General features: G+C 41.9%; 1 protein-coding gene and 2 non-coding genes across 3 annotated transcripts; all 3 read left to right on the top strand.

The window, feature by feature from the left end:
• The first annotated feature begins 1762 nt into the window (after positions 1-1762).
• On the top strand, positions 1763-1870 carry LOC126033165 (U6 spliceosomal RNA). The gene has a single exon (XR_007504311.1). It is a non-coding gene; the product is annotated as a U6 spliceosomal RNA (small nuclear RNA).
• Positions 1871-8430: 6560 nt separating this feature from the next.
• Positions 8431-8537, top strand: LOC126033034 (U6 spliceosomal RNA). The gene has a single exon (XR_007504191.1). It is a non-coding gene; the product is annotated as a U6 spliceosomal RNA (small nuclear RNA).
• Positions 8538-16667: 8130 nt separating this feature from the next.
• LIN54 (lin-54 DREAM MuvB core complex component) lies at positions 16668-68581 on the top strand. The gene is made up of 12 exons (XM_049790248.1): positions 16668-17382; positions 26937-27060; positions 33329-33471; positions 49650-49866; positions 55637-55713; positions 56478-56675; positions 60210-60301; positions 61271-61342; positions 62233-62335; positions 62469-62606; positions 65268-65470; positions 67580-68581. Exons 1-12 carry the CDS (start codon positions 16699-16701, stop codon positions 67779-67781), a joined length of 2253 nt encoding a protein of 750 aa, XP_049646205.1. The 5' UTR covers positions 16668-16698; the 3' UTR covers positions 67782-68581.
• Positions 68582-72089: the final 3508 nt, after the last annotated feature.

Genomic DNA, 72089 nt, shown 5'->3' with positions numbered 1-72089 from the left:
TGTAGGCCAATAATACTTGAGAAACAGTGAGGCATGTTTTCTATCCTGGGTTGTTTTGTTTTGTTTTGTTTTGTTTCCCCTACTTTCCCTTCCTTTCTTCCCCCTCATTCAGAGAATAAAGTTATGGAAAATTTTGCAGTAGGTTTTTATCATTCAAGTGCAGTGCAGCTCTTGGACCTTTGTTTTGGTCACAGATTTTTCCCTTCATTGTTAGGAAAGTTGTGATGACTTGAGCACACGTTTGATAGGAACACATCAATTTGGAAAGGGTTCTGGGGCCTCAGAGATAGTATGGTGTGTAAAGTGCTTGCCTTGCATCCAACTCCTGGCATTCTATCCTGGCATTCTCTGTGGTCCCCTGTGCACCTCCAGGTGTAATTCCTGAGCACATCACCTAAAGATCCATCTCTATATTAATATTGTGTTGCAGTTCCTAATGTCTTTCCCTTGTGTATACACGGAAATTATCAAAAAGTTACATGTGGGGCCCAGAGAGATAGCACAGCGGCGTTTGCCTTGCAAGCAGCCGATCCAGGACCAAAGGTGGTTGGTTCGAATCCCGGTGTCCCATATGGTCCCCTGTGCCTGCCAGGAGCTATTTCTGAGCAGACAGCCAGGAGTAACCCCTGAGCACTGCCGGGTGTGACCCAAAAACCAAAAAAGAAAAAACAAACAAACAAAAAAAAGTTACATGTGGACCAGTTTTTGAACGCTAATATGGAGTCCTCATTTTTAGCTTTTGTAGTGGAAGTCTAGGTAAATGACAGTATAAGAGTGAGCAGAGAAATGATTAAGAAATGCCCATCGGTAGTATTTATGATTATCACAAATCTTATCTAAATTCCTTACCAAGAGATGATGTCATAGTATCAGGCATTGTCAGATGTCATGCATCTTATTCAGAGAGGAAGTTATTTGTGGAATGTATGTGCATAATGGGCTTTCACTCACTAGAAGAACAAGGGACCAAAAACTTAGGGGAAATAATTGAGAGGCACTTAAAGTTTAGTTATAAATTAAAGTTTTTTTTCTTGTCTGACATTCTTCTATTCAGTAGGAATTTTGGCTCAAGCTTTTTATCTTAGAGTTGTTTTCTTTGGTCACACCCGGTGGCACTTGGGTTAATCCTGGCTGTGTTCTCAGAAATAGCTCCTGGCAGGCTTGGGGAACCATATGGGTGGGATGTGTGGATTTGAACCAACATTCCATCCTGAATCAGCTGCATGCAAGGCAAACACCTTACTGCTGTGCTATCTCTCTGGCCCCTCTTAGAGTTTTGTTTGTTTGTTTGGGGGCCACAAGGCCACATCCGGTGGCGCTCAAGGGTTTCTCCTGGCTCTGCACTCAGGAAACGCTTCTGGCACGCTCAGGGGACTTTATGGGGGTGCTGGGAGTGAACCCAGTCAGTTCCAGGTTGTCTGCGTGTAAGGCAAAGGCCCTACTATGGTGCTATCATTCTGGCCCCTATCTTAATTCTTGCCAACCAGCCGCTAAATTAGTAAGACAATAAATTTTAAAGTTGTTAAGAAGACTAAAATGGGGGCCGTAGAGGTGGTGCAGAGCGGTGGTGCAGAGCCGTAAGGCATCTGTCTGCCTTGCTGACTCTAGCCTAGGACGGACCTCGGTTTGATCCCCCGTGTCCCATATGGTTTTGCAAACCAGGAGCGATTTCTGAGCGCATAGACAGGAGTAACCCCTGAGTGTTACCGATTGTGGCCCAAAACAAACAAACAAACAAGAAAAAAATAAAAAGACTAAAATGGTGCTTGCTTCGGCAGCACATCTACTAAAATTGGAAGGATACAGAGAATATTAGCATGGCCTCTATACAAGGATGACATGCAAATTTTTTTTTGTTGGTGTTCTTTTTCTTTTAATCAGGGCTGTTGTATTTCTGTGCTTATCTTAAAGACCAGCTTTCAGATTGCTGTGGTTAGAACAGTTGTTCTTGACATGAATAACTAGAATTGAGTTATGCCAATGGAGATAGTCTGACATTTTTGGGGAGAGGGGGGGGGCCACATCCAATGGGGGCTATTTCTGGCTTATTCCTGGCTCTGCTCAGGAATAAGTCTTGGTAGTGCTTTAGGGATCATATGTGGAACAGTAGAATAGAATCAGGGTCACAGCTAATTCAACCCACAATGCAAGGCAAGTGCCTTCCTGCACCATCTCTTTGGCCCAGTGTGGCATTTTTGTCACATTTGACCATGACAGATTTTATTTGTTTTCAGAATTATTATTGAATAGATGCTATATGTCAGATACTGTGCTAGGAATAGTAAAAGGTGGAAAAATAGGTTGGCTACTACCTTCCTGCAGACCTTCAGAGTTGGAGAAAAAAAAATTTATTTTGGGGGGGGTGGTCACACTCAGCAGCGCTCAGGGGTTACTCCTGCTCTACACTCAGAAATCGCTTCTGGCAGGCTCAGGGGACCATGTGGGATGCTGGGATTCAAACTACCATCTTTCTGCATGCAATGCAAACGCCCTACCTCCATGCTATCTCTCCGGCCCTAGAGAAAAATATTTTATCGTTTTGGGGCCATATCTACTCATAGTCAGGGCTTACTCCTTGCTCCATACTCAGGAATCACTTTTAATGGGGGTTGGGGATCTTATATTGTGTGGGGAAATTGAATTCTGATCATCTATGCAAGCTAATTCCTTTACACATCGTGCGATATCTCTGGGCCCAAATTAGAGAAAATTGTCCAGTGAGTGAATGATACTCTCAGAGATGGGCTTTAGGAGCTAAGTTTTTTTCGGTTGGTTTGTATTTGGCCACCTCAGAGGTGCTCAGGGGTTAGTGAATCATGACTGCACTCAGTAATCACGCCTGGTGGGTTTGGGGATAGTGGGGCTAAAATCTGGTTGGCTGTGTGCAAGAGTGCACTGCCTGCTGAGATATCTCTAGGGCTCCTAGGAGTGAATTTCTGTAAGTAAGTTGAATGTAAGGTTTGTTGTAGTTTAGAGGTAAATATGTCATAGTAGACTTGGTGTGCATTAAATATTTGGAAACTGCTGGTCAAGGGGGTGGGGAGACATTGTGAATATTTGATCTATGTGGTGTGTGAGATTATTATTTCTTTTTTTTTTTTTTGGTTTTTGGGCCACACCCGACGGTGCTCAGGGGTTACTCCTGGCTGTCTGCTCAGAAATAGCTCCTGGCAGGCACGGGGACCAGATGGGACAACCACCTTTGGTCCTGCATCGGCTGCTTGCAAGGCAAACACCGCTGTGCTATCTCTCCGGGCCCGAGATTATTATTTCTATAGAGTGACATTAAAGATGGGCAAGATTTTAAGCCCGAAGTTAGATAGAATATTGACTATATAAAAATAAATAGAAATCAGGAGAAAGGGGGATGGAGTGATGAAAGCATAGTGGGTAGGGTGTTTGCTTTGCACGAAGCCAACCTGGGTTCAGTCTCCAGCATCCCATATAGTTCCCTGAGCCTGTCAGGAGTGATTTCTGAATGGAGATCCAGGAATAATGCCCGAGCTGCCACTGGGTGTGGCCCTAAAACATAAAGCAAACAACAAAAAAGTCTGGAGAGGCTGGAGTAATAGCACAGTGGTAGGGCATTTGTCTTACACGAGTTCAACCCTGGATGGATCCTAGTTTGATTCCCGGCATCCCTTATGGCTCCTGAGCCTGCCAGGAGCAATTTCTGAGCACAGAGTCAGAATTAACCCCTGAGCACGGCTGGGTGTGACCCAACCCCCCTAAAAAAAATCAGAAGAAAGCTAATTTAGATGAAGAGAAGAAACATTTTCTTTTGAGTCTCTGTGTACTATACAACTGTTTAGCAACTATCACATCAAATGAAGTTTAGAGACATTGTTGGGAGTTACATGCTAATATTTAGAAATTGGCCTTTATGATTTGAATTCTCATATTTCTGTCTTGTTACCGTTAAGCTTGAGTGTTATATGTGGTCTCTTTAAAGAGAAAATATATCATAACTTCCTAGTTTTTTTTTTTTTTTTTTTTGAGTCAGGGTCACACCTGGAGGTGCTGAGGAGTTACTCCTGGCTCTGCACTCAGAAATTGTTCCTGGTAAAAAAAAAAAAAAAAGAAAAGAAAACCTGGTAGGTTTGGGTACCATATGCAGTGCTGGGGATCAAACCCAGGTCAGAAGCATGCAGTGCAAGTGCTCTACCTGCTGCGCCATTACTTCTGGCCCCTAGTAATGGTCTAAATAATCGTTTTATTAGAATAACAAATTTTATATAGATGTGGAATAAATAATATAAATATATAAAATATATTATATAATAATAAATATATAAACAATTCTTTATATGTATATAACTATAAAATCTTTATGCTTATTGCTTTTAGGCAAATATAAGATACAGTACATTTTTCAATGAAATGGAAGTAAAACTATGAAAGAAATAAAATATTTTGGGTAATGGATTATGTTTTGCTGAAATGAAATTCTTTGTTAAGGGATATCCTGAACTCTGACAAGGCATGACTTTTGTTTTACTTTATGCCCTATGCTTGATCATTTATCTGGTTTCAATGGTGCAGAGTTTTTTCCTTAAATTTCAGGTTAGATGGTTTGATTTTTGCCTGGCGTAGATATAATATTTGATCTTAACCTTCCTTTTTAGTTTGTTCTTTTTTGGGGGGGGGTGTTTCTTTGGGCCACACCCAGTGACGTTCAGGGGTTACTCCTGGCAATGTGCTTAGAAATCGCTCCTGGCTTGGGGGACCATATGAAACACTGGGGGATCAAACCGCGGTTCGTCCTAGGTTAGTGCTTGCAAGGCAGATGCCTTACCACTAGTGCCACCACTCTGGCCCCTAGTTTGTTCTTTTTTAGTTTGTTTTTGGGTCACACCCAGAAATGCTCAGTGCTTACTCTTAGCTCTGCTCAGGGATTACTCTTGGTGGGGCTCAGGGAAGCATATGGAGTGTCAGGAATCAAACCTGAGTTTGCCGTGTGCAAACCAAGCACCCTACCACTATACTATTTCCAGCACAACCTTTTTTTTCTTTTTCTTTCCTTTTCTGTAGCCTCTTAATTCTAGTACCATTGATTGTGAGTATTCAGTGGTTTTGAGATGAACTAAATAGACTTCTACATTTTTATTATTAACCTAAAAATAAAGACTTTTCAAATCTTTCTCATGGTTTTTTGTCTTTTTTGTCTCCTGTGCCCATGTTTATTTGAGAAATGTAGGTCTGGGGTGGTGGTGGGGGGTTAAAAAAAAAGAGAAATTAGGTCTGTGCCTAGTTTTTGAGTTGCTGATATTCGATTTTAGAGGTTAAAGTTAATCCCCATATAGATGTAGTTAGCCATCATGTACTAGTGGTAAATTCTGTGTAAAAACAGTATGGCTTTGGGCTGGGGAAGGGTGCTTGCCTTGCACACAGCTGACCGGGTTCAATTTCCAGCATCCTATATGGTTCCCTGAGTCTGCCTGGTGTGATTCCTGAGTACAGAGCCAGGAATAATGCCTGACAATCACCAGGTATGGCCCCACCCTTAAAAATATGGCTTTTAGGGGCCAGAGAGATAGCATGGAGGTAAGGCATTTGCCTTGCATGCAGAAGGAAGGTGGCGCGAATCCTGGCATCCTATATGGTCCCCCGTGCCTGCCAGGAGTGATTTCTTTTTTCTTTTTCTTTTTTTTCTTTCTTTCTTTTTTTTTTTTTGTTTTTTCAAGCCACACCCATCTGATGCTCAGGGGTTGCTCCTGGCTAAGCGCTCAGAAATTGCCCCTGGCTTGGGGGCACCATATGGGACCCCGGGGGATCGAACCGTGGTCCTGATCCTTGGCTAGCGCTTGCAAGGCAGACACCTTACCTCTAGCGCCACCTTGCCGGCCCCAGGAGTGATTTCTGAGCATAGGGCCAGGTGTAACCCCTGAGCACTGCCGGATGTGATCCCCCCCCAAAATTTAAAAAAATATATGGCTTTTAAAAAAATTTTTTTAAGAGAAATAAAAGACATTATTGTAATAATCCCCAGAGATGAGGGCTGGAAGGATTGGCTCACAATATGAAGTTCACCTGAAGGAGGGGTGAGAGTAGTTAGAACACTAAGTACCATGACAATGTTAATGAGTGAGAGAAGTAGAATGCCTGTCTTATATACAGACAGGCAGCGGTTGTGGGTGGAGGGATATGGTTGCAGTGGTGGTGGGAATGTTGCACTGGTGAAGGCGGGGTGTTCTTTTTGTGACTAAAACCCAACTACAGGTATGTTTGTAATTACAGTGTTTAAATAAAGATTAAAAAAATATGGCTGGGGCCAGAGAGATAGCATGGAGGTAAGGCATTTGCCTTTCATGCAGAAGGTCATTGGTTCGAAACCTAGCATCCCATATGGTCCCCCGAGCCTGCCAGGAGCGATTTCTGAGCATGGAGCCTGGAGTAACCCCTGAGCACTGTGGGGTGTGACTCAAAAAACAAACAAACACACAAACAAAAAATGTATGTATGTGACTTGTACGGCCAGAGAGATAGCACAGCAGTAGGGCATTTGCCTTGCAAGCAGCCAACTCAGGACCAATGGTGGTTCGAATCCCAGCATCCCATATGTTTCCTCGTGCCTGTCAGGAACTGTTTCTGAGCATAGAGCCAGGAATAACCCCTGAGCTCTGCTGGGTGTGGCCCCAAAACAAACAAACAAAAAGGCTTTTATGGTGTATCTATAGTTTCTTTGTTTTTTGTCTTGGGGCCATACCCAGCAACGCTCAAGGATTACTCCTAGCTTTGCTGTCAGGAGTTACTCCTAGCAGGCTTTGGTTAGCCACATGCAAAGTGCCCCACCTGTTGTACTATCCATCTAGCCCCTAGCTTTTATGTTTTTTTGGTTTTTGTTTTGTTTTTGGTTTTTGGGCCACACCCAGCGGTGTCAGGGGTTACTCCTGGCTGTCTGCTCAGAAATAGCTCCTGGCAGGCACGGGGGACCATATGGGACACCGGGATTCGAACCAACCACCTTTGGTCCTGGATCGGCTGCTTGCAAGGCAAACGCCACTGTGCTGTCTCTCCGGGCCCTAGCTTTTATGTTTTAAAGTCTGTATTTATTACTTATTTTTACGAATTATTTCCTTCCTTGTTGTCACTGACGCTCTGATGACTGGAGTTGCATACTTGCCTGACTCTGGTTATACATACATGTTCGTTGTGGCGCCTGCAATTTTACATCAGGTAGTAGTACTTGCACGCTCAGTATAGTGTATGCTGAGGCTTTCACACATTTGCTGGAGTTCACACTTACGAGTTCAGGCACACCAGTTATGGTTATGAGGCATTGAAGGGTTTGGTGTGGGTTCACACACTTCCATGTCAGGGTCGCCTCTCTTTTAGTTATATGGCTGGGGTGGGTGATCATGCTGTCATTTTGGTGCTTGCACATGCCTGACTTGTGCAACTTGAAATAGCTTGTGGCACCAGGGATCACAGAGTAGAATGCCAGACTCAAACAACAGTGCTGCTGGAACTGTGCTCAGCACATATGGGACATGGGAAATTTGTATTCATGACCATATACTAGTAAGGCTTTTCCTGTGTGCTATTCTTGCAGATCCACCAAAACATAATTTTTTTTTTTTTTTTGGTTTTTGGGTCACACCCAGCGCCGCTCAGGGGATACTCCTGGCTCTGTGCTCAGAAGTCGCTCCTGGCAGGCACAGGGGATATGGAATGCTGGGATTTGAACCACCCTCTGTGTGAATCAGCTGCGTGCAAGGAAAACGCCCTACTGCCATGCTATCTCTCCAGCCCCAAAATATAATTCTTAAACACACAACTAGTTTTGTCTGAACATTGGATACATTGCTTATTTGTAATACAGTGATAGGTTACCACTGCATCTTATTTACAAAAATGAAAATACTGGGGACTGGAGAGATAGCATGAAGGTAAGGCGTTTGCTTTGCATGCAGAAAGACGGTGGTTCGAATCCCGGCATCCCATATGGTCCCTTGAGCCTGCCAGGAGCAATTTCTGAGTGTAGAAACAGGATTAACCCCTGAGTGCTGCTGGGTGTGACCCAAAAACCAAAAAAAAAAAAAAAGTGATTCATAGATGTTGTCTTTGTTTTGTAACTAAGAAAAGAACGATATTGGGGCCGGGGCAATAGCACAGCAGGTAGGACATTAGTCTTGCTTGCAGCTGACCTGGGACCAACCTGGGTCCATTTCCCGGCATCCCATATGGTCCCCCGAGCCTGCCAGGAACAATTTCTGAACACAGGGCCAGGAGTACTTAGGGGTTACTCCTGGTTCTGCACTCAGAAATTGCTCCTGGCAGGCTCGGGGGACCATATGGGATGCCGGGATTCAAACCATCTTCTGTCCTGGATCGGGCTGTGTGCTAGGTAAACGCCCTACCGCTGTGCTATCTCTCTGGCCCCAAGATGGAATGTAATTGCAGAGAATGTTGGTTAAAAACTAAATAATTGTGCTCGCTTCGGCAGTACATATACTAAAATTAGAACAATACAGAGAAGATTAGCCTGGCCCCTGCGCAAGGATGGCATGCAAATTCGTGAGGCATTCCATCTTTTTTCCATCATTTTCCATATTTTCCATCATTAAAAACCAAACAAATAAAAAAAACTAAATAATTGGTTGTTTTAAAAAAAAACTAACTGGAAGGGGCCAGAGTAATAACACAATGTAGGTAGGGTGTTTGCCTTGCATGCAGCCAGCCCAGGTTCTATCCCTGGCATGGCATATGGTCCCTTGAGCTTGCCAGGAGTAATATCCGAAAACAGAGATAGGAGTAAACCTTAGCACCACCGATGTGGCCCATAACCCACCTCCTCCAAAAAAAAAAACTAACTGGAAAGGAGTTTCTGTTTGTTGTCTGTCTCTTGCCATGATAGGAATTTATTATAAGTGATAAATTCTCTGAGCATTATATAAATGTCTTTCTCAAACAGACAAGCCAAATTTATCTTTCAAAGTCCAACATAAATAATGCTCAGGTTAAAGTGTCACTCTTTCTCCATGACTATTTTATTCACTTTGTATTTGGGGTGTGGGTCACACCTGGCAGCACTCAGGAGTTATTGCTGGCTCTGCACTCAGAAATAGCTCCTGGTAGGCACGGGGGACCATATGGGATACCGGGATTCGAACCACCTTCCGTCCTGGATCAGCTGTGTGCAAGGCAAATGCCCCACCGCTGTGCTATCTCTCCGGCCCACTTTGTAGGTTTTTATTGAGAGATTTACTTGCCAGCTCTGCTCCAGGTGCCAGGAATAGGCAGTAAAGACCGACAGGGCCTGCAGCCTGCATTGCAAAGGAACTAGTGAGGGAGAGTCAAACTGTAAACAAGTGCACTCTCTGGTGGTGGCAGATGCCATGATGGGAAGCCCAGGACAGTAGTAAGGAGAGTGGGCCCCCTTAGATTTAGATGTGAATGCAGTACAGTGGAATCACATATAAACAAATGGAACTTTAATCATACTCAAGCTATATTTGTACTATATACTCTTAGAACTTCTTTCAAGAGCAGAGATTATGAAGGTAGGGGTAATACCTGTATGTTCTGTGTTCTGATTTATTTATTTATTTATTTATTTGGTTTTTGGGTCGTACCCAGCAACACTCAGGGGTTACTCCTGATTCTATGCTCAGAAATTGCTCCTGGCAGGCTTGGGGGGACCATATGGCATGCCGGGATTCGAACCACCGACCTTCTGCACACAGGGCAAACACCTTACCTCCATGCTATCTCTTCCCCTGCCCCCCCCCCCCGTGTTCTTTTTCTACATACCTTGAACCTCTCATACAAATGAGGTAAATTAAGCCCTGTTGGTTTTCCGTGGAGGGGTCCCTCACAGGACGATGACATTGCCTGTGTTAACACATATCTTTTATTCCTAAGAGATAAAATTAGAATGATGATTCATATTACAAAATGGCCAAACCTTTTCCTGCCATGCCCACAAGCTCCTTTTGAGAATTTCTTTGAGCAGAGGCCACTGTGTCCTGTATGTGACCCTGATTGAAATAGATACAGATGTCTAATCAGAAAGACGTTACCTTAGTTGGCTCCTTGGTTTGTGAGGTGTGCTGGCTCCAGAGCTCTGCACCACCTCCCACCCCAGAGAGATTAGCCAAATTAATCACACCTCTCTTGTTAGATGCTTGAATTTTACTTCTAGATAAAAGGAAGAGAGCTAGTCTGTTAGACCTCCCGGTCTGTTGGATTACAAATGAAAAGACCAAATGTAATAACAGTCTCAAAGTATAGGAAGCAAAGATCTCATAAGAGAAGTTACAGATAGGGCCAGAGAGATAGGGTTAGGGGGTTAAGTTACAGAATCAGTAGTACTACTGAGTAGTGAATGGACCAAAACAAACAAGCCACTAGAGTTAATCATTGAGTGTAGCAAGGTTTTACAAAATATGAAAATTTATGTTTTTGATGAGAAGGATCTCCTAGTGGTATTCAGGAGTGCCAGGGCCCCTCAGATAATTTGTGGCCAGCCAAGGTTCTGAACAGGGCCTGATACATGGTGCTGAGGTCAGATAGGCCTTGTGATTCCAGGGGTTACTCAGCCACTCTGACAGTCTGGGAGCATTTAGCCTGTCAACGCTTCGATCAAATGGGTTGGCAATGTGCAAAGCATGAGCCTTAACCAATCTGATGCCACTTTGGCCCCTGTTTTATTGCTATTTATTTATTTGGTTTTTGGGTCACACCTTGCAGCGCTCAGGAGTTACTCCTGGCTCTAGGCTCAGAAATCGCTCCTGGCAGGCTCGGGGGACCATATGGGATGCCGGGATTTGAACCACCGTCCTATCTCTCTGGCCCAGTTTGCTTTTTATTTTTTGATATTAAATATTTTGGGGCTTTTTTTGCCACACCTTGCGGTGCTCAGAGCTTACGTCTGCCTTTGTGCTCAGAGATAACCACTGGCAGGTCCTTTGCAATCCTCTTTCCCAGGGTAGTTCTTTAGAGTACAGCTCTGAGTAATAGGGATGTGCACTCTGGTTTTAACATGTACACATTTACTTATTGTCTCCTATAATATAGATAATATCACCCTCTGTACAAAAGGTAGGTGTGCAGCAGCCCATAATAAATGGATTTATTGGGGCCGGGAAGGTGGCGCTAGAGGTAAGGTGTCTGCCTTGCAAGTGCTAGCATAGGACGGACCACCGTGGTTCGATCCCCTGGCATCCCATATGGTCTCCCCAAGCCAGGGGCGATTTCTGAGCACATAGCCAGGAGTAACCCCTGAGCGTCAAATGAGTGTGGCCCCCCCCCAAAAAAAAACAAAAAAAATGGATTTATTAATGGTTTATTATTAATTAGGGTTTATTAATCCTAAGCTCAGGGTTTCTCTGTGGTGAGTCTAGCCCCCAGCCTACACAGCATCTGCCCTTCTTCCTCCCTTGGAGATGATCTGCAGGGGGTGGATGGGAGGCAGGAGAACTGAGAGCCACATGATGTTCATATTCCTTGAGGAATATCTTTTTCGTTTGTTTTTGGGCCACACCCAGTGACGCTCGGGTTACTCCTGGCTCTGTGCTCAGAAATCGCTCCTGGCTTGGGGGACCATATGGGACACCGGGGATCGAACCCAGGTCAGTCCTAGGCTAGCACACGCACGGCAGACACCTTATGCCCTGTGCTACAACTCTGGCCCCCTTGAGGAATATCTTGATTGGGGCTACAGTGTTAATCACCAGTATCCATAAAACAGCACAGCCTACTTGTTAGGTCACCTAGGGCCTAACATCTCGGGCCCTATATACTTTGCTACAGTTTTGACCACCAGGCTGTATGAATTCTGACAGTCAGGATATAGTGAAGAGGAAGGATGTGGACCTTGCCAGCTGCTTTGGGGATAAGACAGGACTCCCTGTCATGTGGTCACAGAAGCTGTCATCCATACTGTGAGTGGGTTAGGGTGCGCAGAGGCCTCCAGCATCCTGCCTCCTAATGTGTAGGTCTGGTCTGTGAGGCAGCCAGAGAGTGCTCTGGTGGTGGGGTGCTGAAAAGTATTGTGTCATAGCTGCTGAGTCAGGGAGTCCCCAGAGCTGGGGAAATGGTTTCAGAGATGAGGGTAAAGAACATTGAGTGGGCTGAGAAGTTGGACATTTGTTGAGCGTGGGTGCCTAGAAGTAGTAACTGCACTAGTGAGCCAAACTCTCCATCCCTGGCCTGAGTTCTTCCTCATAAGCCTTAGCCTAAGATATTTAGGAGAAAGATGAGTGGAAGAGGGTGGGCTGAGGGTATTCTCCTTATGGGGGATCAAAGGGCATACCCATAAGTATAAAAATATTTGGGGAACTTAGGACCAAGATTTTGTGGATCTTTTGGAGATTGGAGTCTAGTTCATCATTGTGCCATGATCCAGGACAGATGGGATGCTCCAGTTTTAACTACTGGAGCATGGACAAGATTTACCGTATTTTCCAGCGTATAAGATGACTGGGCGTATAAGACGACCCCCTAATTTTGCAGTTAAAACATAGGTTTAGGCCTATATTCGCTGTATCAGACAGAACATTCCTGTGCTGCAACTGTATGTACCACAGTGAGCCGATCACAACAAGCAAAGATTCAAAGGTTATACTGTAATGGACTTCCTCTCTGACTCTGGCCAATCTGAGCAGGCTTTTGACAGTGTAGATTTGGGTCCAGAACACTGTATAATTTGCATGCATAAAAAAGCCTGCTTGGATTGGCTGAGTTAGAGAGGCGGTCCAAGCAGCCTTGCAGTGATTGGTGCAGGGTCGAGTTGGAAAATTTGTTTTGTGGCAATATTCAGACAATTTTTGTTTAGCTGCATATTGAAACATTTTTCGGGATATACTCGGTGTATAAGACGACCCCCGATTTTTTGGTTGACTTTTTTGTTTGTTTCAAAAGTCGTCTTACACGCCGGAAAATACGGTATTTATGCTAGGGAATAGGTGACTCTGTGGGATGAGTGCTACTGGACCTTCTGTAACAACAGGTGTAGTTTGGTGGAAAGGATATTTTCACTGTAAGAGTTTGTAAGTGCTCACTGGATTCTCCTGATGAGGAAGAGCCACATGGAAAGAAGAGCTAATCCTTTGAGGCCCCTAAACCCTAGGGACTCTAAAATTCTAAATCTACAAGTTACTGGCTGATGATTTTACCCTGCTTATATAAAAAACTCAACTCATTAAGAAGATTGTCCCAAACTGGAGACAGTGCAAGTGTCCATCTACTAAGTGAATGGATAAAGAAAGTGTGGTAGATTTGTACAGTGGAATATTACTCAGGAGTGAAAGGAAGAACAGTACTATTGAGTGCAAAATTAAAGACAAAGGGGGGTGGAGTGATGATCCGGAGACTAGGGCACTTGCCTTGCATGTGTCTGATCCAGGTGTGATCTCCATCATTGCATATGGTTGCTGAGCCGCACCAGAAGTGACTCCTGAGCACAGAGACAGGAGACCTGAACAGTGCTCAGTATGGTCCTAAAAACAGAACAAAACAACAACAAAAATGCTGAAGGAAAATTTTCTTACTGCAGATACTGTGGTATATGATTTGTATTCGGCTGACCCTGGTTTGATTTCTGGTTGGTTTGATTTTTTTTGGTGCCATAGTCTCCCAGCTTTGCCAGGTGCAGTCCTGGGGGCCTCTGAGCAGTACTGGGGTGGCCTGGGGAATTTCTTTTATTATTTTTTTTGTATTTTGGGCCACACCCAGTGACACGCAGGGGTTACTCCTGGCTACGCGCTCAGAAATCGCTCCTGGCTTGGGGGACCATATGAGATGCTAGCAATTGAACCGAGGTCTGTCCTGGATCAGTTGCATGAAAGGGAAACACCATACCTCTCTGCACTATTGCTCCGGCCCCTGCCTGGGGAATTTCTGGTTTCACAGGGCCCAAGTAGAATGCTCAGAACCTCCTGAGTACTATTTGCAGGATCTTACCCAAATTAAAAAAGAAAGTTAATGGTGCATATTACCTTATGTGTGCAATATTTTATGTGACATTCTAGAATGGGCTAAAATTATAAATTTGTTTTAGTGAAACATCACTCATACAAATGTAGAACAGATCATTGGTTCTGTAGGAGGGTTTTGAGGGAGGGAATTGATTATAAAAGGATATATTTACCCTCAATTTTGAAGTATCTATGGTAAAAATATAAGCAAGAACTTGTAATTTTGTTCATAACATTATGAACACAGAGCCAGGAATAGGCACTCTTGAGCACAGAGCCAGAGTAGGCCGTGGGGCATCCCTACCAATATTATTACTTTGTTATCATAAAAAGTAGCCTGAACTTGGGGCCGGGCGGTGGCGCTAAAGGTAAGGTGCCTGCCTTGCCAGCACTAGCCTAGGACGGACCGCGGTTCGATCCCCCAGTGTCCCATATGGTTCCCCCAAGCCAGGAGCGACTTCTGAGCGCATAGCCAGGAGTAACCCCTAAGCTTACGGGTGTGGCCCAAAAACAAAAACAAAAACAAAAACAAAAAAGTAGCCTGAACTTAAGATCTCGGTCACCAGTTATCTGCTGGTAGTAGTTATATGCCTTTGGGAAATTTTGTTTGTTTGTTTGTTTGTTTTTTTGTTTTTTGGGTCACACTCAGCAGCGCTCAGGGGTTACTCCTGGCTCTATGCTCAGAAATCACTCCTGGCAGGCTCGGGAGACCATATGGGATGCCGGGATTCGAACCACCGTCCTTCTGCATGAAAGGCAAACGCCTTACCTCCATGCTATCTCTCCATTTTATTTTATTTTATTTTATTTTACTTTATTTTATTTTTTTCGGGGAAATTATTTAACCTTTCTAAATTTCCTCACTTGCAAAGTGAGCCTGATAGTGATCCCATCTTGCACTTGTCAGGATAAATTATGTCATCATGCATAAACCAAGCAGGAAATAATGATAAGGTTGGTAGTGTTGTGTCAGTGCTGATGTAATTTGTTTCTCGTGTCTGTCACTTTTTCTGGGGAGGCACTCACATCTGTGCTCAAGACTTTCTGCTCTGCACCCAGAGATCACTCCTAGTAGTGCATAGGAACTTACGGAGTACCAGGGATCAAACCTGGGTTGACCACCTTACCTTCTGTTATATCTCTCTGGCTCCATGTATGTTACACCTAACCTCAGAATGGGCATGGCATTTTTGTTTGTTTATCTATTTTTGGCTAGTCCTGACAGTGCCCAGAGCTTATTTCCAATTCTTTGGTCTGAGCTGGCTCCTTGGAGGTGTTTGGAGGACCATTTATAGTGCTGGGTATTGAACCTTGCTCAGCTGTGTACAAGGCAAATGCTTTACCTTCTATATTATGTCTCTAGCCTCTGCATTTTTATATTTAAGACAAAAAAGAAAAAGGGAATTGTTGATTAGGTTCCTATGAATTGAAATGTATTGCTCTGTAGTTTATCACACGTGGTACCCGACTTGGATATGTGAAGATAATGATACTGATTTCTTGGGAATTTTGCATGACTGGTTAAAATGCATTGTATTTCTGGTTTGTTCATATTTTGTTTTACTTATTTCCCTTTTTCTATTTATTAGGACTCACTGTTCACTTCTTTAATGGGTCCTTTCTTTTCTTTCTTTTTCTTTTTTACCATACCCTGATAGTGCTTAGGGCATACCTGGTACTATAATCAGGGATCACTTCCGATTTTTGTTTGGAGGGGGGGACTTTGGACCACACCCGGTTACTCCTGGCTATGTGCTCAGAAATCGCTCCTGGCACGGGGGACCATGTGGGACACCGGGGATTGAACCCAGGTCCATCCTGGGTCAGCCACATGCAAGACAAATGCCCTACCCTGTGCTATTGCTCTGGCCCCACTTATGATGGTTTTCAAGAGGCAATATGTGGTGCTGGGAATTAATCTAGGATCAGCTGAATGCAAGGTCAAGTGTTTTGTAGTATCTCTCTGCTCCACTCCTTTTTTGACTTTTTAAATGATAGAGAAGAATTCAAGAATTGTCTTTCTAAGGGAAAAATTTAAACCATGCGAGATAAGACATTTGATCTGCTATTGCTGAGATGGATTACTCTAGAAATGTATATTAATTTGAATATTTAGTGTAGTTTTTCTATTATTTTGTTTTGTGTTGGGCTATACCCACCAATGCTGGGGATTACTTCTGGCTCTTCACTCAGAATTACTCCTGGTGGTGTTTGGGGGACTATATGGGATGCCAGGATCGAACCCATGTCAGCTGCATGGAAGGCAAAGGCCCTCCTCACTGTCCTAACTCTCCAGCCCTACTGGTTTTCTAAATGGTCTTATATTAGTATTTTCCCATGGGAGATTTGGAGTACTTTTCAATATCTGTTAATATTTTAATCTTTATTGAATGTGAGTCAGCAGTTTTTCAAATGTCAGTGGGAAATAAAGAAGTTTTGCGACATCAAAGATGAAAATCTTTTATGAGTGAGCGTTAGAGAGGAGCTTCCTATAATTATATCTTAATTTTGACCGAAAGCAATATGCTTTTGGATTGAGACACAGCGAGTGAGAATGTTTGCTTCCTTTGTGTCCTGCATTTCCCTTACGTGTAGGTTGAGCATGTTCAGATAGCTTGATTTAAATCAGTTTTAGTAATATTATTTGTGTTCACAAGTTATTTTCTCATTTGCATTTTTCTTGAGTAATTCTCTTCTCAGATCACTTCGAAGCATAGTAACTTCTTCATTTTCAACTTTTATTGCAGTGCCTGATCCACTTTCTAGCAGGAGTACGATCATGGAGGTGGTGCCGGCTGAGGTGAATAGTTTGCTTCCAGAGGAGATAATGGACACTGGTATAACTTTAGTGGAGGAGGATAGTATTGAGGCTGTTATTGTTTCATCCCCAATCCCCATGGAGACAGAACTGGAAGAAATTGTCAACATAAATTCAACCGGTGACTCTACAGCCACGTCCATTTCCACGGAACCAATTACAGTGTACAGTAACCACTCTAACCAAGTTGCTGTGAACACCACAATCACTAAAGCAGATTCTAATACCACAGTGAAACCAGCTTTTCCAAGTGGCCTTCAGAAACTGGGTGCTCAGACTCCTGTGACGATATCTGCCAATCAGATTATTTTAAACAAAGTATCACAGACATCTGATCTTAAACTTGGCAATCAAACCCTTAAGCCAGATGGACAGAAGTTAATTTTAACAACTTTGGGCAAGTCTGGTTCACCCATCGTTTTAACACTACCCCATAGCCAACTTCCCCAGGCTCAGAAAGTGACAACTCAGGCCCAGTCAGGAGATGCTAAGATCCCACCGCAGCAAATTAAAGTAGTTACCATTGGAGGGAGGCCAGAGGTGAAACCTGTCATTGGTGTCTCAGCATTGACCCCAGGAAATCAACTGATTAATACTACAACTCAGCCCTCTGTGTTACAGACCCAACAGTTAAAAACAGTACAGGTAAAAAAATAAAATCCAAGGGGGCTATTCATTTAAAAATGCATGTGAAAAGTTCAATGAATTCATAGCTGTTTCTAGGATGATTAAATGCATAGTGGTTACTGACTTCTTTTGAATGTTGTTTTCAGTAATTGTCTTTTTGTTGCTGGGGTTGGGACTAAGGTTTGCTCTGTTGAAATGCTTTTGAATGTTTTTGTCAGACAACTTAATTTTGGTTAAATTCCAAATCATTGTATGTATATTTTCATTGATTTTAAAATGTATCTCATTCTTCGTAGTAGTTTGATTAGAGGAGTTATCTGGTTAAGGATGTCAGCTGTTGTTGGGCTGTCTGTAGGTCACTGAGATACCATTTATTGCTAGTTAATAGGTGATCAAAGCTAAGGAAACTTGCTGCTCTGAGAAACCTTTGGTGTCAGCAGCATCGCATATTATTCAGTGTGCCATCTCTTGGTGTTTCCTGTACATTGCCGTCCTTCATGTTTGCAAAATAGAAAATGTCGTGTCTTGATTGAAGGAAACATTTTAGAGATGGGCCAACTGGATTCAAGTCACCTCCTTGCCATCCTCCTAGTCCAGGAATTTAGATAGATTACTTTTTTAGTTTTTTGGGTTTTGGGCCACACCTGATGATGCTCAGGGATTATTCCTGGCTATGCACTCAGAAATCGCTCCTGTCTTGGGGGATGATATGGGACGCCAGGGAATTGAACCGTGATCCACCCTAGGTTAGCGCGTGCAAGGCAGACATCCTACTACTTGCGCCACTGCTCAAGCCCCTAGATAGGTTACTTTGACTTTCTCTGCATTTTTGGTAGTGATGCCTATTTGATCACAAAGAAGCAGAGGAAAAGATAGTACTTGTGCAAGCTGGGATGTATCCCAATGGTAGAGCATATGCCTTGCATGTGTAAAGTTATGGATTTTGATATTTATATCCAGAACTATATATTTCTTTTTTTTTTTTTTTTTGGTTTTTGGTTTTTGGGCCACACCCGGTGACGCTCAGGGGTTATTCCTGGCTATGTGCTCAGAAGTCGCTCCTGGCTTGGGGGACCATATGGGACACCGGGGGATCGAACCGCGGTCCGTCCTAGGCTAGCGCAGGCAAGGCAGGCACCTTACCTCTAGCGCCACCGGCCGGCCCCCAGAACTATATATTTCATGATCCCCCTACCAAGTGCTACCAGGTATGATCCTAAGAACTAAGAGTATTCTGAACACTTGGCCTGAACACATGACAGGGGAAAAAAGTACTTGATATAGTTCTCAACAACTTCTAAATATCCCAGGAGCCTGAGAGCTAGTACAGCCTTGCATGTTGCTGACTAGTTTGATCTCCAGCATCTTATGGTCCCTGAGCACTGCTGCACTGCTGAGGGCAACCCCAGAGAGGAGAGTATCCCTGGGTGTGGCCTGTTGGATCCACTACCCCGTGATACCTATAAGGTTAGCAGGTAACTATAATAGAAAGTTACCAGAACATAATTCAAAAGGATCCCAGGTTTTCAGGCCCAGATTAGCCTTTTTAGGTTACCTCTGCTCCTTTCTGGGGCATATAGGGACCACAATGACAATGTTCAAGAGTTATTCCTGGAGCTGGAGAGATAGCATGGAGGTAAGGCCTTTGCTTTACATGCTGAAAGACTGTGGTTCGAATTCCGGAATCCCATTTGGTCCCCTGTGTTTGACAGAGGCGATTTCTGAGCATAGAGCCAGGAGTAACCCCTGAGCACTACGGGTATGACCCAAAAACCAAAAAAAAAAAGGAGTTACTCCTGGCTCTGCACTCACTAAACACTCCTGGTGGTCTAGAGGAATGATATGGAAATCTAGGAATCAAACCCAGTTGGTTCTATTGCTCTGACCCTCCAAAAAGATCTTTGATTGCATGTGGTTGATCCTGGGTTCAACCCTGGTGCTGTATATAATACCATAGTATCTTTTTGGTTTTTGTTCTTGGGCCACACCTGGAGGCCCTCAGGGGTTACTCCTGGCAACTTGGGGGACCATATGAGCTGCTGGCCTTCGAACCCCGGTTGGCTGCATACAAGGCAAATGCCCTACCCAATGTGCTATCACTCTGGCCCCTCCCTTAGCATCTTTAGGAACAATTCCTGAGCACTGCTGATTGGTTTTAAAAAGTTTTTTTTTTTTTTTTTTTTTTGGTTTTTGGGCCACACCCGGTGACACTCAGGGGTTACTCCTGGCTATGCGCTCAGAAGTTGTTCCTGGCTTGGGGGACCATATGGGACACCAGGGATCGAACCGCGATCCGTCCAAGGCTACCGCAGGCAAGGCAGGCGCACCTTACCTTTAGCGCCACCGCCCGGCCCCTAAAAAGTCCTTTTTTAAAAAAAGCTGTGCTAGGTGTTAGCAAAGGTAGAAAGGTTTAGGAGATCTGTTTACTCTCAGTTGAAATGGTAGTTTGGTTGGTATTTGGTTGACAAAGTTATTAGAAATTTGTCAAAAAAAAAAAAAAGAGGGGGCCGGAGAGATAGCATGGAGGTAAGGCGTTTGCCTTTCATGCAGGAGGTCATCGGTTCGAATCCCGGCACCCCATATGGTCCCCCGTGCCTGCCAGGAGCAATTTCTGAGCCTGGAGCCAGGAAAAACCCCTGAGCACTGCCGGGTGTGACCCAAAAAATCCAAAAAAAAAAAAAAAAAAAAAAAAAAAAAAGAAATTTGTTATTCTTTTTCTTTGTTTTTTTTTTTTTGGGGGGGGGGTCCACACTGGTAGCGTTCAGGGGTTACCCCTATCTCTATGCTCAGAAATTGCTCCTGGCAGGCTCTGGACCATATGGGATGTGGGAATTCGAACCACTGTCTTTCTGCATGCCAGGCAAATGCTTTCCCTCCATGCTATCTTTTTGGCCCCATGTCATTCTTTTTTTTTAATTTAGGAATTTTGTGAAAACTTTATAATTTACTTTTGCCCTTTTTTGCTGTTCTTAAACATAGGCTCCTCCCCCCCTTGTTGACTTTGCTTTACTTCTTTTGATTTTGTTATATTGTGTGGGGGGAGAGATCTCACACCTGGCAGTGCTCAGGGCTTGCTCTTGATTCTACCCTCAGGGATCACTTCTGGGGAGCAGGCTTGGGGAACCATCAGGGATGCTGGATATTTGAACCCTAGTTAAGAAATTCCCTACTCACTGTACAATTGCTTCAGCACTTCTCTGGACAACTATCTCTTGAATGAAAGAGCTTATCACCATTAAGCATCTTGTCCTTAGCTTTTGTTTGTTTTTGTGTTTTGGGCCATATCCAGTGGTACTCAGAGCTTAATATATTGGCTGTGCTCAGGGATTACTCCTAGGGCTCCTGAGGAGGGCCATTTTGGAGGTCTGGGCAGCAAACTTTGATCAGCTATGTGCAAATCAAGTACCTTACCTGATATACTGTTTCTCTAGCCTGACTGACTTATTTTTAGATCAAGTGTTTTGTTTTGTTTTGGGGCCACCCCTCATGGTGCTGAGGAATTTCTCCTGGCTCTATGCTTAGAAATCACTCCTGGCAGGTTTGGGGGTCCATATGGGATGGATGCTGGGAATTGAACTGTTGTCCTAGTCTCCGGATCATCACTCCATCCCTCTTTTTGTCTTTAATTTTGCACTCAATAGTACTGTTCTTCCTTTCACTCCTGAGTAATATTCCACTGTACAAATCTACCACCCCTATTTTTAGGTCAGTTTTAAAACTTGTTTTGATTGGTTTCCTATACTTTCTTTGACTTTATATAAAGTATTAAATAAATAATTTCATTAATTTTTTTCAGTGACCAGTTTATCCACTAGTTTTCTACTATCTTAAGTACTGACAATATGAATGAAGGATGGGGTCTATGTCTTTTTGTTTATTTTTTGGGGGAACAGTGGGCTGGCACACCTGTCTGTGCTCAGTGTTTACTCCTGGCTCTGCTATCAGAGATCATTTCTTGGGGGGCTTGGGGGAGGGGACCATATTATGTGGGATCTGGTCTAGTAGCATACTATGCCAGTGCCCTACCCACTGTACTAGCTCTCTGGCTCCATGGGCTCTAAATCTTACCACTCTTTTTTCTTGTTGGTGGGCTTTTACCCCTCTTAGGTATTACCCAAAGGTACTCAAAGCTTACTCTTAGATCTTGCTCAGAGGGTGGTACTGGGGATTGAACTGAGGTTAGCTATGTGTGAAGCAAGTTCGCTAACTCCTATACTATTGTCCTCTTGTCACATATTTAAAAGCTGGTTCTACTAATTTAAAAAATAAGTACATTCAAAAACTTCTTAGTTTGCATACTTATTTCACTTTTCTGATTAATTTTAACCAACTCATATTTTTTTTTGTTTTTGTTTTTTGGGCCACACTCGGTGACATTCAGGGGTTACTCTTGGCTATATGCTCAGAAATCTCTCCTGGCTTAGGGGGCCATATGGGATGCCAGGGATCTAACCGAGGTCCATCCTGGTTCAGGTGCGCTGCAAGGCAAATGCCCTACCACTGCGTTAATGCTCCGACCCCCTCAACTCAGATCTTTACAACTCAAATATAACCTGCACATCTCTGAAGTACAGAGAAAACAGATCTGCATATCAGAGATTTCCTTTTTTTTTTTTTTTTTTTTTTTTTTTTGTGGTTTTTGGGTCACACCCGGCAGTGCTCAGGGGTTACTCCTGGCTTCATGCTCAGAAATTGCTCCTGGCAGGCACGGGGGACCATATGGGACACTGGGATTTGAACCAATGACCTTCTGCATGAAAGGCAAACGCCTTACCTCCATGCTATCTCTCCTGCCCCAGAGATTTCCTTTTTTAGCAGCAGGCTACTTGGTTCAGTATTAGACTGTACATAATTTCTAATTTATTTATTTATTTATTTATTTTTGAGTGGTCAGGCATTCCAAACTGTACTTGAGGCTTACTCCTGCCTCTGTGCTCACATATCGCTTTTGGTGAGCCTCAGGGGACCATATATATAGTCCCAGGGGTTGAGCCCAGATTGGTTGTGTGCAAGCACCCTTACCTATTGTACTGTCTCTTCAGCCCACTAGTATTTTTTATTTCTAGATAGTTTTTAGCATTGTCTTGAGTTTAATTAAAGTATTGAAACTGTTAGCACATCTAGTAAAGATAGTAGAAAGAGACTGAATCTGTAAAATGAAGGAAGAGGTGGTAGTTGAAATGAAAGGCAGTGACAAATAATAGTGCTTAATTATATATATATATATATATTTTTTTTTTTTTTTTGGTGTTTGGGGCCACACCCATTTGATGCTCAGGGGTTACTCCTGGCTAAGTGCTCAGAAATTGCCCCTGGCTTGGGAGGGACCATATGGGACGCTGGGGGATCCAACCATGGTCCTTCCTTGGCCAGCGCTTGCAAGACAAACACCTTACCTCTAGCACCACCTCACGGCCCCAATGCTTAATTATAAATAAATACTTTTCCATGTTTTTATATGTAAGAGTTATAATAGTACTTGGAATAATATAACTTTGTTGCTAATTCCTAGTTTTACACAACTCTGCTCCAGATTACCTGTGTTATGTAACTACATATTAGATTATCTTATTTGTTTGTAATTTCTTTTATGATTCATTTTTGTCTTGATCTGCTGATTTGATAAATTTGTATGGTCCTTTGTCAGGGCTGGAACAGTAATACTGTGGGGAGGGCATTTGTCTTGCATGTGGCCAGCCCAGGTTTGATCCCCAGAGACCGTAAGGTTCCCCAATACTGCCACGAGTAATACCTGAGCATTGCTGATTGTGGCCCAAAACAAACAAAGAAACAAACAAACAAAATCCTTTGGAGACAGAAGATGTGGTTCCACTGGTAGAGTACTGTCCTTGCATGTGAAACCTGGGTTCTGCTAGTGCCCTCCTTACCCCCCAACAACACCTGGTGTGATCTCTCAGTTTTATTTATTTATTTATTTATTTGGTTTGTTTTTGGGTTTTTGGGTCACACCTGGCAGTGCTCAGGGGTTACTCCTGGCTCTACGCTCCAGAAGTTGCTCTGGCAGGCTCAGGGGACCATATGGGATGCTGGGATTCGAACCACTGTCCTTCTGCATGCAAGGCAAATGCCTTACCTCCATGCTATCTCTCCGGTCCAGTTTTATTTATTTTTATTTATTTTTTGAGGTCTTTTAAACTTCTACTCTTTTATTTTGTTTGTTTTGTGGACCATACCTGCCCAGAGTTCCCTTTGACAGTGACTGGGTATGATGAGGTGCTGGAGATTATTAGGTCAGGTTGGTTTTAGGCAAGGCAAGTGCTTTAACCCCTGAATATTTTCTTTACCCCAAATAATGTTAAGAAATGATCCTTTATGCTTATTTTGTTTAACGAAGTAATCTGATTCTAGGACAGTTTGGAAGTTATAATTCAAAGATCTGGGTTCTTTAATGGAACTGGATGTCATTTTCAACAGTGCACTGCTAAATAAACATAATCATAAGGACAAGTTGAGAATGAACAACTTTGAATAATTCTTGTACTTTGGTTATATTGTTTACTCCCCTCTTCCGAATTGGAGAGGATTCTTATAGTTGTGATTGTAAAAAATAGGGGGAATGGGAAAATACTCCTAGCTTTTAACCTATAGAGCTAGGAATATTTATTGTTATATGTGGATTTCCATGACCAATGTCTTACCTCTTGAGTTTACTAAGTCAATACATAACATGAAATTTAGGCCTGTAAGTCCATTTGGGAAATATTTTTTTCCTTTGTGTTCTCTAAATCACATCAGTTTTCTAAAGTACAATAGAGATTTATTTGGGTATCCTAGAGTTTTATAAACTGGTTATTATTATTATTATTATTATTATTATTATTTTGGTTTTTGGGCCACACCCGGCCGTGCTCAGGGGTTACTCCTGGCTGTCTGCTCAGAAATAGCTCCTGGCAGGCACGGGGGACCATATGGGACACCGGGATTTGAACCAACGACCTTAGGTCCTGGATCAGCTGCTTGCAAGGCAAATACCACTGTGCTATCTCTCCGGGCCCTAAGCTGGTTATCTTTAATGTAATATAATATAATAAATCTTGGGTTTTTTTATGTGATTTGTATTTTATTTTCTCAGTAATATGTTCTGGGTGCAAGAAAGTAAATATATTTAATGTATTATATAGTTTGATTTGTAAGTTGAACACAAAATTGTTATTATCTAGTTCTGTGATCTGTAACAGCTTTTTGTATTTCTGTCATTCAAGTTGGTACTGTTCATGTTGAGAAATTATTTCCAGCAATAAATAGTACTTTTAGAACCTCATAAGAAAATATCTGACAAAAATTTTAATATATAATGTTCTTCCTGTTCTAAAAGACAATGATTTTTATCATAGCTAAATTTTTAAAGAAGCTATATCTTAGCCATTAATGTCGCTCAGTCATAGAGCCATAGGTCATAGGCGAGGCCCCAATCAGTATCTATCAGGGGTCCTCAAACTTTTTAAACAGGGGCAGTTCACAGCCCCTCAGACCTGTTAGAGGGCTGGACTATAGTTTTAAAAAAAAAATTAACAGTAGTGGCTCTTGAACCATAGTTTAAAGACCCTGCCAAGAATGAGAGGAGGAATTGAGAGACAGAAAGAAGAAGAGGAGTTGAGTCGGAGAGAGCAGCAAAAATCCCACACATGCGCATTGCTGGCCTGGGATGAGTGGGAGGCTAAGCACGACAGGCAGTGGTGGCAAAAACACCCAGTGAGCTGGATAAATGTCCTCTGCTGGTTGCAGGTGGCCCGTGGGCCATAGTTTGAGGACTCCTGATCTATATCTTCCAAATACTTGATAGTTTCCATATAAAATTAAAAACTTTGGTAATTATATCCTTGTGAGAATTTTAGCTCAGTGTGCCATATAATTTAAGATCAAAGAAAAATTGGCATCAGAGCCTTAAAATATAGGTATAGTAGGTAGGGTGTTTGCCATGTATGCGGCAGACTCGCGTTCAATACCTGGCATCCTTTATAATCCTCCAAGCCCACCAGGAGTGATCACTGAACACAGAGCCAGGAGAAAGCCCTGACCACTTCAAGTGTGGCTTAAATATAAAAAATAAAACAAAACAAAAATGATCAGAGAGAGATGGTGCCCGAGTGATAGCACAGCAGTAGGGCATTTGCCTTGCACCGGGCTGACCCCAAATGGGCCCGGGTTCAATCCTTGGCATCCCATATGTCCCCCAAGCCTGCCAGAGTGATTTCTGAACACAGAGCTAGGAATAACCCCTGCCAGATGTGCCCCCTCTAAGAAAACCCCCCAAATTAGAGAATAATAAAATATACTTTCCCTTCAAAGAAATATTTTAGTAACGGGGCCGGAGAGATAGCATGGAGATATGGCATTTGCCTTGCATGCAGAAGGTCGGTGGTTGGAATTCCGGCATCCCATGTGGTCCCCCCCAAGCCTGCCAGAGCGATTTCTGAGCATAAAGCCAGGAGTAACCCCTGAGCGCTGCCGGGTGTGACCCAAAAACCAAAAAAGAAAAAAAAAGAAAAGAAAAGAAATATTTTAGTAACAGTTTTTTTTTTTTACTAAATAATGGTTTAGGGCCTGGAGAGATAGCACAGCGGTGTTTGACTTGCAAGCAGCCGATCCAGGACCAAAGGTGGTTGGTTCGAATCCCGGTGTCCCATATGGTCCCCCATGCCTGCCAGGAGCTATTTCTGAGCAGACAGCCAGGAGTAACCCCTGAGCACCACCAGGTGTGGCCCAAAAACAAAAATAATAATAATAATAATAATGGTTTAGTCTTTGTTTTTATTCATTTGTTAATTATGTTTGGAGACCACACTCAGCTATGCTCAGGGCTTACTTGGCTCTAAGTTCAGGAATAACGCCTGAAAAGCTTAGAAATCCCCTCCCCACCCCAAATGGGGCCAGTGATAGCACAGCAATAGGGTGTTTGCCTTGCACAGGGATGACCCGGAAAGAACCTGGGTAGAGTATGTGGGATGCAAAGCATTGACCCCTGGGTGGCTTATGCAAAGCAAGTATATTACTTCTCTGGCCCTATAGTCTGTGCTTTTAGAGTTATCTTTGTTTGGCCATACTTGTCTCTGTATCCTAGGATGTTGACTTGTTCAACTCTTTATTTCTAATGTTTAAGATCTAATCATTGTAATGGTTTTATATAATAAAATAACAATGGTTTTTATTATATTTGTTAATGTTTTGCTCCTAGGAGAAAAATGTAGTTTTATTTACAGGTGACTTCATCATTTGCAGTATGCTGTCTCAATTTACTCTATCATTTTTTTTTATTATTGAAGATTTACTATTTTGAAAAACTTTGCTGTGCCATTGTATTTTTAAATGGAAATGTTTATTATTAAATAATCATAACTATTACATTAATAATGAGGCTGATAATGATTGATGAGTGGTAGCATTTTGAATGAATGTGTTAGCATTAATCTTAAATCTACTTTGTTACTTCGATCTGTTTTGTCGAATGAGCTGATTTCACACATTCTTCTGTATGTCAACCTTTTGTCTGCTTTGAATCGAGTAGGTATTTTAAGGAACAGATGGTCTTCACAGTTATTTATATATTGCAGATTGCTAAGAAGCCTCGAACACCAACGTCTGGGCCAGTGATCACGAAGCTGATCTTTGCAAAACCAATTACTAGTAAAGCAGTTACAGGACAGACAACTCAAGTGTCACCACCAGTCATTGCAGGTTATATTTCTTTATAGTTAATTAAGCTGTCTATTAACCTTCAGCTAGGTTCTTAACAGTCTTTTCTGCCACCTTGAAATGTTGTAGTGCAAATGTTGTAGAACTTTCATTATCAGCTGAACTTGTTAATAAGAAATGTTACATTTATTAAGTGGTTGCCTTAAACAAAAAGCATTCTCAAAATCTTTTAATCTCCTTAGTTGTTTTTTTTTTAACCAAGAACATGGCAAAAGGGGCCGGTGAGGTGGCGCTAGAGGTAAGGTGTCTGCCTTGCAAGCACTAGCCAAGGAAAGACCGCAGTTCGATCCCCAGGCGTCCTCCATGGTCCCCCCAAGCCAGGGGCAATTCCTGAGCATTTAGCCAGCAGTAACCCCTGAGCATCAAATGGGTGTGGCCCGAAAAACCAAAAAAAAAAAAAAAAAGAAAAAGAATCAGAATGAACATAGCAAAAATCATAAACTCCAATAATACTGACTAATGTTTCTGTATGTTTACTGACTTGACAACCCAGTCTGAAGAGTTAGTTGCATTTCCATTTTTGCCAGTAACCTCCAGAGCCACCCAGTAGCCAGTGACTAGTCTGGGATTTGAGCTCTCGTGTTTAAAGTACTTGTGTTCAGTTTTAATAGGTTTACATAAATAGTCACAAGATTTGTTATTTTATGACTTTGGTGTGAATTTTTTGTTTGTTTTCTTTTTGGTTTTTGGATCAGACCCTGCAGCACTCAGGGGTTACTCCTGGCTCTACGCTCAGAAATTGCTCCTGGCAGGCTTGGGGGACCATATGGGATGCTGGGATTCGAACCAGGGTCCATCCTGTGTTGGCCGTATGCAAGGCAAATGCTCTACCACTGTGCTATTGCTCCGGCCCCTTGTTTGAATTTTTAATTTAAGTATTTTATTTATTTGTTTATTTATTTATTGGTTTTTTGGGTCACAAAAAACAGCGCTCAGGGGTTACTCCTGGCTCTATGCTCAGAAAGCGCTCCTGGCAGGCTCAGGGGACCATATAGGATGCCGGGATTTGAACCACCGTTCTTTTGCATGCAAGGCAAAAGCCTTACCTCCATGCTATCTCTCCGGCCCCAAATTTAAGTATTTTAATATGCTGCATATGCAGTTCTCTTTTGTCACCACAGTATTGATTACATGATAATATTTTAGTACATAGTATTTTATTTTATTTTATTTTTTGTTTTTTTTTGGGCCACTCCCGTTTGACGCTCAGGGGTTACTCCTGGCTACGTGCTCAGAAGTTGCTCCTGGCTTGGGGGACCATATGGGATGCCGGGGGATCGAACCGCGGTTTGTCCTACTCTAGCGCTTGCAAGGCAGACACCTTACCTCTAACGCCACCTTCCCGGCCCCAGTACATAGTATTTTAAATAGCATATAGTATTATATATGTGTACAAATATATAATAGAAAATAGTATATAGTATTTAAAATAGTATTTTAGCTTACTTTTTTTTTAATCCAGAAGACTTTATTTAGGGGAATTTACTTTAATACTTTTACCAGCAGATTCCTGAGTATGATTTAATTATATTTTATAGTGCACTTTAAATTTTGTCATCACCAATGACTGTAAACAAAGGAGAAATCTTGACATTTAGGAGTGTTTTATTCTTTATTTAATATAACTTGCTTTTGTATTTCCAGTCTGTCAGTTCTTTGACTTTGAAGTCCTTTAGCCTAGTGTCGGAGTGATAGCACAGTGGGTAGGGTGTCTGTCTTGCATGCGACTGACCTGGGTTCGATCCCCAGCATCCCATATGGTCCCCTGAGCACTGCCAGGAATGACCTCTGAGCATAGAGCCTGAATAACCCCTGAGCACAGCTGGGTGTGACCTAAAAAAAAAAAGAAATCCTTTAGCCTTTCTACTTTCTCATTCATAATAATGTCTCACACCTTCAACTGCTTTCTTTCTCTTTATGGGGTGCATCACTTATAATTACCATTCCTTTGCAAGCATCACTGCTTCTCTTTCTACATCTCCTTCCCCAATGGATTCGTTAATTCTTGTTCTCTTCTTCTTTGTGCTTGGCAAACAATTCAATACCCAGTAGTACTGGGGAAAAAAAATCATACAGCCACAGCGACAAGTTTTGGATTTAGAGTTTGAAGAAGTTAGAATCACATTTCTAGTTTTCATTCTGATAAATGCTAATGGAAACACCTCATGGTTAGATTTATTTTTGGTGGGGTCACACAGAGATACTTGGGTTATTTCTTGCTCTGCACTCAAGAACTAACTCCTAGCAGGCTCAGGACCATAGGGGATGATGGGATGTCAGATGTGTGTACAAAGCAAGTACCCTACGATCTGACCTATCTTTCTGAACCTCTAGACTAGAATGGATTAGAGACTTTTCAGATGCAGACTGCCTCTTCTAGAAAGTTTCTTTTTGAAGTTTTTATTCTTTTGGGGGTTGGTTTATTTTTTTGGGGGGGTGCTAATCTAAAATGTCTTAGTTTGGCGAAATCTAAACAAATTCACTGATTGCATAGTGTCTGTGAACAGTGTCTGAAGGAATTTATGGTTAACCACGTGCCTACCTCTTCTACACTGACTATATTATGACATTGGTAGGACTTTGGGTCATTTATAATTTGTTATATGCTAACCATAGCTCACTTCTTTTGGGGGGGCACACCAAGAGACGCTGAAGCTATACGTTCAGAAATCGTTCCTGGCTTGGGGACCATATGGGATGCCAGGGGATCAAACCACAGTCCATCCTAGATTTAGTGTGTAGCAAGGCAAATGCCCTACCACTTGTGCCACCCCTCTGATCCCCATAAATGTTATTTCTAAGATGTGAACCTGATTTTGTCACATTCTTGTTTAAAAAATTTTGTTTGTTTGTTTTCTTGGGCCACACCCAGCGGTGCTCAGGGGTTACTCCTGGCTATCTGCTCAGAAATAGCTCCTGGCAGGCACGGGGGACCATAGGGGATGCTGGGATTTGAACCAACCACCTTAGGTCCTGGATCGGCTGCTTGCATGGCAAACACCGCTGTGCTATCTCTCCGGCCCCTTAATAGATTATTTTAATTTAATCACTATGAGTTGCACAGTTAGAAGGTTGTTCATGGGGCTGGAGTGATGGCACAGCAGTAAGACAGTTTGCCTTGCATGCGACCGACCCGGGACGGACCTGGGTTCGATTTCCCACTTCCCACATGGTCCCCGACCCTGCCAGGAATAATTTCTGAGTGCAGAGCCAGGAGTAACCCCTGAGCACTGCTGGGTATGGCCCAACCCCCCCCCCCAAAGTTGTTCATGATTGAGTTTCAGTTATGTGTTTGAGTTTCAGTCATACCCACCAATCCCTTTACTAGTGCACATTTCCCAACAACAAAAATTTAGGATTTCTTACATGAACGTTTTCTGCCATGTATGCAATAACTAATATTTCTTTCTTTTATTTTTAAAGGCTTTTTTTTTTTCTTTTGGTTTCTGGGCAGTGCTCACAAAAGTACTCTTGGCTCTGTGCTCAGAAATCACTGCTGGTAGGCGTGGGGGACCATATAAGATCCCAGGAATCAACCCAGGTCTGTCCTGGGTCAGCTGCGTGCAAGGCAAATGCTCTATTCTATCTCTTTGACCCCAATAACTAATATTTCTAATAAATAAGAAGTTATAATAACACTATTTTAAGAAACACAAAAGAATATATTTTCTTTTTGTTGTTTTGTTTTTCGTCATACCTGGCAGCGCTCAGGGGTTATTCTTGGCTCTACACTCAGAAATCGCTCCTGGCAGGCTCAGGGGACCATATGGGATGCCAGGATTCGAACCACTGACCTTCTGCATGCAAGGCAAATGCCAACCTCCATGCTATCTCTCCAGCCCCAGAATATTATTTTCTTAACTAGTGATTATGCTTCTTCAGTCTTCATAGGTGTTTTGGAAATCAGTATTATGACTTGAGGTATGCCCAACACTTTCGGATGGGCTTAAAATAATTTGATGCGGGGTCAAAATTACAGTACATTGGTAAGGGCACTTGTCTTACATGGGGCTGACTTAGGTTCAATTCCCAGCACCCTGTTTGGTTGTTGGAGCCCCTCCAGAGTGATCCCTGAGAACAGAGCCACGAGCACTACCAGGTGGGAAAAACCAAACCAAAAAGAAAAAGAACTTTGGGGCCCGGAGAGACAGCACAGCAGCGTTTGCCTTGCAAGCAGCCGATCCAGGACCTAAGGTGGTTGGTTCGAATCCCAGTGTCCCATATGGTCCCCCATGCCTGTCAGGAGCTATTTCTTTTTTTTTTTTTTTTTTTGTTTTTGGTTTTTGGGCCACACCCGGTAACGCTCAGGGGTTACTCCTGGCTATGTGCTCAGAAGTTGCTCCTGGCTTGGGGGACCATATGGAACACCGGGGGATCGAACCGCGGTCCGTCCAAGGCTAGCGCAGGCAAGGCACCTTACCTTTAGCGCGACCGGCCCCAGGAGCTATTTCTGAGCAGACAGCCAGGAGTTACCCCTGAGCACCGCCGGGTGTGGCCAAAAAAACCCAATAAATAAATAAATAAATAAATAAATAAATAAATAAATAAATAAAAAGAAAAAGAACTTTGATGAGAATTTTTTTAGTTCATATAGGATGTATTTATTTAAGGGCCAGAGTGAGAATATAGTGTGTATTTCTCCTGCTTTGCATGCACCTGTCCAGGGTTTTATGCCCTGCATCTCATATGGTTTCCAGGCACAGCAGGAATAAGTTCTGAGCACTGCTAGCTGTGTACCAAAAAAAGGAAAAAAAAAAAAAAAGATGTGTTTAATTATGATGGATAGCAGACATGTTATCTGCTTACCTATGATAGGAGACATGATATCTGCTTAATCTGTTCAGTTTTGATTGATAGCAGACATGATAAAAATGTGTCTATACCTTAATGCTATATTTCTGAAGTGAAAGGCTGGATTTAATTCTTAGTCCTAGATCAGTTTTATTCCTGTCAAGGCAAACCATCTGAATCATAAATCAAAGAGAACATATTTTTAAAATTCCTACTAGAAATATTAATTACCTCATGTCTGCATATCCATTGTGGATTAAAAGGAATCTTATCTCATCATCCTCAAGGACCAGACAGACAGCAGCGCACACACAGGCAGAAAGAGAAAGAGAGCTTTGGAAGATCTTGTATAGGAGTGAGTGTCCAAGCCTGTCTAGAGACATATCCTTCTCAACATGAATGGCATGAATGACTCTCAGACTAACTTAGCCATGGGAAAGAGGGGGGTGTACAAACTAGCTGAAGTGGGAGAGAATCGGGGTCCTTGATAAATGGAAATAATGGCTTGCTCACATTCTTCAAGCATTTAATGATGTGTCATATCTTTGTATCCCTCTTTGCCTAAATAAAAATGCACACTCTTACAACTCATTGTAATATAATTTCTAATTAATCTGAGCTATGTAGACACAGTTTTTAACATTTGTTCCAGAAGGTTATTTGTTGTCTTAAAGAAGCAAAAAATTGTCCAATAATTTTTAACAGTATTCTGGTTGAAAGTAGATGAATACAGTTTGTATTTTTGTTTTTTGTTTTGGTTTTTTTGGGAGGCCACACCCAGCCACGCCCAGGGATTACTCCTGGCTCTGCTCAGAAATTGCTCCTAGCAGGGACCATATGGGATGCCGGAATTCAAATCAACACCAGTCCTGGGTCAGCCGCTTGCAAGGCAAATGCTCTATCGCTGTGCTATCTTTCCAGCCCCAGATAATATAATTAAAAGCATTTTTATTTTTTCTTTTGGCAGCCTGAAATTAAACCCTGTTAAATCAGACAGCATTCAAGTTAATCCATAGCTAGCTGCTTTGTTAAAATATGGGTTTAATTGAGTTTTAAATTGAAACAGGTAGACAGTGCTAATATAAAAGAAAACAGATTGATCTGGATTCAAGTACTGACTTTTAGGAGTTATATTAGTATATTAAGCTTAGTTGTCCTAAGCCTATATTTTGGATAGATATGACTTAGTATTGATGAGGATGAATCAAGAGCTGAAGTGTTTTTGTGGACTTTATGTGAAGTACAGTTAAGATACTAATATTACTGAGGACTTTTTTTTTTTGCTTAGGTTCTCCATAGTTCGTTAGACATTCACACATTTGCATTCATATGTAATACATAAATTGACTTGAAATAGCAAATGGAATGCTATGTTCCTTATGGGTGAGAGATCTTCATCACTTTCATTCATAGATGAATATCTAAAAAGTCAAACTGATGTGCTGCCTCTCATTTGCAGGTAGGGTTCTTTCCCAGTCTACTCCCGGGACCCCATCCAAGACCATCACAATCTCTGAAAGCGGTGTTATCGGATCAACTTTAAATTCTACAACACAGACACCAAATAAAATAGCCATCTCACCTTTGAAATCACCAAATAAGGTAAAAAAAAATTAGCCACAGGTGCCAAGAATTGTGGTTAATGCCTTTATTTTCTTTTTCTTTTTTCTTTTTGTGGTTTTTGGGTCACACCCGGCAGTGCTCAGGGGTTACTCCTGGCTCCATGCTCAGAAATTGCTCCTGGCAGGCACGGGGGACCATATGGGATGCCGGGATTCAAACCGATGACCTTCTTCATGAAAGGCAAATGCCTTCCCTCCATGTTATCTCTCTGGTCCCTAATGCCTTTATTTTCATGCTAGTCATTTCAAATTTTAATGTATCCCGGGGCCGGCACAGTGGTGCTAGAGGTAGCCTTGCCAGCGCTAGCCTAGGACGGACCGCGGTTCCATCCCCTGGCGTCCCATATGGTCCCCCAAGCCAGGAGTGACCCCTGAGCATCACCGGGTATGGCCCAAAAACCAAAAAAATAAATAAATAAATAAAAAATTTTAACATATCCCAAAAAAAGAAATAAGGTGTCCAGTGAATACTACATATATTCTTCTGGGTTTATGAAGAACTAAGCCTTTGCCTAGTTACAATTCCTACAGTACTAAAAATTTCTATCTAGTGCTGGAAATCATATTTAAGGTTTTTTCTTTTTTTGTTTTATTTTTTGTTTTTATTTTTTGTTTTGGGTCACACCCAGCAGCGCTCAGGGGTCACTCCTGGCTCTATGCTCAGAAATCGCTTCTGGCAGGCTCGGGACCATATGGAATGCCGGGATTCGAACCACTGTCCTTCTGCATGCAAGGCAAATGCCTTACTTTCATGCTATTTCTCCAACCCCGCATCAGATTTTTTTTTTCTGAGCTGAACTAATAATTCAGATCATTTCATAGTTTTTCATACTGTAATTTATTTTTCATTTTGAAGTGGAAAAGTACATATACTGTTACTTTTAGGTCAGATAGTTTTAGCTCGGGGCTGGAGTGGTGGCAGAAGCTCTAAGGCATCTGTCTGCCTTGAGCGCACTAGCTTAGGACAGACTGCGGTTCGATCCGCCGACGTCCCATATGGTCCCCCAAGTCAGGAGCAATTTATCAGAGCATAGCCAGGAGCAACCCCTGAGCATCGCCGGGTGTGGCCCATAAACCAAAAGAAAAAAAATAGTTTTAGCTCACTATCATAAAACAGATTGTTGTCCTATCAGCATATTGTTTTGGAAAATGTAGGTTTGAACGGATGTGATTCACTTTGTTCCGTTTCATATTTCTGTGTTTCATTACAAATTGAGAAAAGAAAAAAAATGTGGATTAGGTTCAGGGGCCAAGTAGTCTCAGGAACATTGAGTGGGAAAAAAAAAAAGGTCAGATCTAAATACTCAAACCAAAGTCCACAACAACAGAATCAAGAGATAGACCCAAACTATAACAAGCTAAACATAAAATGGACTAGTTACACTAGTAGTCCAGGGGGCTAGGGATGGAGATTTGGGATGCATGTGGGGAACTGTGGTGGAAAGAGGTTTACCCCGGTGGTGGGAATGGCCCAAATTCATTGTCACTAAACACCTGAAATATAACTATGAAAGACTTGTAATTCACAATGACCTCAATAAAAAATTTTTTTAAAAAGTGGGGTGGAGGGCCCGGAGAGATAGCACAGCAACGTTTGCCTTGCAAGCAGCCGATCCAGGACCAAAGGTGGTTGGTTCGAATCCCGGTGTCCCATATGGTCCCCGTGCCTGCCAGGAGCTATTTCTGAGCAGACAGCCAGGAGTAACCCCTGAGCACCGCCGGGTGTGACCCAAAAACCAAAAAAAAAAAAAAAAAAAAAAAAGTGGGGGGGCTGGGCGGTGGCGCTGGAGGTAAGGTGCCTGCCTTGCCTGCGCTAGCCTAGGACGGACCGCGGTTCGATCCCCCGGCGTCCCATATGGTCCCCCAAGAAGCCAGGAGTAACCCCTGAGCGTCACAGGGTGTGGCCCAAAAACCAAAAAAAAAAAAAAAAAAAAAAAAGTGGGGTGGATTTGATTTAGGTGGCAACCCACAGCATCATTCTGGAAACAAATTGCACATACTGCTCTTTTTTTATTTATAATGTTCTTAAATAGGACAAACATTAAGTCTTAGCTTTTCTTTTCTTTTTGGGCCACTCCCTGCCGTGTGGTTTGGGGTTTGCTCAAGCAGTGTTTAAGGGATCCAACTAGGAGCCTCTCTCTTACAAAGCTTGCACATGAGCCCTTTGAACTATCAACCTGGTCCTGCTTGACGTTTTATAGAGTCTGGCTATTGGCTTCTGTCTCTATTTTTGTTTGTTTGTTTGTTTGTTTTTAGGCCACACTCGTTGATGCTATGCTGGCTATGTGCTCAGAATTGCTCCTGGCTTGGGGGACCAAATGGGACACCGGGGGATCGAACTGTGGCCTGTCCTAGGTTAGCGCTTGCAAGGCAGATGCCTTACCACTTGTGCCACCACTCCGGCCCCTATTTTTCTTTTTTTCAATTTATTTAAAGAAAATGCATCACATAGTTGACATCACTGATCCTGGCTTCTGTCTTAATGGACTTGAATACAAAGTAAATCTACAGTGTCCTTTACCACATCATGTATTAAAATGGGATCTGACCTGTATCATAATATTTACTTGGATGAATACAATAGATATTTGAATGCTTACTTTGTATTTTGCATAGTGAGAATCACTGGAATAAATCATCTTTTTTTTTGTTTGTTTTTGGTTTTTTGGGTCACACCCAGCAGCGCTCAGGGGTTACTCCTGGCTCTACACTCAGAAATCACTCCTGGCAGGCTCAGGGGATCATATTGGATGCCGGGATTTGAAACACCGTCCTTCTGCATGCAAGGCAAATGCCTTACCTCCATGCTATCTCTCTGGCCCCTAACTCATCTATTTTTTAAATTTATAAAAAAATTATTAAAAAATTATAAATTTGGGGCCGGAGAGATAGCATGGAGGTAAGGCGTTTGCCTTTCATGCAGAAGGTCATCGGTTCGAATCCCGGCGTCCCATATGGTCCCCCGAGCCTGCCAGGAGCGATTTCTGAGCATGAAGCCAGGAGTAACCCCTGAGCGCTGCTGGGTGTGACCCAAAAACCAAAAAAAAAAAAAAAAAAAAATTATAAATTTAAAAAATAGATGATTTAGGGGCCGGAGAGATAGCATGGAGGTAAGGCATTTGCCTTATGTGCAGAAGGACGGTGGTTCGAATCCTGGCATCCCATATGATCCCCTGAGCACTGCCGGGTGTGACCCAAAAGCCAAAATTTTTTTTTGTCTTTTGGGCCACACTTACTGGCTCTGCACTTAAGAATCACTCCTGGCAAGCTCGAGAGAGACCATATGGGATGCTGAGTATCGAACCTAGGTCGGCTGCGTTCAAGGCTAGCACCCTACTTGCTGTACTATCGTTCTGGCCCCTATAAATAAAATTTTTTTCTTTTTCTTTTTTTTTTATTCCCCAAATCCCCCCTATAAATAAAAATTTTAATTGAACCATTGTGAATTACACAGTTACAAAGTTGTTGATGGTGAATTTCAGTTATACAGTATCTAACATGCTTCCCCAGTGTTTATTTCCCACCACCAATGTCCCCAATTTCTCTCCCATCCTTTCATTTCCCCCTTGCCTTGCCTCTAGGGCATACATTTTCTTTCAAGCAATTTAGTTGGGAAGATTTAAACGTTAAGAACTGCCTTGCAGGGGCCATGGAGATGCTAGCACAGCAGGTCCACTTGCTTTGCTCATAGTCAATCTGGGTTTGATCCCTGGCATCCTATATGATTTTCTGAACTCACCAGAAATGATCCCTGAGTGAAGTGCCAGAAGTTAACCCTGAGCACTGCCAGGTCTGACAAAAAAAAAAAAAAAAAAAAAAAAAAACCACAAAAAGAATTACTTGCAGAAGTCTCATTTGGGATGCATGCTTAGCACACACAAGGCCCAAGTTTGCTCCTGGTACTTCATGTCTTCTCCAGTACCTTGGGATTTACCTCTGGTGTCCCCAACACCTTTGGGCGAACCCTCTCCTCCAAATTGTAAATGTAAATGGCTCCCAGGCAGAGCACTTGCTTTGCAGGATCACAGTAGTCACACGTAGATTGATGTGCCTGCTCCGAGTGTCAGGGATGATTTCTTCAAAAGGTTATTCTGGAAAGGTCTTCGTAGTTTTGGTCTTTCCTGAGGATGAGTAGAGGGGTCCTTTCTGGAATTTGGCAATATATGACCCTAGAATGGCAAAGTGCTGCATTTCAGGGAGCTACATGAGAACTGAGGGTTCTAGGTTAGATGAACATCTGCCTTTAGGGACATCTGGAGTTTATTGCCAGACATTTTCTGCCTTACCTCTTATTGTACACAGTGGGTGACTATTGCTGCTCAGCCTTCTTTATGCATCACAGCTACCAGGAGAGCTTGACATGAATGGTCTTTTTTTTTTTTTTTATTACTTCTTTTTGGCCACACCTGGCAGTGCTTAGGGGTTACTCCTGGCTCTGCTCTCAGAAATCACTCCTGGCAGGCTCAGGGGACCCTATTGGTATGCCAGGGATTGAACTTACATGCAAGGCAAATGCCTTACCAAATCTGCTATTCCTCTAGCACTGCCGGGAGGTTTTCTGTACCTCATTTTAGAACTCACTAATTCAACTCCTCTATTCTGTTGGTGGGGTCTTCCAGTAACTTTCACTTCTCCTACCAAGTTTTTTATTTCTGTTATTTCTATACATAGTTTTCTCATTTGTGCCCCCATTATCTTCTTGCGTTTTATTGATAGGTCCATTCTGTAGTCTTTTTGAGCTCTTTAAACATCCTAAGTATTTCTACCATGAAGTCCTTTTCCAAGATTATATAGGTTGCTATTACTGATTGAGTCTTCCAGATTAGTCTTTACCTACTTACTACCTGTGATGAGGAACTGCACTGCTTTGCCATAGTTCCATTTATAGTTTGGGGGGTTTTCCACTTCATTCTCAGCATTTCTCCCTCACTTGGCAGTGTCTTCTTCACTCTCTCTTGTTTTCCTATAGTCTGTCTTATAGCCTGTTAGAGCTGAATGTCCTCACCCTAGGAACTCACCTTTTCCATTATGACTTTTTTTTGGGGGTGGGGCTCACCTGGCGGCACTTAGGGGTTACTCCTGGCTTTCCACTCAGAAATTGCTCCTAGTAGGCTCAGGGGACCCTATGGGATGCTGGGAATCGAACCCGGGTTCTTCCTGGATAGGCCGTGTGCAAGGCAAATGCCCTACCACTGTATTATCTCTCTGGCCCCCTATTACAACTTTTTCATTATGACTTTGCCCTTTGTTTTTGTTTTTGTTTTGTTTTGTTTTGTTTTTTTGTCACACCTTGTAGTGCTAAGGGGTTACTCCTGGCTCTTCACTCAGTACATTCCTGGAAGTGCTCAGGGGACCATATGGAATGTCAGCGATCAAACCTGGGTTGGTCGTGTATAAGGCAAATGCTCTACCTATTTTGCTATAGCTCCAGCCCACTCTTTTGTTTTTATTTCTATTTATTATTATTATTATTTTTGGGTCACACCCAGTGGCACTCAGGGATTATTCCTGGCTCTGTACTTAGGAATTGCTTCTGGCAGGCTTGGGGAACCATATGGGATGCTGGGATTCGAACCACTGTCGTCCTCGATCGGCTGTGTGCAAAGCAAACACCCTACGCTCTGCTATCGCTCTGGCCCTGTCTTTTGTTTTTAATTATACCAATACACTTCTTTTATTTATATAGACCCAGGTCTGTCTGAAATGGAACTCTATGGATTGTATAAATTATTTATTTGGTAACTTAATTAGTACTTCACTAGGTACATGCTTTTTAAATACTTTCATTCATTTTGTGACTTGTCCTTTTTTTCTTTTTGATTTCCTTTGATGCAGAGTTGTCCATTTTTAGTGGGGGAAAGGCGCTGGTTTTGAGCCCACCCGGAGCTTACTTCTATGTGTATGCTAAGGGATCACTTCTAGCAGAGCTCAAGGGACCATAGTACCTTACCCTACTATCTATACAACCCCAAAGTAACCTTTTTCATATTGTTTTAGAATTTACTTAAACCTTTTGTATCACATCCAAGAAATCTTTTCCAAATGCAGTATCTTTCTGGCCTGTGTTTTTTCTTCTATATTTTTAGTTCAATTTGGTTATAGGTTTCATTATTCTTTTTTAATAATAATAATTTTTATTGTGACCAAAGAGTGAATAATAAGTCTTTCACAGTAGTATTTATGGTACATAATGACAATGAATCAGGGCCATTTCCACCACCAGGGTTGTCCTCCCTCCCTCCAGGCCATTTCCCAGCATGCTCCATATCTTCCCTTTGTTTCCCAGAGTGCTAGTGAAAATGTTCCCCTCTGTGTATAGCTTGTTGTAGATAGGGTATCTATTCTGTTATTGACTTTAGGTTTGATGTTTAAGCAGATCATTTTTTTAATTCAAAGTTCATACAGCTGTTTGGTCTTGATACCATTTGTTTTTATTTTCTCCCTCAATTCATGAGGCAGAACAAGTTGATTCTATAGATTTCTTTCAAGTCATTTTTTCCTAGCTATTTTTTCTGTTGCATGAAAATGTCAAACTTTCCAAGAAAAACTATTTAGTAAAAAGACTGTCATTCGGGGCCGGAGAGATAGCATGGAGGTAAGGCATTTGCCTTTCATGCAGGAGGTCATCAGTTCAAATCCCGGCATCCCATATGGTCCCCCGTGCCTGCCGGGAGCAATTTCTGAGCCTGGAGCCAGAAATAACCCCTGAGCACTGCTGGGTGTGACCCAAAAACCACAACAAAAAAAAAAAAAAAAAAAAAAAAAGACTGTCATTGGGGCCCGGAGAGAATCCCGGTGTCCCATATGGTCCCCCGTGCCTGCCAGGAGCTATTTCTGAGCAGACAGCCAGGAGTAACCCCTGAGCACCGCTGGGTATGGCCCAAAAAACCAAAAATAAAAAAAATTAAAAAAAAAAAAAAAAGACTGTCATTGGAGCTGGAGCAATAGGGGTGGTTTGCCTTAGACATGGCTGGACCTAGATGGATCCAGGTCCCATATGGTCCCTTGAGCCTGCCAGGAGTGATTTCTGAGCACAGAGCATAGAGTAAGCCCTGAACACTGTCAGGTGTGTCCCAAAACAAAACAAAAGACTGACTCTTTTCCATATTAAACAGTTGTAGAATCTACCTGAAAGTCATTAGAGTATTTAGTGATTTAGATAGATAAGCTTATTTCTCATTATTTTGGTTTTATTTTATTTATTTATTTATTTATTTATTTATTTATTTATTTATTTTGTTTTTTGGGTCACACCCAGCAGCGCACAGGGGTTACTTCTGGCTCTATGCTCAGAAATTGCCCCTGGCAGGCACAGGGGACCATATGGGATGCCGGGATTCGAACCACCATCCTTCTGCATGAAAGGCAAACGCCCTACCTCCATACTATCTCTCCGGCCCTGGTTTTATTTATTTATTTATTTTTGTTTGTTTGTTTGTTTTTTGGGCCACACCCAGCATTGCTCAGGGGTTACTCCTGGCTGTCTGCTCAGAAATAGCTCCTGGCAGGCATGGGGGACCATAAGGGACACCAGGATTCGAACCAACCACCTTTGGTCCTGGATCGGCTGCTTGCAAGGCAAACGCCACTGTGCTATCTCTCCGGGCCCCCTGGTTTTATTTTTTATTATGAGAAATAAGTTATAGAGTCTATTTCTTCAGACTAATTGACTGATCAGTCTTTATATCTGGTAAATAGTCATCATTCTCCATTGATCTAAGATGCTGACTTTGACCATATAATTTATGTATATGGGACCGGGTAGATAGTACAGTGGCAAGGCATTTCTTGCACACAGCTGATCCAGGACTGACAGTAGTTCAAATCCCAGCATCTCATTCGGTCCCGCCAGGAGCGATTTCTGAGTTCAGAGCCAGAAGTAATCCCTGAGCACTGATGGGTGTGGTCCAAAAACAAACAAAGAAAGTAAAATAAAGTTATTTTTATGTATAGTTCTTTGTTTTATCATTTCTTTTGATCATTAGCATTTTGATAGTATTTTATCATTAGCAGTCTCATAGTATTTAATTTACCAGTCTTGATGATGTAGTTCAGTCTTTGATTGGCTGGTTTCAGAAATTATATGACTTGTTTTCTGAAACCATTTGAAAGTAGAACTACCATATACCTAGTAATTTCATTTGAGGGTTTAAAGGAAATGGAATTACTGTCTCAGTGCTTTTTTCTCCTGACAGCATTATTTATAATAGGCAAGGTTTGGAAACTAAATGTCCGTTGACAAGTGAATAGATAAAAGAAAATGAAAAAGAAAAATGTGAAAAAGAAAATGTGCCATGTATATATAAGGTGACAATAGTCATAAGCATGGAAACTCTGGGTTAGGAATATGGCTCACTGATGTAGAAGCTCTAGCATTGTTTATTTTCTTAGAGCATAAATACCTGGATTTAAGATTTTGATTGCTAAGGCATCTGCATGAGAGGCACTTTCCTTCTTTATAACAACATTACCAGCTATACAATTGGACTCCATTTAGTTACTTCTCCTTGGTGTCCCTCCCCCACTCCCTATTTGGATAATCTGGTTGACATAGGAAAAATGAACCCTTGCTTTCCATTCCACATTTTAATTCTTCCCTCTTGAGGTGGGGGGCCGTACACCTGTTGGTGCTCTGGGTTTTTTCCTGCCTCTGTCCTCAGAGATTAGTCCTGGTGGACTTGAGACCATATCAAGTTCTGGGGACTGATGACAGGTCAGACATTTGCAAGGCAAGCGCCTTCCCTGCTGTACTTCTGTTCTGACCCCTTCTCCCTTGCTTTGAATTCACTAAATGGGATTTATGAAGTCCTAGGCACCCCATTCTTTACCCCAATAAAAGTAATGAACTCTTTCACCATGTCCCCTCTGCTACTCAAGACCTCTGAGTACTGCGCCTTGTCTTTTTCAAAATTCTGTGATATGACTAAAGCGCATCTTGCAATTGAGTAAGAAGCACATGGGCTGGTACTCCACCTTGGGTCTGGTCAGGCAAACATTTGCAGTTCAGGTCCGTTTCCCAGGTATTTCTAGCTGACAGCATTCTTTAGATTGAGATCAGTCTATATAGACTGTCTCTATATATGTCTCTATATATATGTCTCTTTATATATCTATGTGTGTGTGTGTGTGTGTGTGTGTGTGTGTGTGTGTGTATGTGGAAACTACAAAATAAAACCAGAAGAAACTGATGGTCAGAAGAGGAGAAGTGAAATGTGAGGAGGTGATCAATAGGGCAAAGTTCAGTTGTCATATATAAGTCCTAGGGATATTATGTACAAGATGAGGACTGTAGTTGACAACATTTTAATGTATATTTGGAAGTTGCTATGATCTTTAAAGTTCTTTTTTTTTTTTTTGATTTTTGGATCACACCCGGCGGTGCTCAGGGGTTACTCCTGGCTGTCTGCTCAGAAATAGCTCCTGGCAGGCACGGGGGACCATATGGGACACCGGGATTCGAACCAACCACCTTTGGTCCTGGATCAGCTGCTTGCAAGGCAAATGCTGCTGTGCTATCTCTCGGGCCCCATCTTTAGAGTTCTTATGATAAGAAAAGGTAACAAGGGGCTAGAGAGATAGCATGGAGGTAAGGCATTTGCCTTGCATGCAAAAGGTCGGTGGTTCTAATCCCGGCATCCCATATGGTCCCCTGAGCCTGCCATGGGCGATTTCTGAGCATGGAACCAGGAGTAACCCCTGGGTATTTGTGTTAGCTAAGATTATTGTGGTCTTTTCATAATATATTATATTGTTTGCCTGAAACTAATGCAATGTCACATTTCAATTATAGTTATATCTCAAGTTAAAAAACAAAAAAGTTCTCATTGCCAGTTAGATTCAAAACTAAGCCCAAAATCTTACTTCATGGGACCCGGAGAGATAGCACAGAGGTGTTTGCCTTGCAAGCAGCCGACCCAGGACCAAAGGTGGTTGGTTCGAATCCCGGTGTCCCATATGGTCCCCTGTGCCTGCCAGGAGCTATTTCTGAGCAGACAGCCAGAAGTAACCCCTGAGCATCGCCGGGTGTGGCCCCCCCAAAAAAAAAATCTTACTTCATGTAGAAATGCTTTTAACTGGCTACTTTAAGAAATTTCACAGGAGGCCTATGAGATAGGATAGGATAGATAGGATAGATAGATAGGATGCCGTTTGCCGTGCATGCAGCTAACCCAGGACAGGTAGTGGTTCAATTCCCAGCATCCCAGGTGATCTCCTGAGCCTGCTAGGTGTGATTTCTGAGTGAAAAGCCAGGAGTAACCCCTGAGCACCTCCAGGTGTGACCCAAAAACTCAAATAAAGTTTATTTTTACAAATGCATCATTTGGGGTTAGGCATACCTAGCAGCCCTCAGGGGTTACTTGTGGCTTTGCACTCAGAAATCACTCCTGGCAGGTTCTGAGGGACCATATGGGATGCCAGGGTCGAACCAGGGTTGGTGTTTGCGAGGCACACAGCCATACCCACTGTGCTGTATCACCTGGGCCCCAAAAGATATATACATATTTTTTATGGTGCATGTTATTTAGTTGTTACCTCTGTTGTACCATAGACCACCAGTGTTGCTTATTATAACTTCTGGGAAAACTTTTCCCTATAGAATTTATTTTATTTTTATTTTTTTGGTTTTTGGAGAACATCTGGTAGCACTCGGGTTACTCCTGCTCTGTCCTTAGAAATCACTCCTGGCATGCTTGGGCCACCATATGGGATTCTGGGGATTGAACCTGGGTCCGTCTTGGGTCAGCTGTGTGCAAGGCAAATGCCCTACCATTGTACCACTCCGCTGCCCTGTAGAACTTTTGATACAACAGTGGCAAGTCACATATTGGCACCAATATATTATAGACAATTTTTTTTTTTTTTTAATGAGTAACTATCTACTTTAAATTGGTTAAAAGTGTTTCTTATGGGCCTGGAGAGATAGCACAGAGGCGTTTGCCTTGCAAGCAGCCGATCCAGGACCAAAGGCGGTTGGTTCGAATCCCGGTGTCCCATATGGTCCCCTGTGCCTGCCAGGAGCTATTTCTGAGCAGACAGCCAGGAATAACCCCTGAGCACCGCCAGGTGTGGCCCAAAAACCAAAAAAAAAAAAAAAAAAGTGTTTCTTATTTGAAACACCAAAGCTTTAGGAACAAGTATAATGCCATGGAGAAAAAAAAAAAAACTAGGGGTTCAGAGAGATAGCTCAGCAGGTTGAGCAATTCTAGTCTTATAATCCTAGAACATTACTTAATTTAGGTTGAGAATCTCAGTTTCCTTAGCTGTTAAGTGGCAATGATTACAACACTTTCTTAGAAAGTCGTAAGGATTTAGTAACATTGTGCTTGTGAAAGTTTTAAATGTATTATTAAGTTTTATTTCTTATCAGATAACTATAACATTACATATTTAGAAACATTTTTCTTTCTTAATATCTTTATTTAATAAGTACCATGGTTATAAACATGTTTGTAGTTGGGTTTCAGTTATAAAAAAGAACACCCTCCTTCACCAGTTCTATCTTCCACCACCAGTGCCCCCATTGCTCTTCTCCCCCACCCCCTGCCTGTATTCTAGACAGGCATTCTATTTCTCTCACTCAGTACCATTGTCATGATAGTTGTTAGTGTAGGTATTTCTCTAACTGCCTCACCGCTCTTTGTGGTAAGCTTTCTATTATGGGTTGGTCTTTTCAAACCTCATCTCTATCGTCTCTGGGTATTATTACCATAATGTCTTTTTTATTTTTCTTAAATCCCATAGATATAGACAAAAATTTTTTTTTTTTTTTTGGTTTTTGGGCCACACCCTGTGACGCTCAGGGGTTACTCCTGGCTATGCGCTCAGAAGTTGCTCCTGGCTTCTTGGGGGACCATATGGGACACCGGGGGATCGAACCGCAGTCCGTCCTAGGCTAGCGCAGGCAAGGCAGGCACCTTACCTCCAGCGCCACCGCCCGGCCCCGATATAGACAAAATTTTAAAGAAAAAATTTTTCCTGAAGATGTTATTGTCAAGAAAGTTTGGGATGGATCCGGAGAGGTGGCGCTAGAGGTAAGGTGTCTGCCTTGCTAGCACTAGCCCAGGACGGACCGCTGGCATCCCATATGGCTTGTGTCCCAAGCCAGGGGCGATGAGTGTCAAACAAGTGTGGCCCGAAAAAAAACAAAAGCAAACAAACAAAAAAGAAAGTTTGGGAAATATCAGCTACCATGTAATTTAGGTATTTTTTAATATTCGTTATATGTTAGCCAATACTTTTCTGTAACTTTGCTTACTTTAGGTTTCATAAGTTTACCTGGCTTTATCTTATACTAATCCTAAAGCACTAAGATTTAGTTGGACAAATATTTGAGTGAACAGTATACAATCAGCATTGAAGCAAAGTCTTTTTCTTTTTTGTTTTTGGCCACATCTGGCTGTTGGTGCTTGCGGGGGTCACTCTTGGCGGTGCTCAGAGGACCATGTGGTATAAAGGATGGTACCCACACCTGTCCCATGCAAAGCCTGTGCTTAGAAATGGGAGAGATAGCACAGTGGGTAGGGTACTTGCATACATGAGGTTAACTCAGGTTTCTGTCTCCTGCACACCATGAAAATTCCCTGAGCCCTGTCAAGATTGATCCCTGTGCACAGAATCAGGAAATAGTCCCGAACTCTGCCAGATCTGGCCTGAAACAACAAAAAAGAACAAAGCATGTGTGCAGTTCTTTGAGCTTACTCTGTGGACTGGTACTATGATTTTTGTTTTGTTTTGTTTTGTTTTGCCACAGCCGGTGGCGCTCAGGTTACTCCTCGCTCTGTGTTCAAAAATCGCTCCTGGCAGGCACAGGGGACCATATGGGATGCCAGGATTCGAACCACCGTTGGTCCTGGGTTGGCCACTTGCAAGGCAAATGCCCTACCCTGTGCTATCTCTAAGGCCCCCTGGGGTACTATGATTTTTTAATAGGTGTACATACAACATTACCCTCTCAAGCCTCACATGTACAACGCATTCCTTCTAGAACTGATCAGCATCCCGACCCTCATTCAGTTTTTGATGGTGGCCACTAATTTATCTCAAATATGATTTTTTTTTTGTGGGGGGGGGCCACACCTGGAAGTGCTCAGGGCTTACTCTTGGCTCTCCTTTCAGAAATCACTCCTGACAGGCTCAGGGAACCATATGGGAAGCTGAGGATAGAACCTGGTTGGCCATATACAAGGCAGACGCCTTACCTATTGTGCTATTGCTCTGGCACATAAGATGCTATTTTATGGGGAAAGCTGAGAGAGGTACACAGGGATTCTGTAATTGTTTTGCAACCTTTTTTTTTTTTTTCCGGGGGGGATGGTGGTCACACCTGACAGCATTCGGGTTACTCCTGGTTCTGTGCTCAGAAATTGCTCTTGGCAGGCTCGGGACCATATGGGATTCTGGTAATTGAACCACCGCCCATCATGGGTTGGCCGTGTGCAAGGCAAACACCCAACCACTGTGCTATCTCTCCAGCCCTTACAACTTTTTCTGAGCTAAATTATTTGAAAGTGAAAATTATTTTATTTTGTTTGTTTGTTTCTTTTTTTTTTTGTGGGGATTCACAATTTGCTGTGTTTGGGGTTTACTTGGGAGACTATATGTGTCAGGGATGGAATCTAGATCAGTCATGTGCAAACAAGCTCCCTACACATTGTATTCTCTCCAGTCTCAAGTATTGTTTTTATTTTATTTTATTTATTTATTTATTTATTTTTGTTTTGTTTTGGATCACACTGGGTAGCGCTCAGGGGTTACTCCTGACTGCGCTCAGAAATCACTCCTGGCAGGCTCAGGGGACCATATGGGATGCCGGGATTCGAACCACCATCCTTTTGCATGCAAAGCAAATGTCCTACCTCCATGCTATCTCTCCAGCCTAAGTATTGTTGTTTTTTTGTTTTTGTTTGTTTTTTTTGGGGGGGCCACACCCAACGGTGCTCAGGGGTTACTCCTGGCTGTCTGCTCAGAAATAGCTCCTGGCAGGCAGGGGGGACCATATGGGACATCGGGATTCGAACCAACCACCTTTGGTCCTGGATCGGCTGCTTGCAAAGCAAACGCCGCTATGCTATCTCTCCGGACCCAGTATTGTTGTTTTTAACTAGCTTTGGCAGTGCTAAGGATTGAACCCAGGTCCTGTGCATACAAAGGTTTTTTTTTGTGTTGTTTTTTTTTAATCAATTTTATTCTGTTTTTTGGGTCACACCCGGCAGTGCTCAGGGGTTACTCCTGGCTCTGTGCTCAGAAATCGCTCCTGGCAGGCATGGGAAACCATATGGGATGCCGGGATTCGAACCACCGTCCTTTTGCATGCAAAGCAAACGCCCTATCTCCATGCTATCTCTCCAGCCCCACAGTTATTTTTAATGCTAGTTATGCTTCTATTTACTGTGCTTATTTATTAAAATACTTCTAATCTTAGGGGCCGGGTAGGTGGCGCTGGAGGTAAGGTGTCTGCCTTGCAAGCGCTAGCCAAGGAAGGACCGCGGTTTGATCCCCCGGCGTCCCATATGGTCCCCCCAAGCCAGGGGCGATTTCTGAGCACATAGCCAGGAGTAACCCCTGAGCGTCAAACGGGTGTGGCCCAAAAACCAAAAAAAAAAAAAAAAGAAGATTATGTGCGCTTGGTTCTTAAGAGTTACAGGCATGCAGTAGGGTGTTTGCTTTGCATGCTGACAACCCAGGACAGACTTGGGTTTTATCCCCGGCATCCCATATGGTCCTCTGAGCCTGCCAAGAACAATTTCTGAGTGCAGATCCAGGAGTAACCCCTGAGTGTCGCCAGTTGTGGCCCAACACTCCCCCCCCAAAAAAAGTTACTGAGTATTGAAAAGTTTTTACTTTTGTTCAGTCATATAATAGTTATTCTATTTTTTTGGGGGGGTGACACCCAGCAGCACTCAGGGGTCACTCCTGGCAGGCCATACGGGATGCAGGGATTTGAACTGGGGTCTGTCCTGTGTTGGCAACTTGCAAGGCAAATGCCTTACCACTGTGCTATCACTCCAACCCCATAATAGTTATTCTTGATAAATTATTATCTTAGTTGGTATCTTGATTAGGAGAATAGACTTTGTTGGGGCTATAGTATTGCATATGGCCTGCTTTTTGTGAGGCCCTTAGTTTAAGTGGCTGACACCATTAAGAAAAGAAATAAAGATCATACATTGGGTAGGACTCTTTCCTTACACAGCTAACTCTGTTTTTATCCTGGTTACCATGCAATCTCCCAAGCACCATACAACTTACATGATTCCTGAGCCCACAATAGGTATAGCCCCAGAATGAAAGAGAAAAAAAAAAGTAGAAGAGGAGAAGAAACAGAGAAATGGACTTTGGAGCCACAGGCGTAGCTCAGCTGTACAGCATGTGTGAGGTCCTAAGTTTGATCCTTGGAACTGCAAGCAAATGAATGGATACATATAGAGTCAGGGATGTAAGTTAGGAATAAAACACTTGTTTTACACGTTTGAAGTCCTGGGTTTGAGCTCAAGGAAAGGAAACAATAAAATGACTAAAAATAAGAGAATAACAATGTTTTTACTTAGATCTGAATCACCTCAAGCTAGATTTCTTTAATAAACAAAATTGGATTATTTTAAACTGAATTTGGCCTCCTTATATTAGTACTTTTATATTGGCAGGAATAGAAAATTGTCTCGATTTGAGAGAATAATATGCTTTTTCCCTTTTTGTTTTCTTTCGCTTCTGTTTCTGTCTTTCCTCTTTTTCCTCTTTCCTTTCTTTTTTCCCTTTTTATCCTTCTCCCCTGCTCACTTCCTCCCCTTCAGTGGCTCTGGGCTCAGAGCCCAAAATAATCTTTTTCTTAATCGTTTTACTTGGTAATAACAAAACTTAATCATTCTTATCATTAAAATTCTCGTAAATGTTCTCATAATTTAAATCATTTCTTCAGCAAGTCATCTGACCTGGACTCTCAAGGATTCCGCCTACAGGAGACAGAAGGTAGAAGTCATTCAGTCACTTTCACGCCTGTATTCATTACTATTCTCTTCATTTCTCTTTGCACAGGTGGTTCCTTTTTGCAGCTTTTGATGAAGTACAAGACCCTACTTTTCTTTTTTACTTGCATGATTGTCAGTGGTAAAAGGAGCAGGACTCTCAGATTAATGATAGCCCTGTTGTGTTGTTCACTAGGCAGTGAAATCCGCTGTCCAGACCATCACTGTTGGAGGCGTGAGCACGTCACAGTTTAAGACAATTATTCCTCTGGCAACTGCTCCCAATGTTCAGCAGATTCAAGTGCCTGGAAGCAAGTTTCATTATGTCCGACTTGTTACTGCCACCACAGCCAGTAGTTCAACCCAGCCAGTTAGTCAGAATCCCAGTACAAACACGCAGCCTCTTCAGCAAGGTTAGTAACTGTTTTCTAAAAACAATTACCAATACGTTTGACATTCTTACAGAGAATTGGTCCTTTTTCTGCTGAATCCTATTTAAGCAAAGCATTTGAGCTGAATTTGAATCAGCTGCCAAATCAGTAAAATATAGATCGTACATAATTATAGTGTTTTCATTTTGCTAGATGTTATCACTCAGTTTGTGTGTAGTTTTTGTTTGTTTAAAAACCTGAAGGGTTGGGCCCGGAGAGATAGCACAGTGGCGTTTGCCTTGCAAGCAGCCGATCCAGGACCAAAGGTGGTTGGTTCGAATCCCGGTGTCCCATATGGCCCCCTGTGCCTGCCAGGAGTTATTTCTGAGCAGACAGCCAGGGTGTGGCCCAAAAAAAAAAAAAAAAAAAAAACCTGAAGGGTTTATGCCTGAAGGATTGTTTCATTTATCTCCTTTCCTGAATTTGAAATCACTGCTAGAGTTTGAGTCAGTTGGAATGCCAATGGGTGGGTTGCTTACATGCAGCTGGCCCCAGAATCCATCTCTAGGGTTCCATATGGTCCCTTAAGCATTGTCAGGAATGATTCCTAAAAGCAGAGCTAAAATACGTATTATCTGAAAGGCTGGAGCAGTAGCACAGTAGTAGGGCATTTGCCTTGCACACAGCCAATCCAGGACAGATAGTGGTTTGATTCCCAGCATCCATATGGCCTCCCGAGCTGCCAGGAATGATTTCTGAGCGCAGAGCCAGGATTGACCCAAAAATTCCCCCCACCAAAAAAAAAAAACAAAAAAAAAAACAAAACCTGAGCATGTGGGGTGTGGCCCAAAAACGGGGTTGGGGTTGGGGGAAATACCAGTAGGAATGGTATAAAATATACTATAAATTATAAGAACTTTATATATTATTTTTCTGTTACCTTTTTTTTTTTTTTTTTTTTTTTGGCTCAGGGTGACGCTCAGGGGTTACTTCTGGCTCTGCGCTCAGAAATCAAATTGTGGTCCATCCTGGGTCAGCGCATGCAAGGCAAACTACCTACCGCTGTGTCATTGCTCCGGTCCCTGTTACTTATACTTATTTTTTGATTATAATTGCAAATTAAACTTTTAAAATGTTATTTTGGTTGTTGTTGTTTTTTTCCGTTTTGTTGTTGTTGTTTTTGTTTGTTTGTTTGTTTTTTGTTTTTGGCTCACACCCAGCAGTGCTCAGGGGTTACTCCTGGCTCTACACTCAGAAATCACTCTTATCAGGCTCAAAGGACCATATGGGATATCGGGGTTCGAACCACCGTCCTTCTGCATGGAAGGCAAATGCCTTACCTCCATGCTATCTCTCCAGCCCACATTTTAAATGTTTAATGTGTTCAGTTACTTAGCTCTGTTCTACTTTTCCTTGAGGAATTCCTGGATGTAGTCCCTTCTATCAGTTGTGTGTTTAACCATTTTATACCACTTTATACACAGGGACTCAGACATCGTTTTATATAGTCCCATCATTTATATATTCTTTTAAAATATTAATGGCATGACAGAATCAGGACAGCTTATAGTCTAAGATCTAATTTTCTTTCTTGTAGCGGGGCAACTATGTCATCAGTGTCAAAAGTAGTTGACAATTGAATGATTTGTTATTTTTACTGAATGTAAGACAGAATAAAGGCCATTTATTTTTTTATTTTAATTAAGGGATTGTGATTTGGAGCTATCTAATACTGGCAGCTAGTCCAACATGGGATCTGAGAGAAAATAACTTCTTGGGTCCAAAGAAATAGTATAGCAGGTGTAGGGTATTTACATTGTGTGCAGCTGACCTGGGTTTACTCTGTAGGGCCCTCATGGTCCCGTGAATTCTCCAGGAGTAGGCCCTGAGCACTGCCAAGTGGATACTCTTCCCCTTCCTTATCCCCAAAATTAGATCTTTAAAATTACTGTTGGGAGGAAATGAATGCATGAAAGGATATTGTAGAGGGTTTTCTGTTAACTGGACATAATAAATAATTTTTTTCTGATCTTTTAAGTTGATTTTAGAAGAAAATCTTGCTGTTTCTTCTAAACAGTAAACAGGTCTTCTTAATGAGAAGAAAATGAAATGTGGTAAGAAAGTTCAGTTGTGGGGCCAGAGTGATAGTACAGCAGGAAGGGCATTTGTATTGCATGCAGCATGTCCAAATTGGATCCCTGACATCCAATATGGTCCTCTGAATATCACCAGGAGTAATTCCTAAGTGTGCAGCCAGGAGTAACTCCTGAGCATCTCCGAGTCAGATTCAAAAGCAAAAAATAAGAGAGAGAAAATTCAGTTGATTTAATACTTATATTTTCTCCTAATACTTAAAAACATTTAAGAGTACCATGATAGAACCTGGAGAGATTGCACAGCGGCGTTTGCCTTGCAAGCAGCCAATCCAGGACCAAAGGTGGTTGGTTCAAATCCCGGCGTCCCATATGGTCCCCCGTGCCTGCCAGGAGCTATTTCTGAGCAGACAGCCAGGAGTAACCCCTGAGCACCGTCGGGTGTGGCCCAAAAACCAAAAAAATAAATAAATAAATAAAAAGAGTACCATGATAAGTGCTACTAGTTTACTCAGATATCATATGATATTAAGCAGTCAGCAGTCATTATTTTATGTATATCTTTGTATGGATGTATAGTTTGCTGATATTCATTTCCAGCATACTAATTTGTTATTCATGATCTAAGTACAAATGGAAGCTAAAGATTTAGGGTGAATGGAATCATAGATTAGACATTTCATAAATTTTTCTGTAGTATGGGAACCTGTCTTTACTAATGTTGTGTAAGTCTTGCTCTCTACCTCTCTCATCTCTGCCCACCAAACAATCCTTCACCTCTCACACCCCCAGACATACTTATCACCTCTTGCTTCTTCCTTTTTGCCTACTTTCAACTTTTCCTCTTTGTTTTCCCCTTCTACCTCTGTGGCCCCTTCATGTCTCTGCCCTCTTCCTGTCAATATACATACACCCACCTTTTCTTTTTTTGTCTTTCTAGTCCATAAGATTTGGGTAATGCATATTGTTTCACAGAGTAATGAGTTGAATCTTTCGTTTTTTATTGGAGTTAGTCTCAGTAGCTGTATAAGCTCATCAAGTGCGTAGACATGTCTTACGGGGTTAATCCTAGAAGAGATTTACTCATAAGTCCAAATGTCCTCATCTTGTACATTTTACTACCCAAGACATAACAAAAGCATGTATCAGAGGTTCCACGTGTTAGTCCTAGAAGTAGAGGCAGCAATGTAGAAAAACGCTGAGTAATCAGCCTTGGTCAGCCTTTCCAAATATGGTGAGAGATGAAATAAATGTAAGGAATTGAAAAATTCTATATATATAGTTGCAGGTATGGTGTATTAAGCTCAGAAGGAGACTGTTCTAAAAGTGGTTTTTTGTTTGTTTGTTTGTTTTGTTTTCCCAGAATTCTTATTAAATGTGAAAATCAAAAAGACCGAGTTACTTGGAAAGCTGTAGTAGCTGTAATGTGGGACTGTGTTCAAAATATAGAAGGGAAAAATTGGACTTTAGATATAAAACAGCAAAATTATTTCCTTCTGTAGGTTTGATTTAATATCCTGTTTTCTGATCAGTGTGGTCATATTTTCTCACTGTCCTGGATTTCAGTAAATTCAACCTGTGGATACCAAGTTCATGCGAATCTAGAGTTGCCAGGTGTCTGGTTTTGCAAATCTATCCTGACAAGCTTGGGGACAGCTTCTGATCTTTCCTTTCCCAGAAAAGAATCTTGGTGAGGGCTGGAGTGATAGCACAGTAGGTAGGGCATTTGCCTTACATGTGTCTGACTGAGGTTCGATCCCTTAGCGACCCTCCAGGAATGATCCCTGAGCTCAGAGCCAGGCGTAACCCCTAAGTGCCACTGGTGTGGCCTAAAAACAAACAAAAACAATCTTTGCAAAACTGGAAAGACGCTCAGAGTACTAAGCACATGCCCGTACTTTGCATGCAAGAGCCTGGGTTCAATCCCTGGTTCTCCATGGTCCTCCAAGTACCAAAGTGTACAGAACACTTTCCCATTATTTCATAGGCCATGGGGAGTTAATGTTTCTCTGATTTTTGATGTTGTGTCTGTATTGCTGCTCCCTGAGCAGTGCCCTACTCTTTCATGGAGCAGGTGGTGTGGAGAATACATTCATGCATCCCAGCATGAAGTCAAGGCTTTTAGCCCCCTTCAGATCTTTGTAGTACTGCTGAAACCATAACTTCACTAAAGCTGAAGCAATAGAATCAGAACGAAATGGAAGCAAGTGCAAATCAGGTATCAGGTGCCATTGCTTTTTGTCATTCAGGGTCATACACTCCTACAGCACAACTACCTTACTAGGATTTAATTGTATCTACTATAAATTGGACCCCTTGTAAGCATGCACATTAGTAGTTTTTAGTTTATTCAGAACTCTGCAGGCCTCACCACTGGTTATACACTCATTCTGAAGGTTGCTCTCCAGCCCTTCTCTTTCATCTGCCCTGGTGCCTGCTGCTCTCTGGGGAGTTCCCTCAGCATTCAGCCTTCTGACTTAGCCTTCACTCCTCTCCTCACCAAAAGAGAAAAATCCTGTTGGTATTGTTCATAGTCTTTTATCCAGAGTCTCTTTCTATGGTACTTCTATAATCCATTATCTTGGTTTCTTTCTTTTAGACCAGATTTAGGCCTTTCAATTTGAAAAGGGGAAAAAAAAAATAAAAAACTTGGAGGGGGAATTCCTAGAGGTTTTTCTCAAATCTCTCTAGACTGTAGAAATAGCAGTAGGCAGTATTAAAAATCCTCCGAGGTTCAACTATATAAGTCTGTAAGGTGCCGGCCTCTTTCCAGGATTCTGGCAGCATTTTTCCTGGTCAGTTATCTCTTCCCTTCAGATCAGCTTATTTTGAAATATTTCATTCTATCAGACCTTGTGGTTTTTTTTTTTTTTTGGTTTTTTTTTTTTTTTTTTTGGTCACTTTAAAGCTTTGCAATCATTAATTATTTCAGAATTCCTCATAGCTCTTGCCTTTCTTTCTCCTGTTCATGAGTTAGTTTCTTTGTTCCTATTTATCCACCACAACTATTATCCATGCTGTTCAACCTTGGTGCTCCCAGTTCAGGTTAGGCTGTTGTGATTTGCCTTCTGCTAATGTTCTTTGTTTCTGACAGCTGTTTTATTCATGGCCACTAAAGACAATTTCTTTTGGTCCTTTTGCAGCAATATTTCTGGATGACTTAAAAAGCTGCAGAAACTTTGCCTACTCAAACTAAACTACTTTTGCCTACTCAACTAAAAATGCAGTTTAACTATTGTTTTGGACCCTCACGTAACCTAGACACCGACCAAACCTGTCATTTGCCAGCATTTGTAAATAAGCTCATGCTGCCCCCATTTCTTTTCTTTTTTTATTTTATTTATTTATTTATTTATTTTTTTGGTTTTTGGGCCACACCCGGCAGTGCTCAGGGGTTACTCCTGGCTGTGTGCTCAGAAATAGCTCCTGGCAGGCACGGGGGACCATATGGGACACCGGGATTCGAACCAACCACCTTTGGTCCTGGATCGGCTGCTTGCAAGGCAAACACCGCTGTGCTATCTCTCCGGGCCCTCTCCCTTACTTTTAAATGAGGAAACAGGCAGAGAATTTAAGTTGTATCTGTGTTCACTGGTCATTATCCTGTGAAAGATGGCTTCAGAGAGACAATAAATGTCTTCATCTTTCACGAGGTTGTAGAGAGCACTGAATGTCTCAAGCATTTTCTCTGAATACATTCTTCTCTCCCCTCCTTTAAGAAGCAAAGCCCGTGGTGGTCAGTGCGGCCCCGGTACGGATGTCAGTGCCCATTGTCTCAGCGCAGACCGTCAAACAGGTGAGTTACGTTTCTTTCTGCCCCCCAACAGCCAATTTTAAAGTGGACAGTTCAGGGAATGAAGCAATGGTACAATGGGTAGGACACTTAATCTTGCACATGACCAATCCAGATTTGATCCCATATGAGCATATTTCAGTCCTATGAGCACTGCCATGGCACAAAGCCAGGAGAAACCCATGAGCATAGTTGGATGTGACTCCCCCACCCCACCCCCCCAATAAAAAGAACAGTTAAGAAATTCACTTCAGGGGCCAGAGAAATAGCATGGAGGTAAGGTGTTTGCCTTTCATGCAGAAGGTCGGTGGTTCAAATCCCGGCATCCCATAGGGTCCCCTGAGCGCTGCCGGGTGTGACTCAAAAACAAAAAAAAAGAAAAAAGAAAAATTCAGTTCAGGGAGTATTAATACAATGGGTAGAGCATTTACCTTGCACTAAGCCAACCCAGGTTCAATTTCCAGCATTCCATATGGTCTCTCTAGCAATGCCAGGAAAAGGATTTTTTTGTTTGTTGGTTTGGTTTTTCGGGCCACACGCATTTGATGCTCAGGGGTTACTCCTGGCTAAGCGCTCAGAAATTGCCCCTGGCTTGGGGGGACCATATGGGACGCCGGGGGATCAAATTGCAGGGTCCTTCCTTGGCTAGCGCTTGCAAGGCAGACACTTTACCTCTAGCGCCACCTCGCCGGCCCCAGGAGAAGGATTTTCTATTGAATTGAGATGCTGCAGGATTCATTTTTATAATGTCCTTCCATTCTGTGTAGGTGGTTCCAAAACCAATCAACCCAACTTCACAGATTGTCACTACCAGTCAGCCCCAGCAGAGGCTCATCATGCCTGCTACACCACTGCCACAGATCCAGCCAAACCTCACCAACCTGCCACCCGGCACTGTCCTGGCTCCTGCTCCAGGGACAGGCAATGTGGGCTACGCGGTGCTTCCTGCGCAGTATGTCACTCAGGTAGGAGGAAGAGCACGAGACACTGAGTTCCAGGGCATCATGGGAGCTCAGCCAAGCAGCACTTTCCCCTCCCTAAACTGTTTACAACATCTTTTTTTTTCTTTTTTTTTTTATTTAAACACCTTGATTACATACATGATTGTGTTTGGGTTTCAGTCATGTAAAGAACACCACCCATCACCAGTGCAAATTCCCATCACCAATGTCCCAAGTCTCCCTCCTCCCCACCCGACCCCCGCCTGTACTCTAAACAGGCTCTCCATTTCCCTCATACATTCTCATTATTAGGACAGTTCAAAATGTAGTTATTTCTCTAACTAAACTCATCACTCTTTGTGGTTGTTTACAACATCTGATCAGGCTTCAAATGTTATTTGCAAAACAGTGACGTTTGAGTTGAGTTTTATTTTTTTAATATTTAAAATAGACATCATGTATGTGGAGAAAGGAAAAAAAAAAGAAGAATAGACAGTATTGATGAGAGAGATAGTACAGCGGGTAGGACACTTGTATGGCTGACCTGGGTTCAACCCCTGGCACCCTATATGGTCCCCTGGGCATTGCCAGGCTAATCCTTCCTGTTCCCCTTACCCCTAAAAAAGACTAAACAAAATGAGGACAAACTTTGGCATTTGATTGCAGACATACTACTGGAATAGAATAAAAAGAAATTGCTTAGTAGCAGTGAGCAAAGCAGCATAATGCAAAAAAAAAAAAATAGATAAAAAGAAAATAAGTTGATGTTACAGCTCAAAAAGTTCAGAAGAATGCCGTAAAAGTTTGTGATTATATAAAAGCTCTCTCCCTAATGTATGAATATGATGCCACCATCCTTTTTTTTTAAAGTGACTATGAAAGTATTTACAAATAATAGAGTGATCTGTCTCATCTTGTCACTTTGGTGTTTTAAAACAGTTTCTGGGGCCAGAGAGATAGCATGGAGGTAAGGCATTTGCCTTGCCTGCAGAGGGTCCATGGTTCAAGTCCCGGCACCCCATGTGATCCCCCGAACTTGCCAGGAGCGATTCCTGAGCATAGAGCCAGGAGTGACTCCTGAGCGCTGCCGGGTGTGACCCAAAAAAAACAAAACAAAACAAAAAAAACAAAGAAACAAAAACCGGGCCCAGAGAGATAGCACAGCGGTGTTTGCCTTGCAAGCAGCCGATCCAGGACCAAAGGTAGTTGGTTCGAATCCCGGTGTCCCATATGGTCCCCCGTGCCTGCCAGGAGCTATTTCTGAGCACACAGCCAGGAGTAACCCCTGAGCACCGCTGGGTGTGACCCAAAAAACAAAACAAAAAAAAAAAAAGAAACAAAAACCAATTTACTTTATTTTTATGTGTATATACAGTTGTATTAATACATTTTTATATACTTATATGCCGGGCGGTGGCGCTAAAGGTAAGGTGCCTGCCTTGCCTGCGCTAGCCTCGGACGGACCGCGGTTCGATCCCCCGGCGTCCCATATGGCCCCCCAAGCCAGGAGCGACTTCTGAGCACATAGCCAGGAGTAACCCCTGAGCGTCACCGGGTGTGGCCCAAAAAACCAAAAAAAAAAAAAAAATTATATACTTATATGCTGTTCTGTAAGTTTTTACCTGATGGTGCTTAGGAGCTACCTGGACTGTTCTTGGTTCTTAGGGCTATTAGGGTATTATATCATATCCCTTACCCCTCATCTGATCATTTTAAAAATCACTATCTATTGGGCCAAAGAAATAGTATAGCTGGAAAGGTGTCTGCCTTGCATGAGGCTGACCTGAATCTAATTCCCAGCATTCCATATGGTTCCCTGAGCCCACCAAGAATGATTCCTGAGTCCAAAGCCAGGAGTAACCTTCTGCCGGGTTTGGCCCCAAAAAGAATAAGATCACTACGCCTCGTGTCCAGCTGGCTAACTTGAGTTAGGAATAGGCTTTCTTTCACATGTAAGAATTAAACAAATGATAAATGAGACTCATAACAAAAAACCTTGTAACTTTATTTCATGGTTATTCAAAATAGATTAAAAAGCAAAAAAAGGGGAGAGATAGCACAGCAGTAGGGCGTTTGCCTTTCACTACAATTTGGAACTGACCTGGGTTGGGTTCAATTCCCGGCATCCCATATGGTCCCCTGAGCCTGCCTGGAGATATTTCTGAGTGCTACTGCCTGAGTGCCACTGGGTGTGACCAAAAAAAAAAAAAAAAAAAAGAAGAAGTAGCTGGAATGATAGCATGACTGGTAGGGTGTTTGCTGTGCATGTTGCTTGAACCAATATGCTACATAGTCCCACAAGCCTGCCAAGAGTAATGTCTGATCACAAAGTCAGGAGTAACCCCTGGGTACAGTTGTCTGTAGGGCACCCCCCTCAATAAAATTAAAAAAAAGCAAACAAGCCAGAGCCATAGCACAGCAGTAAGGTGTCTGCCTTGTATGCGCTAGCCTAGGACGGACCACAGTTCAATCCCCCGGTGTCCCATATGGTCCCCTAAGCCAGGTGCGATTTCTGAGCACATAGCCAGGAGTAACTTCTGAGTGTCACCTGGTGTGCTGCCCCCCAAAATTTCAAAAAACTAATTCAAAAGAATTAGTCAAATTACCACCAGGTGTACTGAATTTGGTCTTCTCAAATTACTTTGATTTGGTACTTTGGTATATGGATTCAAAAAACATTGCTTACTACTGTTTTTATGGTCAATTATCTTTATCTTTAGAAATCAGTGTAAAAAATTAGAACTGAAGAGATAGGTCAGTGGGCTGAGTGAATGCTTAGTGGGCAGGAGACCTCATTTTGATCCCTAGCACCAGCTGCCCCCTCCCCAGCACTGATGAAGTAACCACTGAGCAGAGCTTCAAAGTAGCTCCTGAGTATCGTTGCATACTTTACATATAATTTTTGTGTTTAATAGTTTATAATGATGATTACCACTATAATACCTATTTTATTTCCAGGCAGGTACTTTAAACTTTTCTAGCTGATGTAAGTTATTATAGTACTTCCAGAATATTTCTAAAATGTAATAATCTTGATATACTTATTCTATGAAAAACTTGCTTATAATCACACTATTTCCTCCCTTGTGTTGGTATAAGTCTATAGAAGGCCTCGTTAAAGTAGTAGTATGTATGAAATTGTTCATTCTGGGATTAGAGAGATGGTACCGCACAGTACTGGGCTTAAGGCACTTGCCTTACATACATCCAGCTCTACACAGCCCAATGAACACTCCTGGGTCTGACCTAAAACCCCCTCACACACCTCAAAAAGGAGAGGACCAGAGACATAATACGGGGGTATGGCTCCTGCCTCGTATGTTGCTGGCCCCAGTTTTATTCGCATTACCTTATACAGTTACTAGAGCATTGCCAGGAGTGTCCCCAGATAGAACGCCAATGCTCCCCAACTAAACAGAAAATAATTTTTTCATTATGTTTTTATTATTTTATTTTTGTATGTTTTAATTACTTTAATAAGTGAAATTGTATTATATTTTAGAGTATTACCATTTGGGGGGATATGTTCCAAATTGAACTTCTTTTTTTTTTTTATAGCTACAGCAGTCTTCATATGTGTCTATAGCAAGCAACTCTAACTTTACTGGAACACCTGGTATTCAGACCCAGGCAAGGCTTCCATTTAATGGGTAAGTGTTTGGAAAAATAAACTTAGTAAGAATTTGTATCGGACTGTAGAGGCATTTCCCAAGCAGCGATCAAGAGGCTGGGGGTGCCCCTTGGCAGTTACCTGCCAACTAGGTTGTCTGAGGCTGTTGTGCTGCAGGTTGTCTGTGGTGCAGGGATTTCCTGGGCCACACCAGGAAACCTCCAGGGTGCATCTGACTGTGCTTGGGGAATCCTGAGGTATCAGAAATCAAAGCGGGGTCAGATTAAAGCTAGGCACGCACCTTATTCTATCTCTCTGGCCTCCAAAATAAAAAGTGTTTTAAAAAGCAGCTTTATGGGGCCAAAATGATAGCACAGTCAGTAGGTCGTTTGCCTAGCACATAGCTGATTCAGGACTAACCTGGGTTTGATCCCCAGATGGTCCCCGAGCCTGCCAGGAGCAATTTATGAGCACAAAGCCAGGAGTAACTCCTGAGCACTGCTGAGTATAACCCCAAACCAATAAACAAAAAACAGATAGCAGCTTCTTAGCTCTTTATATCTCTTTATTATTATTATTATTGTTATTATTATTATTAATTATTTGGGGGTGGGGTAGGCTTGAACCCAGGGACTCATATATAGGTTGTGTTCCTATCTGCAGAGCTCACCCCAGACCTTTTCGTTGCTTTCCATGCTACAACTTAATTTTGAACTCACTGTCACTGGAATCACACAGTAATCTTATGTTAGAGATGGACACTTTTGTCAAGCTCTATTTTGGAGGAGTTTCTAGATTGGAGACTTAACGATTTTCATTTTTCTCTTTGATTTTTTATTAAGACATTGTTATTTACGAAGGTGTTCATAATAGGTGTTTTAGACATAGTGTTCCAACACCAGTCCTACCACCAATATCTGCTTCCTTCCACCGATGGAGACATCTCATTTTAAACTGTTACCTGTAATTGATTAAAATACATATATATATTTTTTTTCTGTTTGTATAGCATAATCCCCTCAGAATCTACCAGCCGACCGAGAAAGCCCTGTAATTGTACAAAATCACTCTGTTTGAAATTGTAAGTCTGGTTTATTTTCTCATTTGCTGTAACTATAGATGCTTTAAAAATTAGAATTAACCAAAAATCCTTACTAGACCAATTTCATATAATCTGATTAATTTAAATATGCAGACAGGTATTCAAGCACATAGGTCAATGAAAGTCCTCTTTTGTGCACTTGGAGAGGAGAAATCTTTGGGTCTCTAGCCTAGATGAGACCCCAGGGTAGACATTAAGACAGAGAATGCAGTATAAGATAGATACATCTCACAGCAGCAAACATATTTTATTTTACTTAAGAGCTTTATATTTAATCTCGTAAATAAGTGATACTTTGAAAACCCCAACAGTTTAAAAATATTGTTGGGATCTCCGTTTCAATGGCTGGAGCACAGGCTTTTCATACATTAGCCTCGGGTTCGGTCCCCATCAATGCATGTTTCCCCCAAGCTCTGCTGGATATGGTTCCAAAGCAAAAAAAAAAAAAAAAAAAAAAAAACCACTTGATGATAATTTGCTTATTAGCCCTACTCTAAGGGTCTTGACTTACATGAATTGTTCATTGTTTTTACATGGGGCTTAGGATCCAAAGAAACATGACGAGTTCAAAGGATCAGGTTCTGCTAACAAATCATAGCTTACATTATACCACTTAAATGAATTTGAATCAAATATTTGGGGGATGGTGGTTGCAAAAAAGATGTTCTTTCTAAACCAGTATTCTAGGATCGAATGGCTTGAATTTAAAATTTTTGAGCATTATTATGCGGTAGATATTCAGCATGCCATTAACTAAAGAACTAGAAAAGTCTGAATATATTTTAAAATACTTTGTCACTTACGTGTGCTACTGAATCAGATAAATTCTAGTTTTACTCTCTGATTTACACGCTATTTTTTTATTCCAGATATTGTGACTGCTTTGCAAACGGTGAATTTTGTAACAATTGCAATTGTACAAATTGTTATAACAATTTGGAACATGAAAATGAAAGGCAGAAAGCAATAAAGGTGATTATTTTTTGTTCTTTTACCTGATAAAAATCTCCAACTTGTTTTGGGGTAGAATCTAATCATTCTGTGAAAATTCTTTTTTTTGGTATTTAAACTTAGCTTCATTTGCTGTTTGACTTGTTTTTGCTAGGCATGCCTTGACAGGAATCCAGAAGCATTTAAGCCTAAAATAGGGAAAGGAAAAGAAGGAGAATCAGATCGACGTCATAGCAAAGGATGTAATTGCAAACGATCAGGCTGTCTTAAAAACTACTGTGAATGCTACGAGGTGAGATGCTGGTGGGGAGAATTATCTGGGTTTGTCTTTACTTCCACAAGAGTGTTTGGGAGAGTCCACCTTGTTTCTGCTCGAAATTCAGAGATCACTCCTAGCTTGTTTGAGCAACCCAGGTCAGCCACGTACAAGGCAAGCGCTGTACCCACTAAATTTCTGCTCTGGCTTTTTGTCTTTTGAAAATCACTGTAGAAAGGGTATAATCTAAAAACTTATTTGAAAATGGGGACACTGCTTTTCTCTTATAGTTTGTAAATTCTGGGGCCAAGTGATATAGCACAGTGGTAGAGCTTTTGCCTTGCATGTGGCCAACCCGGGACAGATCCAGGTTCGATTCCCAGCATCCCATATTGTCCCCTGAACCTGCCAGGAGTGATTTCTGGGGACAGAGCCAGGAATAACCCCTGAGTGCTGCTGGGTGTGACCTCCCCTCTGCCCCCCAAAAAAAGTTTGTAAATACCCCAAACGAGTCTATGTCAGCCTTAGTTTGAGGAAGACCTGTCTTTCCCTGCAAAACTTGGGGGACTGATATATTGGTTCAGTCTTCACTACTTAGGGTCTCAGCTTATTTTCCATTTATGATTTCTTTGTCATTAGACCCAGAAGTATATAAGTTAGAATAACAATTTATTATTTTTCAATAAAATTAGTGGGAGGGGGTGTGGGAAAGGGGGCTTAGCAGTCGAGCATAAAAATGTTATCTGGGCAGTAGGGCATTTGTCTTGTCTTGTTTGTACCCAAATGGACTCAGTTTGATTCTTCATCCCATATGGTCCCCCAAGCCAGGAGCAATTTCTGAGCACATAGCCAGGAGTGTCCCGAGTGTCACCGGGTGTGGCCCAAAAACAAATAAACAACAAATCCCACTGGAAACTTAAGAACCAAAACCTCAAATTTACTAGGAGTCAAGGAAATGTAAATTATGAATGAATGGAATTTCTCGTTATCCCTTCCAGTCAGGTGGTTACTATTAATAAGAACTATAATTGAGCCATAAAGTGGCCAGAGCACATTGGAAGGCTGGGTTTTGAGCCCAGCACTACAAGGTGTCTTGTAAGTTGAGAACTATCAGGCTGAACCCTAAAACAGAAAATAAAGAACTAGAATATATAATGTAAGGAACTGTCGGGAAAGCTTCCATTATACATTGCTGATGAGATATGAGGTATTACAGTAATCTTTTTTTTTTTTTTTTTTTTTTTTTGTTTTTGGGTCACACCTGGCAGTGCTCAGGGGTTATTCCTGGCTCCAGGCTCAGAAATTGCTCCTGGCAGGCACAGGGGACCATATGGGGCGCCGGGATTCGAACCGATGACCTCCTGCATGAAAGGCAAACGCCTTACCTCCATGCTATCTCTCCGGCCCCTACAGTAATCTTTTGAAAAGTTAGTCTTCTCATATCTCTTAAAATTATTGTGGATATTCTTTGACCAGTGAGCTCAGTTCTAGAAAGCTATCTCATAGACTTGAAAGCATAAAACCACACTGAAAATAAAATGATACACATCAGTAGAGAAATGAATGCCCAAATCAAATGTACACTGGCATCTAAAAAGAATAAATTGAGCCTGTGCCAGATGGTTGGAGTGGAAGAAGATGCAGAAAATTGCCATGTGATTTTATAAATAGTAGTAATTCTGGCAGTCATCTAATCTTTTTTTTTTTCTTTCTTTTTTTTTGTGGTTTTTTGGGTCACACCCGGCAGTGCTCAGGGGTTACTCCTGGCTCCATGCTCAGAAATTGCTCCTGGCAGGCACGGGGGACCATATGGGACGCTGGGATTCGAACCGATGACCTCTTGCATGAAAGGCAAACGCCCTACCTCCATGCTATCTCTCCAGCCCCATAAATAGTAGTAATTCTAATTCTATATTTTTTAGTTGATATGTATATATCACTTAGGTTTTCTCCATAAAATAACACACACACACACAGAGTTTGATGCAGCACTCACACCCAGCATCAAATCACGTAGGACCATATAGGGGACCATAAGACATGGGACTCCCATATGCAAAGTACATACTTTAGCCCATTGAAATTTTACATATGTTTGTTTGAAAGGAGACACTAAGTGTGAAATAGTCTAGCAAAGGTTTTGGGAAGCTGAAAAAGGGGATTCAGAGAAGGTGATAAACATAATAAATAGGAAAACTTATTGGGAAATTGTGTGTTTGTATTAGTTGGGATCACCAACATGAGCATAGTCATTAGATTGATGTAGTTGAGTTCAAGATCTGTACTGGGGTGTTGTGCCAGGGCAATTGATGTTGAAAGGGCACGACCATAAACATCATAACTTAACAGATTAATCAACATTCATAAATCTGACTTACCCATAAGCATGATTAGCCCATTTGTGTTTGTCAGCAAGCAATGATACTGTTAGATAAATGCCATTTGATTCAAGTATGGAATCTACTTAGAGAAATGTTTTTTAGGGGCTGGAGTGATAGTTCAATGGGTATGGCACTTGCCTTGTATGCAGCAAACCCAAGAATTCCTGGCACCTTATATGGTCTCCAAGCCAGAAGTGATCCCTGAGGGCAGAGCCTGGAGGAAACCTGGAACAAAACTGTGTGGCCCAACTTTTTTTTTTTAATAAGAAATACCTTTTTGATTTGGAAGCTTTTATTCTGATTATCTTTTATCTAGGCAAAAATAATGTGTTCCTCAATATGCAAATGCATCGGCTGTAAGAACTTTGAAGAAAGTCCGGAAAGAAAGACATTGATGCACTTGGCAGACGCAGCTGAAGTGAGGGTACAGCAGCAGACAGCAGCAAAGACTAAGTTATCCTCCCAAATTTCGGACTTGCTTACGAGGCCAACACCAACTTTGAATAGTGGAGGAGGAAAGTAAGTCAATGTTTTCATCTTTTTTTGTGTGTGTAGGATTCATGGATATTTATTTTGTTAGTCTCTTTTTAATTCTAGGGGTGTTTGTTTCTTTGTTTGTTTTTTGCTTTTGGACCATACGTGGGTGTTGGGTAGCCATTCATGTAAGTACTCAAGTGCCCTTGTTGTATAGGTGTTCAAATATAAGGTCCCCTCTATGTAAAGCATGAATACTAGCCCTTTGAGCCATCATCTCCCAGGTCCCAAGAAATGACCTTGTTTGAGTAAAATTTTGGTTGCTGTAAGCCTAATTTTGTATTTTTTTTTCCTATTTAGTTAATTATTGTAAGGGGATGTAAACTTATTAGAAGAACTACTAGTCACATACCGAGTTCTAAAACACACAGTAACTTTAGTTTAGTTTAGTTTGTTTGTTTGTTTGTTTGTTTATTTATTTGGTTTTTTGGACCACACCCGGCAGTGCTCAGGGGTTACTCCTGGTTGTCTCTGCTCAGAAATAGTTCCTGGCAGGCACAGGGGACCATATGGGACACTGGGATTCGAACCAACCACCTTTGGTCCTGGATCGGCTGCTTGCAAGGCAAACGCTGCTGTGCTATCTCTCCAGGCCCAGTTTGTTTGTTTATTATGTTTAGTTTGTTATGCTTTGTTAGATTTATATATCCCAGCTAGGGTAATTATTGAGAATGCCTCATTGTTATAGCTTTTACTGGTAGTCACTTGATTCATATTATTGTGCTTTCTTACATTCTCTTGCTTTTCCCTTGTAACTGTTAGCATTTTACCCCCCACCCCCATTGAAGTGCCCCAGTGCTAGTTTACTACAGTTCCTTAGTTCATTAGACTATTGAGATCTAGAAGAGAAAGGTTAAACCTGAAGAATCTGACTGGGGATGCTTAGTGGTAGCGTACCAGCCTTGAGGTGTATGGCCTTGACACCCCCCCTTGCTAACACTGCTATTAAGTGGTTCTGGTGCCATAACAAAGTGTGTGATCCAGACAGTATCACAAGATGTGTGTGAAGCCCAGTCATCACAACAAAGGGAATAAATGAAGGGGATTTCTTAGAGAGAACTTAAAAGTTGGGGCTTGAGAAATAGAACAGTGGGCAAGGCACTTGAATTACATATGGCCAATCCAGGTTAGGTCCTCGGCTTCCCATATGGTCCTCAGAGCACCTCCAAGAGAGCTCAGAGGGGAGAGTGAAGAGTAACCTCACTGAGGTTATTCCTGAGTGAAGAGTGAGGCATAATCCTTGAACATCACCAGATGTCACCCTTCTCTCCGCCAAACAAAAATTTGAGGCTGGAGCAATAGTATAACAGGTAGACTATTTGTTGTGCATACATTTGATTGGCACCTCATCTGGTTCCCAAGCATGCCAGAACTGATTTCTGAGCACAGAGCCAGGAGTAAGCCCTGAACACTGTCAAGTGTAGCCCAAAAACAAAAAACAAACAAACAAACAAACAAAAAGACTTAACAATTAACCAGACAAGTTGTTTAAGTACTAAAATGTGTGATCTTTATAGAGTGATATGTATTCTTTATTTATTTATTTTATTTTTTGGTTTTTGGGTCACACCTGGCAGCGCTCAGGGGTTCCTCCTGGCTCTACACTCAGAAATCACTCCTGGGGGGCCGGAGAGATAGCATGGAGGTAAGGCGTTTGCCTTTCATGCAGGAGGTCATCGGTTCGAATCCCAGCGCCCCATATGGTCCCCCGTGAGTGCCAGGAGCAATTTCTGAGCCTGGAGCCAGGAATAACCCCTGAGCACTGCGGGGTGTGACCCAAAAACCACAAAAAAAAAAAAGGGAAATCACTCCTGGCAGGCTCAGGAGACCATATGGGATGCCGGGACTCGAGCCACTGTCCTTCTGCATGCAAGGCAAACACCCTGCCTCCATTCTATCTCTCCGATCCCAAGCAAGTCTAATTTTTCAAAGCTCTCTAGGGTGTCCATAGAGTTATTGCATTAATCATAGACAAATTTAGTGTGCTGATAAATTGTGAGAATGCTACATTCCCAGATGAAAGAATGTCACCCGCTACTGTTCAGTATCATCATCATCATCATCATCTCTTCTCTCTGTCAAAAATCATTCCAGATTGCCGTTTACATTCGTAACTAAGGAAGTTGCCGAAGCCACCTGTAATTGCCTTCTTGCCCAGGCCGAGCAGGCAGACAAGAAGGGGAAATCAAAAGCAGCAGCTGAGCGGATGATAATTGAGGAATTTGGCCGGTGTTTGATGAGCGTTATCAACTCTGCAGGAAAAGCAAAAAGTGGCCCTTGTGCCATGAATTGCTGACTCTTGGAAGGAAGACCAATAGAGGAAGTGGAACGGAGGAGTTAAGGCGGCACAGACAACTGATAGATGGAGCCTAACAGAGGAGTTAAGATGGCACAGAAGGCTGATAGAAGGAGGAGCTTAACAGAGGAGTTAAGGTGGCATAGAAGATTGATAAATGGAGCTGAACCGAGAAAGAGAAGTTAAAGTGCGGGGACACTGGATCTGCTGGGAGACAGTGTAGCAATTACTGCACTGTTAATTCTATCCTGTGAGACCTGAAATGATAACAAAGAAAAAAGATATTTTAATGAGGGGATCAGTCCATCTAAAGTCATAGTTAGATCTGCTTACGCCCCTTCTAAATGGAAATTTTTGTGTGTGTTACAGATTTCTAATTTGCTTGGGTTTCTTAAGAATTAGATGTCCTACCTTTATGATTCTATTCACAAAGAATATTTATAAATTGCTATAATATTATTTATAATGTATGGTGTTGTATGACTTTGTTCTAGTAGAAGAAGTCAAAGAAGCGTTGATTTTACTTATTCTTTGGAATTCAACCTAGAATGCAAGCAGGTAGAATATCTACACATAATACTTGCGAAACATACTGAAATGATAAGTTTCAAAAAATATTCTTAAAGAAAAAAACAACTGGGGTTGATTCTGGAATAATAACCCTTTGTCACTTTGGAAATATCTGGAGGCAAAATAATGTATGAGCACACCTGATGTTTTAAGGGGCTGGAGTGGTGGCGCAAGCGGTAGGGCGTTTGCCTTGCATGCGCTGACCTAGGACGGACCAAGGCTCCATCTCCTGGCGCCCCATATGGTCGCCTAAGCCAGGAGTGATTTCTGAGCACATAGCCAGGAGTAGCCCCTGAGCATCACTGGGTGTGGCCCAAAAACAAAAACAAAAGTTTTAAATATATTCTTAAAAAGTATCAAAGAATAGCAATTCTCACGGATAATCAATGTGTTTCTATAATGATGGTCTAAGAAATGTTCTGGGATATTTTAATTTTCCATAGAGATGGTATGTATTTGAAATGATAATAAATTGTCAAAGTGAGTAGGTACTGTTACAAGGAGGGAATACCTGCATAGAGTCGTTATGTGGTCATATAGAACTTGAACTCATTAGAAACTCCTCTAGAACTCAAATTGAACTCATATAGAAATTGAACTCTGCTATTATTGGCTTGAATGGAGAAATAATATTGAAGCTTTCAGAGATGAATTTGGGAAGGATTTTTCATCTATACAAGCAGTTCTAGATTTTTGAACTAAGAGGTTTTAACCAATATGTGACTTCTGGCTTCCAGGCAAAGCTTTCAGAATTGTCTTGGGATTGATTTTTTTTTTTTTTAGAAGGAAAGCTTTTTCGACATGGCATTATTTTTAGTCAGAGATTTAAATAGTAAACTGAAGGGATGAGTGTTTTTATATAATTACTGAAATAACCTAAATCACTTTCTGTAATTAAAAAACTTCCTGAACTTAAGAGCCATTATACTAGGACTCTGGTTCTTATGACAAAGAAAATAAAAACCATATTGGACTTTAGGCATTTTATTAGATACCTTAATCTTCAGTAATTATTAGTATATGATTATCTCATTTCCTACAAGGAATCTATAGTTGTATGTATTATGTGTGTATATATGTTCATATGAACATGCAGGTTTTAGGCAATAGACATTAAGTAATCCAAAAGAAGATTCCGTTATCATTGAAGTATCTTCCTTTTGAAATTTGGATTTATAAAATTATTGTGCAGTAACTTTAAATGTAGATAGTGCAGACATTCTTAGCATCTCACTCTTAGTATGTTTAAAATTTGTATAAATGTAAATTAGTGTAAGAGGATAAAATAATATCTAATCAAGTTATTTTTCAAAAGATTACAGTACCTTTTTGGTCTAAATCTAAACTTTGTTCATTTTGTACATATTCTGTGTTTAATTCCAATTGCACCTTTGTGATGTGTATTTATATATACAGTGTGCAGAAAATGTTTGTGAATTTGGATTTCAATTGTAGATTATGTATGATGGCATTGCTTGAATGTTTTGCTTGTAAAAATTTGAAGGTGCAATCAAATGCTACTAGTTTTTCTGATTTTTCGAGAGCTATCAGGAATATAAGCTTTTTTTTTTTTCTTTCTGTGTAGTTACTTAACAACTTTTTGCGTTTAGGCATTTGCATCAAGTTGCTGAATAAGATTAATATCCACATCAATTCAACAATTTCAAAAGACTATTTGGGGAGGGTTGGCTATATAATTTTTTAGCTCTATTTACATCCCAAAGTAGAAAGATTAAGTTTATATTTACTAGAGCTATTCAAACAAAAACCACTTTTCTATATTGTAAAATCAGGATAGCAAAGTAAATCATACAGAAAATAAACATTTATACTATTCTGTAAAAAAAAAAAAGGTTTGCATATTTTTCTTTAAGACTACTATTTTTAATCATTTGTCATGAAAGATACCTTTTAAATACCTTAAGGAAGGGGTCTCAAACTCAATTTACCTGGGGGCCGCAGGAGGCAAAGTCAGGGTGATCCTTGAGTGCAAAGTCAGTAGTAAGCCTTGAACATTGGGGGTGTGACCCAAACAACTAAAACAAAACAAAACAAAACAAAAAAGATTCCTCTAGGGCAAGGTCACAAAATGTTGTACGGAGGGCCACAATCGGCCCATGGGCCACGAGTTTGAGACCCCTGCCTTAAGGGATCTGAATTTACTTGTGAAAGTACATCTCAGGATATCATTTTGCCCAACTATCATTAATATAAATTACTTTGAAATGAAAATATTTGTCTTCTCTTTTTCCACTGTTTCTTTTAAAGGCAGAGACTCAGTCAACTTGTTTCTGTTAATATTTGATGTTCTTGGGGCCGGAGAGATAGCATGGAGGTAAAGCGTTTGCCTTTCATGCAGGAGGTCATCGGTTCGAATCCTGGCGTCCCATATGGTCCCCCGTGCCTGCCAGGAGCAATTTCTGAGCCTGGAGCCAGGAATAACCCCTGAGCACTGCCTGGTGTGACCCAAAAACAAAAAACAAAAAAAAAAAAAAAATATTTGATGTTCTTGTGATGAACACCTTTCTTAGTTTCCCTTTTTGTCAACAAATCCAAATAACTTGTAGGTCTTATTTCTGGATTCTCTGGGAAATACTCAACTTGACAGGTAATAAGACAGAGCAGAGACTTTTGGGGAGAGACTCTTGGGATCTTAAGCATCCCCATTCTTTATACGATGGACATTTAATATTTTCTCAGTTTTATGTAAGAGATGAATAAACATACTTTTAGAAAAATTTTCTACTTTTATTGTTCTGTAACCCAGTTGGCTAAGAAAACGAATGTTTGTTAGGTAAATGCAGACTCAGAACAGATAATACTGCTTTTTTAATTTTTTTTTTTTTTTTTTTGTGGTTTTTGGGTCACACCCGGCAGTGCTCAGGGGTTATTCCTGGCTCCAGGCTCAGAAATTGCTCCTGGCAGGCACGGGGGACCATATGGGATGCCGGGATTCGAACCGATGACCTCCTGCATGAAAGGCAAACGCTTTACCCCCATGCTATCTCTCCGGCCCCGCATTTTTGATATATTTTATACAAGAAAACTGAAGCCAGGACCCAAAGATGAATCAATTAGAAACTTTCCCTGGGGCACAGTGGTAGGGCATTTACCTTGCAAGCGACTGACCCAGGACAAACCTCTATTTGATCCCCAGCATCCCATATGGTCCCCTAAGCCAGGAGCGATTTCTAAACGCATAGCCAGGCTATTGGGTGTGGCCCAAAAAAAAACCAAAAAGAAACTTCCACTACTGGAGTTGGACTTAGAGAATACCCCGCCACCCTTTCAGGTTCTTTGGGCGTCGTTAACAGGGTGGTGATGGTTTGCGGTCAGATCACCCAGGTATCCGGGGATCACTCTGGCTGTACTCAGGTAACATATCAGTGCTTGGGATCAAACTCCAGAATGACCACGTGCAAAGTAAGTGCCTTTACTCAGTGACCAATCTCTCTGGCGCTCTCAGTTTCTTTAAGATATGTTTTATCATTGTTAGCAGACCAGATAATGAACTTTTGATCTAAGTGATTTTATTATGATTGTTTGTTTGGCCCCTACCTAGCTGACCTTTGAGCTTATTCCTGGCTATGTGCTCTGGGATAACAGGTAGGGGCCATATGGAGTGCCAGGGATCAAACTCAGGGCAGGCATATGCAAGGCAAAAAAGCTTATGCAGGCCGGGCGGTGGCGCTAAAGGTAAGGTGCCTGCCTTGCCTGCGCTAGCCTTGGACGGACCGC

The sequence above is a fragment of the Suncus etruscus genome, chromosome 16 (assembly GCF_024139225.1).
Source record: "Suncus etruscus isolate mSunEtr1 chromosome 16, mSunEtr1.pri.cur, whole genome shotgun sequence".
NCBI lineage: Eukaryota > Metazoa > Chordata > Mammalia > Eulipotyphla > Soricidae > Suncus > Suncus etruscus.
This window is presented reverse-complemented; position numbering and strand designations above follow the sequence as displayed.

Coding starts and splice junctions, on each gene's coding strand:
- LIN54 (XM_049790248.1), top strand. CDS start 16,699: ATGGAGGTGGTGCCGGCTGAGGTGAATAGTTTGCTTCCAGAGGAGATA. Junction 27,061..33,328: donor GTCACCACCAGTCATTGCAG/GTTATATTTCTT, acceptor TCTCATTTGCAG/GTAGGGTTCTTTCCCAGTCT. Junction 55,714..56,477: donor CAGCGCAGACCGTCAAACAG/GTGAGTTACGTT, acceptor CATTCTGTGTAG/GTGGTTCCAAAACCAATCAA.